We start from the raw sequence: 53724 nt of genomic DNA, 5'->3' as shown, positions 1-53724 counted from the left end.
TGAGTGGGTTCAGCTCACTACGGCTTCTGCTTAACGTCAGCAGGACTTCCAGCTGCTTTCATCATCTGTAACAGTTCTGCCACCAGTGCAACACTAAGAGGAGCTTGTTAAACGCCTCCACTGCTGCACTATGGATCTCCAAGCTTTTGTCGCTCCCGGATCCTGCACCACGTCAGCTCCTGATGCTCCCAGAGCCCGCAGCACGTCAGCTTGCGACGCCCCTGGTGCCTGCTCCATGTCATCTCAAGCCTTGGACGCCTCCGGTTCCAGTGCCATGTCTTAAGCTTCCAAGCTTCTCTCAAAGTCAAATTCCTTGTTTGTTTAGCACACTTGGCCAATAAAGCAGATTCTGACTCTGCTGACTATAAGATATTTGACGGTGAACTTTCTGAACTTGGTAGAGAAAAACCACAATTTTCAACAAGCCTTTGTATGTTTGTTCCCTCCTGATATCACATGTTGCATCATTTGCTGGCACACGCTCACGCACGCCTGGAGGCTTCGCTTTTCCACTCGTTAATTGTTGACTGGAATGGGGAAAATCATTTTGGTGGTGCGGGGAGTCTGTAAAAAAGCACGACAGTCATATCCAGTGGTACTCCAAACTTAGACTTCCATGTCTGTAGCTGTATACAAGATCTGTCTTATTACGGAAATGTGGAGGGAGGTTGTTGTGCTGCGATACTCCTCTGAAGGAAAAAAAAGGAGACCATTTCTTGTTATGCCAGTATCTCCAAGCAAAACACACAGACGCTGCATTCTTCTTCTTTGCATAGGAATTGAAATAACATCCTGTTGGTGATAGACTTCAAACAAGATACAGATTTGACACTGCAGTGAAGTACCACTCTTAATACAAGACCAAGCGGCCTTGAGAACACACTTGTTCAGAGTCGGGAAAGCAGTAGGCGTGTAACGATTGGATTTGTAATCCGATTTTTCAGTACAGTACAACGGTGTACCACATTCCCACACGGAACACACTAAGTGAGTGACGGGAAATGTAACTGCCTTGTGATATAGTCAACGGTTTCTTTTTTGGAAACATGTAAAATGAGTGTGCTGGCATTGTTTAGTAGAGATGGGGAACAGAGTAAAAGCTGGAACTATTAATGTTGCACTTCAGGCAGCAAGGAACTTTCATTTCCTAAAAATAATACAATAATTCATGCTGTTGAACACCTATGTGCATTGTTGGACGCCCACACATATATCGAATCAAATTAATCACAATAGTCAAATTAATTAATCATGATTACTCACCATTTTACATTTTACACCATTACTCACTGCATTTTGTTGCCCTGTACCAGTGACATGAGCAATAACAATAAAGTTGAATCTAATCTAATCTAATCTAATTTCCAATTATGTGTGAAATGTGTACATTTTTTACTGTATTTTATGTACAGAAACATAAATAACAGGACCCGATTATACAGTAAACGTTTGTATGTATTAACAGCTCCAAATGAACATAAAATTAAAATCAAGCTACAAGATAATACACGTCTCTGGGCAACTTTGAAGCAGGTTTTTGCAGCTCTCTCATCATCACCTACATCGTCTACGGATTCTGGTTTAGATATCCTTCATAACGCTCTTAAAGTCTCAGATGGCTCACGCGTTGAAATCCAATCTCTAATTGAACTTCCCTGACACATTAACATCAATTATCATGCATTGATTTTTTTTTTTTGGTATTCATATTAACGCCCCCACATACAGTAGACACCAGAGAGACGCTATTGTCTGATCCACCACACTTGAGCTCACATGCTTATTCTCTAATGTCTTAATTCATTTCATTGCTAATGTTGCAGTCCGTCACGGGGCTAGGCAGGTGTGGGATGATATCAAGAGATGCGAGAAAGGGGAGGCTGAGTTGCAGTGGAACAAAGATGTTCTCAGTGTTTGGGAAGATTGGAGCAGGAACATGACGCTGCACTGCTAATAAATAATGCCACTTTACGTCTGAACACATCAACCCGTTTTGTTTTCACAATGCTTTTGGAACTAGATAATAAAAAGGCCTCTGACCACTACAGGAACCTTTGTAGCAACGTTCCTATTTACCCTGGTATTTGGATACTCCTATATTTCCACAAAAAACTCCCTGGGTAAATAGATTCACAACGGGAATAGTTCCAGGTGGCTACTAGGGTCTTTTTTTCTACTCGGCTGTCATGTTTAACGCAATGCTACGAGAGTGGATGGACTCTTTTGAACATGAGCTTTGACTTTGAGGCGGCGACAACAACCAAGTCCGTGAAAGAATAACTGACAAGCTGGTGGATGTCAACATACAATACCCAAAGAAATTGGTGAAGGAACGTAAGACTCCAATCACAGTCAATGGTGTGACGTCTTTTTCTGACTTTCTTCGTCTGTCCTCCATCAAAACCATGCTGTGTTCGGTGGTTTTAACAATAATGTATAGAAATTATAAGGCATCTTTGAGAAAACTTTGAAAATGTCATGAAGTGTCCTGGGTTGAAGTCATCACAATATTGTCAGTCTAAAGTACTCCGTTCACTTTGGCTCATTGTTTGAGGACATGTGCCGGAATAGAGGAAGCAATAAATGAGTGGGTTTTTTCTTTTTTTTTGTCACATGCTGCAACATTAGTCAGTGACACATGCTAACCGGTCAACAGGCTAAAGCTAAATCAATTAGATGTGTTTGTGTTGTCGCCGTGATGTCAATGACATTTCATTTATTAAATGGACCATAATCCCTCACCTGACCCTCATGAGCTCAGCATTCACACTGAGAGCATTTTTCTAACTAAAACTAAAGTGGTTTGCAATTCCACCACACTTCAAAGTTCATTGTAAAATTCAGCTGCAGAAAAAGTTTCATAAGCTGAAAGTGACTTTCCAATCAGATCAAATTTATTGTCATTGTATGTGACAAAATAGAAGGTCCTTAAGAAACATTAACATAATACTTCCAGCAGGTGCTAGCGATGCTAAATACTTCAGATGGCAGAAGTTGTTATTTATCTGTCTAGACACAAACAGTGCTTACATCTAAGCTACATTCCATGTAATCACAAATTTACCATGGATGAAGCCACAGACAGCGTCGGGTAGCCAAGTGTTTACGTTAACTCTCTTCCACTCGATACATTGGATTAAGGCCATTGTAATGTTCCTGCGTGATGACCCGCGGAAATGGAATATTGAGCACAGAAGAGCATAGCATGGAAAACAATCTACAATTTTCATGGTAGGTTTGTCGTAACCAAGAGACAGAATGCAAACATTCTGAAATGAGAAAAGCACTCTGAGAGCACAGATGTCTGCCAAGCACCACAGTTCTACCCATATTGTGATTCACACCAAAATATTATTTATTTTTTTGGATCAGTCTTTGATATTTTGTAGAATCTGTTGGAAATGTGTCCTGTGTTTTTTCCCAAGGGCTCTGACAATTATATGTGAAGTATTTTCATATCCGAGTTTCAGTTTAATCAGCCTTTATATCCCATTTCCGACAATTCCAGCATATTTTAAGCAAATCCATTCAGAACTTTTCAAGTTATTTTTAACACAAAAAGTCAAACAGGCCAAACAATAACTTCTGCACTGCGATTGAGCTTTAGATAAAGGTTATAAAATAATTGGTATTTGATTGAGGGGAATGAGTATTTTATTCCCATGCAACACATTGTTTAGTACTTGTTGGCAAGCAGATGTCAGGGGTTTCATGGTCACCAGAGTTGTGTACATCTCAGAAGGAATCATCAGCAGAGAAACAGCCCATAGAAGAATGTTTCCACATTCAATGTTTGGTGTTGGTGCTCTACCTGAAAAACATGTCAACTTGAGGTCAATTTTGGTCACTGTGGTTTTGGTCACTTATTATCTCAATACTCATTATCTGAAACTTTGGCATCGTTTAACACGATAACATTCAAACAATATTCATAGGTCAGAAAAGTGGAAAAAACATATTAAGGTTCCATTTAAAAAGGCGGTTGATGCTGGAAAACCCTCAAATGTGGCTGAATTACAACAGTTCTGCAGGGTTCACTTCCAAATGTGCAAACCTCATTATCTGAAACTTTGGCATTGTTTAACACGAGTATACAACATTCAAACACCATTCATAGGTCAGAAAAGTGGAAAAAAACATAATAAGGTCCCCTTTAAAAAGGTAGTTGATGCTGGAAAACCCTCCAATGTGGCTGAATTACAACAATTCTGCAAAGATGAGTGAGTCCCAATTCCTCCACAGTGCTGTGAGACACTATTGGAAAGTAGCTACTGGTTGTTCTAAAAGTCACAAAATCATTGTCAACCATCATTGTCTACTTTGCATAATTAGCCCTTTCCTGTGTGAATATGACTTATTCAGAGGCCGTACATCCGGTATTGGCGAAGGCCTTCTCCTCTGATTTTGGATGGCATTAATAGTGACCGATGTAACATCGTTCAGGCTCCAATAACACTCCCCATCTTCAATTACCATTGCTCGCTTGCAAACAAGGAAGCTAACAAGCTAGTAGGTCAACAAGAATTGTGACTGCTCACTGAGTTGACTCTCATTTCAGCAGAAAATTGCATTTCATACTCTTCGACAAACAGCCATAAAAGGATCAAAACCTGAATAATCCAGGCTAAATGATGTGAATGATATGTGTGTTCACATCAGCATTTGAAAATATTCTCCAGTAATGGCAGAGGTTGCTAGATTTGCTAGTGGTTCATTCATTCATTCATTTTCTACCGCTTTTTCCGCACGAGGGTCACGGGGGTGCTGGAGCCTATCCCAGCTGTCTTTGGGCGAGAGGCGGGGCACACCCCGGACTGATCGCCAGCCAATCACAGGGCACATATAGACAAACAACCATTCACACTCACATTCATACCTATGGACAATTTGGAGTCGCTAATTAACCTAGCATGTTTTTGCTAGTGGTTGCTTAAAAAAAAAAAAACGTCACTAGAGAGGTTGGAATACTTATATACACTAAATATAGTTGCTAAGTTGGCAACACGGCCCCCTGCTCAAGAAGGCACACCAAGCTCATCTGAAGTTTGTCAAAGAACATCTGAATGACTAAAACCAGGTTTGGGAGAAAGTGATGGGGTAAGGAGAGTCTGTGCGGTATGCTAGCTTGGTGTTGCCTTCTATTTCTCCATGCCTTCCTCACCTTTGTTTATGTTCTGGACGGCAGTTGAAATCACAGAATTATTGCACCAATAGTGTTGTTTTTAATCAGCAAGCTTCTCACTTGTGATCTTGTAGCCCATTCCAGTCTTGCACCTGTCTACAATGTTGTCCCTCAGGTAGGTGGCTAGCAAACTAATGCTAAAGTGAAGTTGTGCTGTTCGCTCTTATATCCAATTTAAATTAAACATATACATACGCTGCAGAACTCCTCTTGTTGCTACCTGACAGTCTGATTGTCTTCCCAAGCACATAAGAAGAACTAATGTGGGTTTTCAAGCTTAATTCAGTCTGCCGGCAGCTGGTGTGTCCTCTTGACTTGACAGAGTTGTGCAAATTGGTGAAAAGTGTTATTTCATACACCACTTGAATCATTTGTGCGGTTGTTTTATGCTGTGAATCAATTGCATTCATGCCACAGTAGCTTCAAATTCAATTTCAGGCCATAAAATGGGAAAATACCTTAAGTCAATAAAGGTTCATTTCCCATACGTCCTATATGTGTACTTACTGCTGTCTCTGCAGAGACCCAACAACATCTTGTTTACACCATCAAAGTTCAGATTCTTAACGCAACATTGCAACATTTAAGAGGTTATTGTCCGATACGACCAGGGTGTAACACTACAGATGTTAACACTACAATAATAAACCGCCCTTTGATTAATGTAATCTCACATCTCTTTCAACAACAAAATTCATTCATTCATTCATTTTCTACCGCTTTTGCTCACAAGGGTCGTGGGGGTGCTGGAGCCTATTCCAGCTGTCTTCGGGCGAGAGGCAGAGTACACCCAGGACTGGTCGCCAGCCAATCACAGGGCACATATAGACAAACAACCATTCACACTCACATTCATACCTATGGACAATTTGGAGTCGCCAATTAACCTAGCATGTTTTTGGAATGTGGGAGGAAGCCGGTGTACCCGGAGAAAACCCACGCATGCACGGGGAGAACATGCAAACTCCACACAGAGATGACCGAGGGTGGAAGCTAGCTGTGAGGTCTGCACGCTAACCACTCGACCGCCGTGCATCCCACAACAAAATTTAAAAAATGTAAAAAATCACACAGGAAGTCAATTCTCCTTCATCGCCTGGAGAGGAAGCTGGCCCACTAACATTTGTGTCTGCCATGCCATTAAGAAGGACCATTCTTCTCCTGCAGTGTTGCAGAGTCCATATCGAGAGTTTGATCAACTTTTGTCAAGTTTGATTTTCATCACATGCCTGCAGCGTCAACTCAATAAAACCTTGTAGGGCTGTGTTGTCTATGTCTGTTGATGCGCTCATTTTCAATCATACTTCACTTTGGCTGACCTCTGCATTGATTATTAACTGCATATGACTGGCGCCATTACACAATGTTGCTAGAGGCACCATATTTTATTCTGTTTCACCTATTTAAAATCAGTCTCAGTGGTCACACAAAAGCGTGTTGAAAGTGTGCTGGACAAATGAGTCATCAATGAGTCAACAACAGAAAAAACAAGGACAAAAAAGGAGGGAGGACAAAATTATAAAAAAAAGTAAAATAATACAACAATAAATTGCAATAATTAAACCATTAAAATGAGTGATTTACAGAGTAACATTTTTTTTTATTTACACATGGTTATTGACACATGGCTCTGTTTACAATTGGTCACAGTTTCAGCAGACAAACATGACCTCAAATGACTGAAGTATTAAACGTATCCTTATTTTGATTTGAGAATCAATTTTAGAGCATGAAGAGTTGGTATCGGAAGTATTGGCATAAAGTAAGTCAGGCTGAATTAACAGGAGGTTTTTCAAAAATAGTACAGTAAGTGCAACTTACCGAGAGGTACCTACAGCTGGAGTGTCAGCCTTGTGTGAAATCCCATGGTGCCTTATTAGGTGATCGGTTATCTGGTAGATGAATGATTACAGCCCTAGTTGAAATGCATTACATTGCTACAGGCTGAAAAATAACTTCCATTCTGTGGACTTACAATGGGCCACTGCATCTACAACGACCCCCCTCAGCCACCATATCATACAAACACACAGTGACTTGTTAAAACCAAACAAACAGGGAAAATGCAAATCTATGCAGACAAGTATTTCTAAAACTGGACGGTCAGATGTCAAGTCATGGGCCACACTAGGACATATGACTTGTTTTATAACTTTTGAAAATGTACTAAACTGAATTAAGACGCAAATAAGAAGGTTAGTGACATTTGCAGTATGTGATATGCTCGATCTGATTGGTTTGTTTGGTGGCTGCATTCTGTTTCACACGGGATCTGTGATCCTCACATAGTTTTATCACTCTATAAATCCAAGAATTTGTGCTTTTGTGGCCCATGAAGGCGGCTCTGTGTCTCTGTCCGTATTTGCAGAAGAAAAATACATAATTCATGTGATTGAATGAGGCGCTCAATTGCTTGAGAGTGATTTGATGGTCATAGGACAGATTTGTTTTGAGCAATGTTGGTAATGCCACACACAAGATTAGTGTGACCAAAAACAATTTTGAAAATGATGATCATGTCCTGGTTTTCATTGATTTGCATTGGGCTATTATTATTATATAATTAGGGCACTCAACTGCACCTCTCAACAAGAGCTTTGTGGATTGCTTTTTGAAATAGTGTTGCCAAAAAGCTGCAAAAATCAAAGAAATTAAGTTAATCATTAATCATCTAACAATAGCCATAAAATTTTGCACATGGTACAAATGGCCAAAATCTTGCAACAAGAGGTTACATTTTTTGTCAAAATATTGGTTGTATTCCACAAATTAGTTAGCATTTGACCACAAAGAGGTCACATAGAGGTGACGATGCAACATCACGATAAAAGAAAGCATGTTTGGTGCAGTTTTAAGCTGAAACGTCGTCCAGAAGGTGTCAGAAGTGCATTTTATAAGTGCTTGTTCTGCATCTTTCCCATTGAAATATATGCGCCACAGGAACCAGGAAGCAAAAAGGCATCTCGCTGTTGCGCAAAGGAAGTTAGGTTTTGAAGACAAATTGTAACGCATGCACACACACAGTTAATTTGCAAATGTGAAAATTGTAAATAGTTCATGAGGTTATATTTTTGTATTGTTTATGTTGTGGCAAGTATAGAAGATGTTATCTTTGTAAAAATAACATGACATGTTTGAGTCAAGCCAAACGTGAAATCAAGCTTGTGTCAACTCAACTTTGCACTTCCCAAATTCCATGTACTTCTTGTTGTGCCCAAATATAATTTTCAGATACAAGTCATAAACCTATCAGCCTGAAGCAAGCATAGAGGAAGCAGTCAGTCAGTAGTGCTTTATAACTGTCTGCACACATCGTAGAGCTGCTCGTCACTTGTTAAAATCGTTTTTCCCAGCTAGGTGTTGCTGGAGTTTGGACACATTTACGAGATGGATATGGGAACGAATTGCTGCTTGTTTATACTCAAGTTACCAGCTTGGATCTTTTACTCAAGTGAAATTGTTCTAACTTTCTTTAACTTCCTCAAAGACACACTTGTTATTAGGCAGGTTAAAAACAGGTTGTGAGCTTTCCCTGCAGCCCCCTGCTGCCTGTGCACATATTGACATAGTTGCAGTTTTTCTCAATTGTTTACACACAATAACTGGTCGTTGAGACATGATGAGATGATGATCAAAGGATAATGCATTTTTGCCGGATACAAGTATGAAACGAGTACATTTCATCATTATCCATATTCATGTTTAAAGAAAATGCTCAACGCAGACAACAACCGCCTCGTGACTATGGCTGCCATGACGGCGGCAAGTTGAAAACGAAAACAGCTCGGGGTTTGTCACAATGCCTCCACTTTATTAGGTTTTCTTCAGCTTGCTACTATTTTGGTTTTTATCTAAAGTTACTTGGTAAAACTTCTTCCGTAACATACACGATTGTGCGGTGCATGGCATGCGTGTATGGCCATACATAAAATATTACTCTCTTCTCAATATGTTGCAGTATGCGCTTGGCAAACTTCACTTTGTTTCATAACTATACGGTGCATTTTTTCATGACAGCACAATCGTGCATCAGTCACTGACTGTTTTTTTTTTTTTTGTCTGCTTGTTTCGGGTGGTTTGGCTGGTGATATAAAATTAGTTGGAAAACTGATTGTCGTACTGAATGAGGTGCTTTTGAGCATCTAGTACAGTCAGCAAGGTGGCCATGTTTTCATGAATCACCAACGTCACACAATTCATATATATGAAATTATTATAATATATAAATGATTAAAGAATATAGTCTCAAGGATCACTAATACATATAGCTGAATAAGAAATAATACTTATAGCAACTTCTGATCGATCCAAATCAATTTCAGACTTAAAATAATGTACGGCTTTAGGCTGCACTCATATCCGGTTAAACTACACCCACTTCCGGTCAGTCCGAGTACGGATACGGATACAGATAATTTAGATGTGTGAACAAATACAGATACAGATAGTGGTGTACTCGCTCATCCCTGTAACTCATGCACCAACCCCCTGAATAAATTCAAAATTCCTGCGTTACACTTAAATTTCAGTCCTGAAACACATAAAACAACACACAATTCTTTGCATTTGGCACAGTCTTCTTAAAGTAAAGTGTTTTGTTTTCACAAGGAACACACTATCAGTCAAAATTCTAAAATGAACTTCCTTACTATGAACAAGGACTCATTATATGGGCAAACACCTGTCACAGAGTTTTGCAATCAGTTATCAGAGCTTTAGCGTAAAAAGGCAACGGGTGAGCACTTCTGTTTGCAAGCAATGGATGCCAACATTGGAATCAAAGGCAGAGCCAGAGGAGTGACGGCGGGAGGGTGAGGAAGAGAAAGACGAAGGCCGAGGACCATAGTCATGACTCTCCTATCCCCTGTGCAAATTACGTGCCTTCCCGCCAGGCCCATCTGATCACATTCCTGGACACCCTACACAACACACCCATACCACAAGATCAGATAGACGGCCCAGCTCAGGTAGGTTATAATTAGTAGGGCTAGTCTGGCTCACTGGCTACGGATGCTTTTTAGTTGTTTATATCCATTTTTTAAATCCTATTGGGGATTTTTTTTTCTGCCTAGAGATGGAAAGTGTATGACCGAAATCCACATACGCGTATACCCTTTCTCCAAGCTATGAAAGACGCATGTGTTGATACAGCAGTCGATGCTTTTCATGGCTGGATTTGCCATGCTAGGCGATATTTCCCCCGCTGCTTGGCCAGGGAAAACATTGCCTTTGATGTGAATGAGGTGCAGACCAAAACAGAAGAGAGGATGCAGCATTTTTTTTTTCCGGTAACTGTATACAGTAAATTCTTGTTATTGGTTTTGTATGTTTGAGTGTTGGTTGGGAGGTACATAGTTTTTTGTTGGAAAAATAAAAGTGTAGACCAGTCCAGGGTGTACTCCGCCTATTGCCCGAAGACAGCTGGGATAGGCTCCAGCACCCCCCACAACCCTTGTGAGGATAAGCGCTAGACAATGAATGAATGAATGAATGAAATAAAACTGTATTTAAGAGTGTATTTGTGTGTTCTGTGTAAAAAACAACAATCTTTCTATTACACATTGTAAATCCATTCATTCATTCATTCATTTTCTACCGCTTTTTCCTCACGAGGGTCATGGGGGCTGCTGGAGCCTATCCCAGCTGTCTTTGGGTGAGAGGCGGGGTACACCCTGGACTAGTCACCAGCCAATCACAGGGCACATATAGCCAAACAACCATTCACACTCACATTCATACCTATGGACAATTTGGAGTCGCCAATTAACCTAGCATGTTTTTGGAATGTGGGAGGAAACCCGGAGAAAACCCACGCATGCACGGGGAGAACATGCAAACTCCACACAGAGATGGCCAAGGGTGGAATTGAACCCTGGTCTCCTAGCTGTGAGGTCTGCGCGCTAACCACTAGACTTCCGTGCCACCACATTGTAAATCCACAACTTTATTATTAGTTATTTACAGCAGAGTATCTCCCAAAAGTAAGACCAACCCTCCCTTTTCAGCAAACATTTTTATTACAGTATATCTTATCAATTCAAACAGTTTGTACAGCAGTATAGAATGCTCTTACACTCCTCCATGATGACATAACTTGTGGAGCTGTTGACAGTCAGACACCCTGTACTGGCCTACTGGTGCTCAAATGGCTTCAAATTTGTTATCATGTTGGAAAACTTCTATGGAGAGGATAATGCTCTTCTTCAGAATGTGAGAATGTGGGGAACCACAGCTCTCCGGTGTCGGCCACACTTGTGCAGATGAGGACCACAACACTACCAGCACCATGCTTGACATGCAAGACACAATTATCTGTCTACCCGTATTTTGTCAGTTATTTAGACTATATAGAAGGACAGTAAATCTATACTGCTGTACAAGCTATACACTGACTACTCTCAAGCATATCCATGTTTACGCTCAACAGTATTATCGCTTGACAGGATATATTGTTATTTTAAAAAGGCATGCTGAAAGGGGAAGAGTGTACATACTTTAGTGAGATACTGTATATTTGAATAAGTGTGGATGAAGCTGAGGAAGTTTAAAGTCATATGAGAGCTGGTCCAAATCATCTTCAATAACAAGCGCCAGCCTTGTCATTTAGCCTAAAGACAAGGTCGGAAGGGCACTGGATATTTTCCCATCTGTTCCAGCTTACATTCATAGCTGTAATGTATTTCTAATGATCTCATAGCACAATATCAATCGTCAGAAATGTGAAGCATGTGTTGACTATAGGTCCTCTGTGATCATACGTCGGAGTAATGTGATGCTATCTGGGTTTAGTGAGCTGAATGGAAAAATATAGCAGCATTTGCGCTGGACGACATCAAGAGATTTTTTTCTTGAAAACACTGCATGACACATGGGTGTGCTGAACAAGAGGGGTTAAACGTTTTGCGGATAGCTGAACATTACCTGATCAAGTGGTAAGAAAAAGGTGGTTTTGCGCCACACACTGACACGAATGGGTTCTACAATACTGAAATCTGTGGTTTCTGTTTGTTGGTTTGTGTTCAAAATAACTTTAAAAAATTCTGAATGGACTTGCATGTAATTTTCAGGAATTGTTACAAATGGGTTATGGAAGAACTTATTACATTTTGGGAGTGATCCGGATCACCGTTAAGATCCAGGATTTTTAATAAGGATTCTTTAACATTGCGATCGGACCATTTTCAGCATTTGTGCATAGTCATTCATTTTCTACTGCTTATCATCACAAGGGTCGTGAGGGGTGCTGGAGCCTATCGCAGCTGTCTTCGGGCGAGAGGCGGGGTACACCCTGGACTGGTCGCCAGCCAATCACAGGGCACATATAGACAAACAACCATTCACACTCACATTCATACCTATTCATACCTATGTCTAATTAACCTAGCATGTTTTTGGAATGTGGGAGGAAGCCAGAGTACCCGGAGAAAACCCATGTGTGCACGCGGAGAACATGCAAACTCCACACAGAGATGGCCGAGGGTGGAATTGAAATCGGGTCTCCTCACTGTGGAGCCTGCGTGCTAACCACTCGTTCGCCGTGCAGCCCCATTTGTGCATATAACTCCACAAAAAATGGTCAGGGCACTTGGGAAAACAGGTTTCTACAAGGATCTACAAAATAAACACTGATCTTAATATGGGGGGAACTATGTTGATGTCTGCGCTCTCTTGAGTGCTTTTCTCGTTGGGGATATTATTGGCTGATTTTGGCATAAAAATTTCATCTCAGTGCTCATCGGTATCAGTTTTTGTGCCATTATTTGGGCACAAAAGTTATGGCGTCCCCCAGGCAGCAACAAGTTTGTTAGCTCAGTATGTCCAGAATTGCAATATTCACACATTTGGTCTTTGAAATGGGAATATGTGCAATCAAAAGTCCTCATACTAAGACATTGTGCAAGCTCAACGCGACTAAAGGACAACAGGCATGAAGTTTGGGAGGTGCAGCTTGAAAAAAAAACAGCTTGCGTGTCACCTTTGTGTTATGACCATCGACATTTGAATTTTTTTCTCCTTACATTTATACTTTTTTTCTCAATTTTTTTGTAATTGTATTTTCAGAGTGTTCCGCAGGCTATAAAAGATCTGTGGGCTGCAAATACCACCCCTGGGCCGCACTTTGGACACCTCTACTTTCACTGAAACGTAATTGTGTTTTTTCAATAGAGGAAATCAAGCCATTTGTTTAATGATGCTTATTCCATGAATTAGTCTTGTTACCAAGCTAGTGCCACAAAATTTCATTGCAATTATCAAACGCTGACAATGACAATCACAAGACGGCCTCATAAACCTGTAAATGATGCAATTCATTATTTTTTTTTCCCACTGGAGCCTAACTGTTATTATAGTATCATTATCACTTTGGGTGGTCGCGTTGTCTTACAAGAAACAGGAATTGCCGTCTTGTATGTACACTGACTGTTCATAAGGAACATGAGACAAAGCAGAGCATTTTCAGCAGCACTGCAGTGGTGATACTGCACATGTAGAATATACTATTTCACTTTTTGTAAGTTTAAAGAAGTTATACATTTTCAACGCCCAGAGCAAAACCTCTCAAGGGAGAAGGGGGATTTGTTTGGAATATATGCATGGTAAATATGCTTCGGATTTAACTACAACTATGTTTACTTTAAATACACTGTATTTAAATACACTCTAACCTGCTATCTGCTAAACCTGTTTGGACAAAAACACACTAAGAATGTTTTTTTTTTCCTATCCCTCTTTTTAACCCATACATACATTACATGTTCTAAATGATTAAACATCAAGGATTGTGTTTATTGGACTACCTTTATTGGGCTGAACATCTGTGCGAGTTTACCTACTAGGGATGATAATGAGTATCCGTTACAGGTAGTACATTTTTGCCGGATACAAGTATGAAATGAGTACATTCGTATTCATGTTTAAAGAAAATGCTCATTATGTATTCACTCTTCATGCTCTATGATTGACCAGTCACACACAGCCACCACCTCTACCGAGCCCGACTCTGCAAGCGGCAGCCACAAAGGTGCCTTGTTCACGTACACTGTGTAATTGGGAAGTTGAAAGTGGCTCTACTCTATATCAGTCCATATCTAAAGTTACTTGGTAAACTTGTTCTGTAAAATGTGACGTGCACAGTGCTGTGCAGACTAAAAAAGTTTTTTTCAAGTTTTTCCTTGAAATGTGTTTTTGTCTTATTCCATAAAGTCATCACGAAACAGCCATGGTACCTTCAATATTAGAATTTTGTTTTGTTTTTTTCAATTAGCAGTACACAGTGGTAACGGTAACCTGCATTGACTAACCGTAACATTAGGTATACTCGCACAGTGGCACAAGAGCGGCATCAAGCATTCTGCATGAATGGCTGACCTGCTAAAATATTACACCCCTCTCATTAGTTGCAGTATGCACCTTGCAATCTTAATCTTGTTTCTTAACGTACATGGTGCGTTTCATACGACAGCGGGCACGATTGTGCATCAGTCACTGTCTGAGGTTTTTTATATAGCAGCAAAGGCATTGGATGAGGAGGGGGTGTGAGTGCATATGCATATGTGTTTCTTTGGATGCATGAGTGCGTGGCCTGCAACGTTTCCCCCTGTCAGACGCCCAGGCTTGGAGCTCAGTTTTCAGGGTGTTTTTATTGTAAAATTAAAACAAATTATGATGTCATGAAGACATTTTAGCAGTGCAGTGACAGAGTCTGTGTCATTTTTCTTAAGAGGTACATACATTTGACCATCATCTGCATAACAATGGAAAGAAACGCCATGTTTCCTAATAATGGAACCAAGCAGGAGGAGAGGAGTAGAGGAGGAGAGGGCCAAGCACTGAGCCCTGTGGGACCCTGCATGACAGGGGAGCAGGAGAGGACACATTGTCACCAAGGCTAATACAAAAAGTTCTGTCGGCCAAGTACAACCTGAACTACTGAAATTAAGATCTCATGGTCCACTGTATTGAAGGCAGCTTTTAAATCTAAAAGCACATGAATTACAGAATCACCAGAGTGTTTAGCTAAAAATTATCATGAAAAACTCTTAAAAGTGCAGATTCGGTGATTTAAAACCGGATTGGAAAATCTCGAGAATGTTTCCGTTGTTTTTCCTTAATCTTAATTGACTGTAAACTACCTTCTCAATAATCTTTGACAAAAAGGACAGTTAAGATATGGGCCTGAAATTAGCAAAAACAGCCGGATCTAGCCCTGGTAATTAATCACCAAATGTTTAAAATTTATGGAGACCACACCAGAGCACAGACTGATATTAATAACTGCAGTAACATATGGTCCTACAGTAAATAAAACATCTTTAAAAAGCATCATTCGGGGAACCAAAGGGCTTCATATGACCAACAATCTGCTGTAAAGAAGATAGAGTCACAGGCTCAAACTGGTTAAAAACAGCAGAGCAGGTGATAGATATTGTGGGGTCATAAGTAGGGGGAGAAATTACAGCCTTAGTACAAAAGACTTTGTTGATAAAAAAGTGAAGAAGATTTTCACGAACAGCAGGGGAGGTCTACATGCATGCTTGCCGTGGTGCTGTTGAACAATGATGCCGGTTTTCGTCAAAGCTCGGACACTTACCCCAAAGATCCACAATCCATTCCCATATGGTGGTGTGACTCGCCCTGCACCGCCGCCGTGTTCCCCGTCTTTTATCCATCTCTCTCACTTTGCACGCAACTTTCTCAGTCTGCACGCAACTTCACTTTGAATGCCCTGTTTACGCCATCTGTTTGTAATTTATAATCATACCGTTTTGCCTCAATAGCATCTGCATATTCATTCATTCATTTTCTACCGCTTATCCTCACAGGGATCACGGGGGTGCTGGAGCCTATCCCAGCTGTCTTCGGAGTACACCCTGGTGGTCACCAGCCAGTCACAGGGCACATATAGACAAACAACCATTCACACTCACACCACAATTTCACCACAATTTTCACCTAGCATGTTTTTGTGGGAGGAAACCGGAGTCCCTGGAGAAAACCCACGTATGCACAGGGAGAACATGCAAACTCCACACAGAGATGGCCGAGTGTGAGGGTCTGTGCGCTAACCACTCGATCACCGTGCAGCCCCATCTGCATATTGATTAATGATTTAGTCATGTAATTAATCAATTACATGACTAAATTGAGAAATGGCAAAAATGTATGCTCCTGGAGAAAATGAATGTGAAATCCAGTCTCCTGTATAACAGATGCTGAATTTCAAGGGCAAAGTTTGGGGTGATGTGTGGCTGTTTCTCCCCACATGTGTTAGGCATGTCCATAATATGAATGACCATTTTGTTGGCCAGAGAGATCCTATTTGTGTCATATGAAAACAGTGCATCTCCCTGGTGAGGCCCCGAGGCTCACAGAGCGCCACCGACACCCACATCCACAGCTGGCGATCACATGAATAGCGGGGCGTCGTTCCTACCGGCTGAAGCCTGCAGACAAAAGGCACATGACAGGATCCACACAGGCTCACACTGGGACACACACATACCCTAACACACACACACACAAGTGTTTTAGTATACATTGTCGTATGTGTTCCAAAGCGTTGGGAACAACAACGGGATAGTGTTTCAGACCTCAGCAAAAAAGTGTCAGAGGGTTGAGATGAGGCAATAAAAACAGTCATGTATAATGTAAGGATGGATTTAGTAGGTGATAACATATAGAACAATATGTTCATATTGTGTAAGTTTGCAAGCAGCACATTGGGCAGGATTTTCTCTACATGGTTTTGCCTCCCAAAATTTAGATATTGGTCATGGCAGCGCAAAAAACCTCAGATCAGAATCTGGATTTTTTTTTAATTTGCATAGAAAATGCACTATGAAGCACTGTTATGTTATTGCAGCGTCAATGGGAGCCATGGAAAAACACCAAAATAATAAACACATAAAAACAGTCGTTGTCATTGTAGTTATGACTATCAAGTAGCAGTGGGTGCTCCTAACTGGTTCTGCTGTGTGAAGCCTGGATAATGCTCCGATTTCCACGTGATGTGAACCTCCAAAAGCAATCTAAACTCACATCGTGGTGACGTGGACTGCCAAGGTAAAGGACTTGTTCAGTGTGACTTGCAATGTGATTTGCAATAAAAGCGACTCATGGAACACATGATTATTTCTATCTCCCCAATAACACTCCCATCCATCCATTTTCTATAGCACCTGTCCACGGCTAAGATGGCGTCTATCCTCAGCTGACTGACCTCCATCATCACAGAAGTTACCATCACTGGCTCGGTTTAGATTGGTTACAATTCACTTCCATCCAGGTGTTGCCTTTGTATTTGATAGGGTCTCATCTGTATGCACAGGCAGAGAAATGGTTAAATACTAGTGACACATCAACTTCCAGTGAACTTCCATCCTAGAGGCAACAGTCTGTTAAATTCTAATATAATGGCTGGCTGAGCATTGGTATTTGGGAAAAATTATTTTGCACTTTAGTGTGCAGTGACCAGAAGAAAACAATATAAGATATCATCATGACAGGTCAGCGTCACCCCAATGGTCATGTGAAGCAAGCATAACAACTGAGATCATGTGATGATAGCATAGAGCCGTCATTCTAATGCAGATTTCTGCAAAATTTGGGTGCAATTTTTTTGTGTTTCTTCACTGAAGCAAGGGAGAATGGAAAGCAACAAATCATGCATCTTAAATGAATAAGCCTTTTAAACACTGTTACTTTCATACCAAGATAATCCGTGTAGAGCCCGAAGATGCAGACAACAATACTTTATTTTGGATATAACAACATGAAGCCAAGATTTAAAAGTCAAATTAGTTCTATGTGTAAGACCGCATACCAAGTGACTTAAGGCCAGACAGTCTGACTTTTTGCTCTTTCTGTGGTTTGACCATGTACGTTTTTTTAGCGACATTTTTTGAAACAGTGGTTTAAAAGAACAGACTAAAACGTTGATACTTTTCATACTGAAACTGCATAAAAAATGCTCAATTGTCAATTTTTGGTCTGTCTGAGTAAAGTAATGTAAATCACTTACGGCTGTAGCTATTCACATACATGTCTGTAACGCACACATACAATCAGACGCACACACAAAAGCAGTCTCAGTGAGGCTATCAACAATTTGCTGTTGTTTTTTATGACCTTTTGCATCAAAAGATCTATTTGGGCCTGTTTCCAACAAAAACAAAAAAAACACTTGCAGGCACAAAACCTATTTGACCACTAAACTGACGGCTTGGGACTGCTGGTGGGGCTATACATTTAATGATAGCTAATGTTAGTAGCTAAACTTTGCCAAATCGCTATCAATAGCTAACAACAAACATAACGAGTGCATGTGTTACGTCGGTGTATTCGGTGGTATATAAAGCTAGCGGTACGTTTGAATGTTGGCACTCTCTCAGCAGCTGGAGGAATCTGCTTTCTGCAGTTCTTTTAATGAGCTCAACTGGTTAATTAAGACACGGGTAACTATTTGAATCAGTTCATAAATACGAATAAAATGCATTTGCTTGGCATCTTTCTCCCTTTGCACAGTGTTGGTTCTGACAGATAAAACACATCTGAATTTAAAAGTACTCCATTTTACTGATGTGTAAAAATAAAAACAACACACGCACACACACACATCATAAAGACAATGAGGGACTCTGTCCATATTATACCCCCGTTCTTGTTTTCAACTCTCAGTTCAAGGAATTTGTTAACTATTATTCCCAGTACCATAAAAAGTATTTAAAAAAAAGCAAGTCAAGTGTTGTTTGGAGTACTCTCCCAGCCTGGAGGTCTCTCATATGATTCCAGAGCAAAGTCTACACAGTCATGAGCTGGCACCTTTTCATGGCTTCCAGCAAGTTCCCAGCAACAACAGCTAGTTAATATTTTCGAATCAATCACTTTGGGGCTTGGTGAGCTTTCATGAAATGGGCAAAAGCTCATTACCACAATGGTCACTCCACCTACAGGAAGTGAAAATGAAAGAAAACATGGACTTCCTTTGCGGCTTCTCGTCTTCTAACTTTTGACAAGATTTTGGACCCTGTCTGTGGGAAGAAAGTTTATGAGGTTCACGGTCATTGATGTTGGACCTCAGAGAGGCCAACTGACACTAATGTCTCTTCTGGTTCATCCCAAAGGTATCTAAAAAGATGTTTTTATTGGTAGTTCAAGCAGAGGAAAACACTGACTTGGACACTTGACGACATGCTTACAAACAGAAATGTAATTCGACTCAATGGACTCACGGCTCTCAGGTTTATCTCTGTATTTGATCAGGAAAATTACAAGCTCACAGAGTCTGGAGTTGCCAATAGCCATTTCCCACCACCATCAGCGGGTCTAACCCGAGTTTTTTAAACACAGGTAGTCTTGCAAAAAACATGTAATGACCACATTACATGTTACCGATAGTAAACTCTAACCTAAGTAACCTCTTTTCTTGAGAAGCTTCGGACTGTCCAGTTTCTACTTCCAGATCAGATATGGGATCCGACACATATGGCTGTATGTTAAAAGCAGACATTTTAAAAACATAAATCGCCATTTATTATCAACTCTATGAACTATATCAACTATCAACTATATATCAACTATATGGCACAACTCCATCAACTAAAATGTTGGGTTTGGCAGCTATCCGGAAGTCCTCCAAAAAAATACAGCAGAAATAGGTGCAGATTCTGGAAGATCGAGAAAGCTTTCTATGCTGGTTATCATGTGTAGCTGCTCTATAGGAGTCTACAACTCAATACAAAGGGCCAAAAATCATTGGCTAAATGTTATGATATTATTGCATGATAACTTACTGTGGCACGGAGGTCTCAGACCTCACAGCTAGGAGACCAGGGTTCAATTCCACCCTCGGCCATCTCTGTGTGGAGTTTGCATGTTCTCCCCGTACTCCGGTTTCCTCCCACATTCCAAAAACATGCTAGGTTAATTGGCGACTCCAAATTGTCCATAGGTATGAATGTGAGTGTGAATGGTTGTTTGTCTATATGTGCCCTGTGATTGGCTGGCAACCAGTCCAGGGTGTACCCCGCCTCTCGCCCAAAGACAGCTGGGATAGGTTCCCCGCGACCCTCGTGAGGACAAAGCGGTAGAAAAGGAATGAATGAATGAATAACTTACTGTGTGTTTCTCACCCTTATTGTCTATTAGCAAGGATAATGTTTTGATGCATGACAAAAGACACTGGACATGAAGACACATGGTGTTCATGGAACACAAGCATAGTGGTCTCCCGGAGGATCAGACCATGAAGACCTTAAAGGAGGCAAGAAAGCGTCACGTTTCACCAGGGAGTGATGTTACATATCAAACACTCTGAGGAGATTGCAAATCTAATTGTCTCTCCCTCACTCGGGCAGCCAAATATATCAAAATCAGATTCCCTCGTGCTCTCGCTCGTTTAACAACAACACGCAATTACATTTCCATTCCCCAACCGCTTCCACAAGTGTGTTCATATTGTTAGGAGGTCTTTATTCACCATTCTAAATGAAGTCTATTGTTTGTTTTGAAACACATGTTGTAAGCTTGGCCTTGTTTTTACCACATGTGTTCTACCGCTGAACAGAAAGCTCACAACAAGATCTTTGTCGGGCGAAGACACAACTCAGCTTTTTTTAACCTCAAAACTAAGTGCCGTCAGCCATTTTCATCTTATATTCGTCTTAAGTTTAATAGCAGAAACTATCCAACTGAATGCAACTATAGACTCAATTAATCCTCTATATTCAGTTCCACTCTGCATTTGCATCTGTTCACACATCTAAATGATCTTTATCCATATCCGACATAAACCAAAAGTGGCCGTGGTTTTGCCATAAATGGGTGGGGCTTTAAAGCCTGAAATTGACATGGATGTATTATTTAATTATGTTTTTAATGATCTGCGGCACGGCGATCAAGTGGTTAGCGCGCAGACCTCACAGCTAGGAGACCAGGGTTCAATTCCACCCTCGGGCATCTCTGTGTAGAGTTTGCATCTCCCCGTGCATGCGTGGGTTTTCTCCAGGTACTCCGGTTTCCTCCCACATTCCAAAAACATGCTAGGTTAATTGGCGACTCCAAATTGTCCATAGGTATGAATGTGAGTGTGAATGGTTGTTTGTCTATATGTGCCCTGTGATTGGCTGGCGACCAGTCCAGGGTGTACCCCACCTCTCGCCCCAAGACAGCTGGGATAGGCTCCAGCACCCCCGCGACCCTCGTGAGGAAAAACCAGTAGAAAATGAATGAATGAATAAATGATCTGTGGGAAGTTGGTGATTCATGCTAATATGCAATGATGGCAAACAGAGAAATAATCAAAGACATCCTTGTTCACTGGATTTATGGCAAAAAACACAGTGTTCAGTACTTTAAGCAAAGTTTCCAAGTCACTTTGTCTCACCAGCCAAATTCGAAAGAAAAAAACATCGTAGAGACACAACGAGCTGTATACAGCTGTCTTGTGAAATGGACCGCATACGAAACAAGTTTAACATTGCAACAATATTGAGAGGGGTGTAATATCGCAGCTACTGTACAGGTGTACCTACTGTGTAGGTGTACCTTGGTGTGCCTCCCATATCCGTCTGGTAGCAGACCTCAGCGAAGACCCAGGATACGATGATACGAAACGATGTCTCTCAGCCAGCCTGGGAATGCTTCAGGATCCTCTGAGAGGAGGTGGGTGAATCAGCTGGGGAGAGGAAAGCCTATGCTTGGATAACCTTGGATAAGTGGAAGAAGATGTACAGATGGATAAAAATGTCTTATGACTGAAATATGAATTGAACGTTGGCACACTGTTACTTTGCATTACCTCAAATTCAAACTACATTTAAATATAAGATATTTGAAAAATTTTGGGTCGCATCATGTCATTAATTTATTCAATCCCAGACATTTTTCAAAAGCACTTCTGGATATTTTTCACGATTTTTACTGATTTTTGAAAGAACCACCACAGACTCTACTGCAGAATAAAAGCACCAAAAGTTGAGAATCATTTTGCTCGAAAATATGCATTCGGCAAACAGTCGTTCACTTTCATTGCAAATTCGGCCACAAGGTAAATCATGTTAGGCTTCCAAATGTGCAATAGCTCATGTCATTACTCAATTGGATCCAGACTTAAGTGGCTTTGGTCATCTGTAATAGAGCTCTGTCATCTCCTCAGCAGGCATCCAAACGGTCTTAGGTCGATCTTGGACTTCTGGCATGCTTCAGGTTTCTCAACCTCAGACCACGTGTCAAGCCAAATTCCCCTGAGCTGTGTTCTGACAGGCATACATCCCCAATCACTCTTTCACACACACCAATTTGGCATCCTTCTGTAGTCGTCTGGGACATTTCTTTGGCTGACTATTTCGCTTTTATGAAATAAGTAGTTGACTTGTTTTCAGTGACACAAAGACAATCTTTTTCGGTGAGCAGTAAAACTTTATTAGCCCTTCAGGCCATGAAGACCATTGTCATAGCTGATTCAAACGTTGTCATGTCATGTTCTTCTTGTTTGTCACTTGGACACCGGAGCAAATATGACAAAAGCCATGACCGAATGTGGCTCTTTGTTTTTCCTGACTTGTTATCGTTCCACTTTAGTAGGTTTTTTTAGCCACGACTGTTTGCTCTGCACTAACTGTGAGTACCTCCAATGGCGCCTGAACAAAGTTTGTCTTTCTTGCATACAGCCACTGGGGGAATGAGCTTGTAACTGAAATTCCCTCCAAAATTAGGCATGAATGATCATTGATAATGACTACTGATGGGTGGATCCATACCAAAATAGGGAATATTTTATTATATTAGATTATTAGATTCATATTTTGTCACATTTCAATCAAAGAATAATCAATATTCATTCATTCATTCATTTTCTGCCGCTTATTCTCACGAGGGTCGCAGGGGGCGTTGGAGCCTATCCCAGCTGTCTTTGGGCGAGAGGCGGGGTACACCCTGGACTGGTCAATCCATATTTAATGAAATACAATTTTGTAAGTATCCAATTTAGTGCTTATTCGGGTCAAATGGGACCACTTTTTGTTCCCTGACTGTACCAAAAATGAATGCAACCAAGACTGAGGTGTGTACTGAAAATGAAAAACATAAAAGTGCTTAGCTTTTGTGTAAACAGATTTAAATTGCAATTATTTTCTAGTGCACTGAAAGTACACGGTCTGTAGTATATTTGCTATACTTATACTGAAACATGGTAAATGAACTTTAAGTATACCAATTTTTGCCAGGAGTTTGCAAAGGCTTGTTATTCTAAAAAATTGTCTCTGTTTATGTAATGAAAATGTGCACTCAGATGAAAGCCGAATGAGCAATGAGTGTTTGTCATGAGATGTTATACAAACAAGTCCCTGTCCGGACAATTCATACAATTGTTTTTTGGCGGTGGAAGCTGCAGATCTGTTTTCCAGCATCGGCCTTAAGGCTTCAGCAGTCCCATCAAACATTGGGACAAAACAGAACTGTAAAACCGGACAAAATTTTGCATGACTTATAAGCAAAAGCGTCTGTGCTCCATTGAACTGTGCCACAAAGTATCAGTAATGGTGTGTAAACATGTGATGTAACTGTGTTAATCATGTTAAAAATGAGCCAAACATTATCATTACCACGTGAGCTTTTATTGCTAAATGTAACATGGTGCTGTAGTGCTTTATGGTTGTCGTTAAACATGAAAATCAGCTGTCATTTTAGGGAAAATTTAAATTCCTCCAAAAGGTAATTGCCCTTTAAAATGAGGTGGGACCTAAAGCCACTTGAAGCTGCATAAAGCACCACCCCTACAACTTTTATGGTCTAAGCCTAGTTCAGGTTCAGATCATCAAGTGCTCTTGATATTTCTTCTCTTCCTCCTGTGTTTCCTCACTGTGAAGGGAACCTATGGCTGTGTATCAAGCGTCCTCTGGTGGACGAAAGCACCAACAACCGATTCACCCATTTTTGTCCCTCCATTTTCCATACATTATTTCGGCGGTTCCTCAAACTTTTTATTTGCTTTCTTTTGGAGATGACATTATCTTAAAAAAACGAAACATTTTTTTTGCTGTACACGGAAGCGCACGGCTGCCTGCTGCAGCGCGCCTACACACAATAACAGCCCACAAAGCAGCACATTTTTGTAGCTTAACCGTGTTCTCGGTCTCAGGAAGGGACCCAGACAAGTGGTTCCCAAAGTGGGGTCAATTCCCTTAGGCACGTGAATAAAAATGAAAAATAATTAGCGCCTAACGCTCAAAATTACGAGTGTGCCTGAACGCCTCACAGTGGCAGCTGGAAGGAGACAGCAGCTAGTTGTTCCTTGCTCTGTGTGCATCATATCACCAAATAAGTAATTTTGAATGATTACTTTGTGCATTAAGAGTGTTTCATCTTCATCAAGATTTCATTTATATTGGTGTTTCAATTAATCAAGCCAGGGTTGTTGGGGGCAAGAAATTCATGGGGACCCTACAACATCCGTGCACACCAGAAAACAAATATTTTTTTGCCAACCATTTCTGAGGTGCCAGAGGTTCCCCAAGGGGGAACGTCGTCAGAATGCGTTCAGAATGGGATATGCTTGGGGCACCCGGTCTCCCCTTTATTGTAATATCACAATAAATGAAGTCAAACTTTCTAATTTTAAAAGTTTTGTAACTTGGACCATAATATTATGACTTCATTTGTGAATCTTTGAATTTTTTAAAATAAGCTTTTTTCCAATACTTTATTCTTGTATAACTGCAACTGCCACTTCAGTATGTCTTTTTATATATCTTTTACCACTTCATTATTTTCAAAAACTTTTCCCCCTCATTTAAAAAATGTTTTGTCACATTTCCCCCTCATAAACTACATTTGTCATATTACAATATTGGTGTATTTTAAAAAATGCTCATATTTTTAAATAACTCATGAAAAATGATTAATTATAATCAATCAATAAAGGTAGTGAATATTGCAGTTTCTGACACTTAAAATTACAGCTGTTTTTCATATTTTATTTTTGAAAAACATTGTAGCATTATTCTTAAAAAAAATTCTTCTTGTAATATTAATTTTTCTTCTTTTTGTGGCTAACTATGTTTGACCCTAATGCCCTTTTCTGTGATTCACATTCGCAGTGCTTCATCTTTTGCTTTGAGTCATATCTCATATGCATAGAGACCATTTCATCACATTGTAAAGCATTTATTGCAATATAAATCATCTGAATGTACAATGAATAATGTAACAATAGTCATAGTAAACTTATTTGGGTGATTAACTATAATTATTATTATTATTATTATTTTAACAGATAGTGTACCGTCAGCCTGGCCAAATATCTCCTGCAACATCCGAGACATAAACTAAAGACAAGAAAGTGCAACATTTGATTGCAGATGACATCACAGTTGACATAAAATAGGCAGTGGTGCAGCTTAGCGGAGTAAACACAACACGTCACTGATGTATGACATCTTATGAACTTTTAGCTTGTTGTGATTTAGCTGGGATGATGGAACACTTTTTTTTTCCTTTAATTGCATGCTGTTCGTGGGGACGCTTTACAAAAGTCTTGGCGTCAGGGTGCTTAGGAAGCTTACTTAACATGTGCTAGTATAAAATATGTTTTCCCATGTATTCTCTCTTATAAAAAACAACAACTCTGGTGCTATTTACAATACAATCACACTCATTCAAAGTTCATGGGGGTTGAGGGGGAGACTCAGTCACACAGCTATATTCGATATTCACAAATAATACATGTTTACATGACGGTGAAGTAAAAAAATAATTCAGCCATTGGAAACATCATATGGTCACGTTATTACTATGACCATAATAATGATTTTTTTTCCACACAGATTTTGTGCTTTTTAAAGTATTGCTACTGATTGTGCCAGCATCAGGTGCTTCTCTGCAGGGGAGGGAGGGTTTACCAGTTGACATAGTGGTTAAAGCTGCTCTTTATTACTTGTAATTAAACAAATGCCCGATAAATAAAGCTCTTGAAACTTTTTAAACTGATTTGTGGCAGTATGTCAGCTCCGATAAACCTTGAGTCTTTGTCACTCACTCGCTCCAGCCCAGCAGGGGGCAGTGTTCCAAGAGGGAGTAAAGTCTGAGTGGTTTGGTATGATTGGCAGGTCCTTTTTAGTCCATCCCCACCAAAGTGTCCTAGTCCTGCCTGCCCCCCACCCATACACAAAAGTGGTGACGTCACAGGAAGCTGTCCTCCCCCAGGTCGCTACAGTCCAGACACATCTCGTCCAGCAGCGTGATGTCCTCCAGTGTTTCGCCCTCACGCTTGGCGAATGTGGAGCTGCTGGAGCCCGTCTCGATAGCGCTCTCCTCGGACGTCTGTGAGCTGCAGAAGGCGCAACATAGGCAAGATTTAGAGACATTGTTGGGGTTTTTTTGCACCACATTGAAAATTAGTACCCTAAGAAAATACCGGCGGTGATAGTCATCATGACAATGCCAGCCTCTTTCACACAGAGATCGTACAACACTGCAGCCTTGTAACAGCAGATCACATTTATCCACATGTATATTTTACACACACAAACTCCACACAGAGATGGCCGAGGGGGGAATCGAATCCGGGTCTTTTAGCTGTGTAGCTGTAACCCCATACAAAACTGATACGAGAAAAGGCGTGAAAATGCCAAAATTGATCAATTATAAATTTTACCAACGTCAGACAATATATGTACAATACGATTTAATCGCTGCATCAATTTTTTTTTCATGCATATTAGACTGAGGTGGCCAGTATATAACACACATTCAAACACGAATACAAGGCCCAGAATGCAGTAGCTAGCTTGCTCTGCCTCTCGGTTAGCTGTACTAACTGGTGCTTTTGTCATTTATTTAAAGCATTTTTTTACAGTTGCAAATCAGTGTACTGTAGGTTGAAAAACATGGAATATCTAGCTATTCTTTAAATCATGCCAAAAGATGTTAGCACACGGACGCTAGATAGTTTTAAATGTTAGCTTAGCTTGCTAGTAAAAGCTAATCTAAGCTAAATTGTGGTTTCATGATTGTGGCTGCGTTCTGGCTTTTATGAGCTAACTAACGGGATTCCATTATTATTACAACGTTTGAAAGTACCATTAAAAAGTGACTGCAAATAGCCTTATATATTGAGCTATGTAGTGGTTTAAAACAGTGTTGCTAAATATAATCAATGAATGCAAGGTAGTGTATGACAGATCCTAGAATGGCCCAGTGATTACAGTACCTGTGTCTGTTCCTCTTTCCGTATTCGTCAACGGACATGGGGTCCAAGTCGGGTAGTGGGATTATGTAGCCGCTGTCAGAGCTGAGGCGTTGCTCGTCAAAGCCGCTCTCCCTGTCCTTCAGCTTGCCCTGGTTCTTGTAGGTGATGCCGATGTAGGCGTCGTCGCTGTCCATGCACATCCGGGTCACGGCCGGATGGTCACTCTTCAGGAAGTCACGGTTGACCCTTTCGTAATGCTGAATGAAACAAGAAAGGCATTTGGTAAACCAAGTGTAGTATTTGTTTTTTTTTTTTTTAAACCAAATGTGTGTAGTTCAACTTCAAGTCCTTTTGGAATTTGCTTTACAAATTAGCCTGCAAAAACAGGTCCAGCACACCAACAGTTTGTGCGATCAAAGTTAAACGGCGCCGTCTGAACTGTAAATCACCCTTTGCTCCTTGCAGGAGGTGGGAAAAACAAGACTCCCACACCTCTTACCATTCAGCTGTTAAAGGTCTGAGAAGCAGGGTGAGGCTGTTTTGATGTACCATGTGTGGTGCGGACTTTAACGGTGTCATTAAGAGTTGGGTGGTACAGGCAAGGTGGTGTAGGGGTGGCCTAAAGTGAGGCCCACCAAGCACTCTTCTCTGACATCCATCTGGTCCTATTGCACTGTAATCACTTGTAGCTAGAGGAAGCGTAACACACCATTAAGCAGTCAGAGTGCTACTTTTAGTGAGTATTCAGTATGGGGGCCTTTTTTCACAGATAATAACCTGTGTCTTTTGGGACGTTTTGGAGCCTGGCATCGTAAACAGTGGAAAACATGTCTCAAGTTTCTGGGTGAATACTGACAACAGTTGTTTAAATGGTAGCATAAACAACATTGGTGGACCACAGTGTCCATAAACTTAACAAATTTATTAACGCTTCTCCAAAAAAGCGTACCTTTACTGCGACTAGAATTACTCTTAACGTCAAATTTGAAAAAACACCTGAATTTGGCGACTCCAAATTGTCCATAGGTATGAATGTGAGTGTGAATGGTTGTTTGTCTATATGTGTCCTGTGATTGGCTGGCGACTGGTCCAGGGTGTACCCCGCCTCTCGCCCGAAGATAGCTGGGATAGGCTCCAGCAAGCCTGCGGCCCTCATGAGGACAAGCGGTCGAAAATGAATGAATTAATATAGAGTAGAACCTCAGTTTTCATACCACCTGATTTTCAATGACATGCCTGTATATCATTCTACAAAACAAAGCTTCCATGCAGCTGGTAGTTGGGACACTATAGACAGATTCCAGCCTGCAAATCCTTTAATCATCTTTGTGTGTGGGTGGTTTATTTGTTTGTAGAATACACGCACAACAATGAACATCTCCCTTTCTGTCTCACATAGTTATCTGCATGTAAAAATATAAATTATTGTCTATAAAATGTGTTAACAACCTGTATTTACATTATTTGTTATGGTAAAAATTGCTTTGGTTTTGCGTTTTTGTTTTGTTTGGAACGGGTCAATGACAAAAAACAAAGTTCCACTTATCCAAAGTATTCAAAATATACTTTTGGAGAGAACCCGAAAGAACAAGTATCCAAACAAGATCTTGTGATATTGCCAACTACTGGCCTGGCATGGATATGATAGCATTTGTCGTGGTTTTTACAGGAGTTTCTTTCTCAGATAAAAATCCTGCAAAATCAGAGCCATTACAGAATGGCTGAACGGCAGAATGCAGCCAATTAAAATAATGACACGTGTGATGACATCAGCGCCACCATTTGGTGTGATCTGTAACAGCAACAAATGAGTGAAGTCATTGTTAAACGGTATTGCAGAATATACATTTTTGGAAAAGCTGGCTAGAGATTATTTTGACAATGTAATGATCTTCACCTTGCTTCTTTTCATTGGGTTTTTGTCATGTGAACATTCCCTTAGACTCTCTGCTTAGCAACGTGACTTCAAAACAAAGACAGAGCGAGATAAAGAGATAAAGCCTCTGGCAAAGATGGCAATGAACGCCGGGAAGAGAATGCATAGGTCAAAACAGACGGTAAAAATAAAAGGGTCTCTCTTAGAAAGCAGATGTAGCAAAAGCACTGGGGTGCCAAAAGGTTTGCAAGGTGACTAACCCTCTTGTAGCTGGAAGGCAGCAGAGATGATACAGTCTCGCTCAGGCCCACAAAGGATGGCCTCTTCTCTGGCTCGCTGTTCCAGCACTTCATCATCAACTCATAGCTGCAAACAGACCAACAATGTCAGCTTGTAATTGTAACGTGTCTGCCAGCTGAGGAGAGAGTTCAAGAAGGAACGCAATGCATTCATGTCATTTCTGACAGGACGCATGAGCGATGACGTACACATCGAGAGGGGCATGTTCTGGCTTGGACATCCTGTAGCCACTCTTGATCTTGTTGTAGAAGCTGGAGTCTACCACCATGCCGGGATAAGGGGTTCCACCTTCACAGGAAGATAAACATACAGTACATTAGTGCATAAAAGCATTTGGTCCATAGAATGATATAGGCAGTCACACTTTCAGTCAGCAGGTATCATATTTAGTCGTTCTTTCTCAGCTTAATCATTTCAATTAATCAACTTGTGCAAGCATGAAAAGTTTTTAATCCAAGATGGCCGACGTACTGTAGATGAGTCCAAAGGTGAAATCTAAACATTTTTTCAGCACTCAAATTATTCATTTTTAAAAGATTTGTATACTTTTACAGATTAATCGTCAATATCAAAACAATAATTCAAATTATTTAAATGGCCTTCAATCCAACATGGTAGCAACACATGCAGATCCCAACCATTTGTTACAATGTTGCGTGTAACAAAATTGTCATGGAATTGTCACGTGGAATTGAGTGCCCAAACAAAGCACCCTCCATGTTGGTGACTCACTGTTTGTGCATTTATTGAGTGTGACTACTTAATAACCCAACATGGGTCTAAAGACACAGGACCTCCCCTTCTCTCTCTGCTCCTCGCAGTCTGCCACCAACAGTCTTTGTAAAGGTAAAAGTGTTGTTAAATGTTAATTTACTCATTTAATTCATCATTTATAATTATTTAGCATGAAAAATTAGAATTAGTCTGTTTAAAGAATGACATTATTTCCTGTGGGAAAAAATTATTCAGATTGTATCAGATCTTTTGGAAAGAATTAATAATAAAAACCAAGGTAACATTGTAACTGTCTTTTGGTATTTTCCCATTATAGGTTGCCACAGTAAAAGAATCACATGATGATTTATCTTTGTTTACACCGGACTCTTCCCGACACAATCCTGGCCGGGAATAGAACCCACACCCTCTGTTACACTAACAGAAGACTAGGTGAACTCTCTTATTTTATTCCCTTATTGGTGGCAGAGCAGGAAAGGACTGGGTAATAAGTTTGCCGTAATTTACATTTTAATAAACTATTTTTGATTCTCACAGTAACAAGTAGTTATTGAATGGCTAGCATGTTGGCCACACAGTCAGCTGTAGCCGTAGCGGCATCACTTAAGTTCACTTCAGTATCTGCAGGGACTCACCTAAGGAGAATATCTCCCAGAGGAGGATTCCGTAAGACCAGACGTCGCTCAAAGTGGTGTACATATTGTCGAAAATACTCTCTGGTGCCATCCACTTCACTGGTAGGAATGTCTGTTAGTGCAGCGAAAACATTTCAGTCATACTTTCAGAAAGTGCTCTACAGTCTCAAAGGAGTGTAGACTTACGCTTCCTTTGGACACGTAGTTGTTGTCGTGCATGATGTCTCTTGCCAGCCCAAAGTCACAGATCTTCACTATCTTGCCCTGAGAGAGGAGAACGTTCCTGGCGGCGAGGTCACGATGCACGCACTGCAACAAAAATGGAGAAATGACCGGCCATTCCCACAGCATCTATTTCTGCATTAAAAAACAGCTCATTTTTAATGATATTACATATTACATGCTCCTTGAATAAACATGCCAGTGGGATGGATGGATGTGACCACTTATTTTATTTAAGGATAATAACTATGAAGCTTTGAGCCTGCCCTGGTAATTCTAGCTTGGCTTGTCCTGCTGCTATATTCAGCCTCCAGCCTCTCTCCTGAATTTGCTTGCTACTGCTTATCAGACGACCGCTCACGTTCCTTCAATGGCTTTGCTGTCGTCACACATGTATTAAGTCCACAAACCCACCACCACCATCACACCAGTGGGAAGAAGGGGAATACCAGAGTGTTCATGGGATCCAGACTCACATTTTTGGAAGACAAAAACTCCATGCCCTTGGCCACCTGGTAGGTGAAGCTGAGGAGGTCTGTAGTGGAGAGACCTTCGTCCATGTCTTCCGACAAGAGGTTGTCCCCTTCAAGTTCTGCATAAAAGAGCAACACAAAGAAAGTAGTCAAATATAGCGCCTGGCTGCACCAACCTGGCTTTGGCTAATGGCAGGGAGAAACTGGGCAATAATATGCAAGTGCTGCAATTATCCTTCCTCCTCCGTATAATTACAGGGATTTAACCATCCTAAATTTTGACAAGGGTGTACCCCGTCAACAACTAGCCAAGCAAACATAGGTCAACAACAGAGGAGAGAGGGCGGAACGAGACACAAAGAGATGCGCTCACCGCTCAAGCCTTTCTGGGAAGGTGGGTGGTCATAGTCGGACTGCTGAATGTCAGAATATTTGGAGGTGTTGGCCATTTCCAGCATGGGCACGTACTGAGTGTTATCCACCTGCTTCATGTCCATGTAGTCGCCTTTGCTCTCAAAGGACAGGATCACATAGCTGTGGCAAACATGAGGGAACAAAGTGTCAGTGTCATGGTCGGGTTGACCAAACTGCACTGACCATATCTACCACTGCATTCCAGAACACTTGGAAGTTTGAAATCCCCGGCCTCAGACTAGAAAAGGCTCTAAGTTCTTTCTTATATGGTTGTCGGAGCATACATTATATCCCGATTACAACTCAAGTCAGTTTTATTAGTCTAGAACCACGCTCTTTATAGGTGATTATAGCACACATAAGCAAGCACTATGGCAATGCAGGCAAGGAAAAAAACTTTTTTGTTTCTCCCTTTTTCCTAATTTTGGTCTTTCTTACAATTCTGCATCACATCTTTGTTGTGTGTCCTTGATGTCAGCATGAGCTTGTGGCCTGGGGGTTAGCACAGGACGTGGTGGAGGCTAAAGCCGGAATTAGATCACGCTGTGGTCATTGCGAGGTGCGGCCACTGTGAGTCATCCTTCAACACAGACGACCCTCAGACAGAGAGCGCTGCGCTGGATTTGACAGCCACTTGGGTCGCAATGAAGTTAGTGTGAAAGCCGAGACCACTTCAGGCCAGCGATTTGATTTGGTGAACATGCCAGACAATTGTGGAGATAGAGTTACTTACTCGGCTGGGTGTGCATGCAAGTAAACGGAACAAATCGTTGTCTGGTTTTACAAGTGTCTGACTCATGTGTGATAAATAAATTACACTTAGTAATACAACTATCCAGTACCTTCTGCTGCTCTCGTCTGCTGGGTTGATTCCAAAGATGTCCAGGTCTTTTTTCTGTTTTTCAGGGCTCAGACTCAGGAAGTTCTCTCTGTTCTTGTGAAGGTAGTTGACCAAGTCCCCATAGAAGCAGTACTCAGTGATAATATAGATGGGGCCTAAGAAATAGGCAAGTTACAGTCAGTCAGTGGGATAATTTTATCAGGGGCTTGTTTAAAAAGGCTAACAGCAAAGTTAAAATAAAGCCTATTACGACTGCACACTAACCAAGGCTGTGGAGGTCTGCCTTTATACCAAGTCAAAATCTAAGAAAGAATCTCAGGTCTTTAGGTCCCTACCTGACTTGGTACATGCGCCCAGAAGGTTAACGATGTTAAGATGAGGTCCAAGGTGAGTCATGATCTTCAGTTCTGACATCAGGGCTTGCTTCTCGCTGGATCGGGCCGTGGCTAAAAGGAGGTATAGTAAATGCTGTTGTCAAAAAAAATGGATATGTACAATTTGCTCTCACATGCATGGTACTTCAATTATTGACATACGTTTCAGCATTTTCACCGCTACTTTCATGACAGGTTGGGAACGGCTGAGTCCATAGGCAGTGCCCTCTACGACCTTTCCAAAGGCTCCAGAACCCAGGATGCGACCTGGGGGGGAAGTCACATGGTCATCTATCAAGGCTTGCCTTCAAACACAGTAGCACACTCTGGATGCCTCTGCTATTTTATCTATGATCCCTGGATCACTGGGTCCAACCAAGGGCCTTCTAGTAAAAAGCCTATAGTTACATTGCACCGCTTAGTCCCGGGGTCCTTTTTGGCTAAGGGAGCCATGAAAAGCCACATATTTTAAAATGTTTTTCAGTGAGAGCCATATAATATTTTTTAACATTGAATACAACAAAAAAAATATTGGAAGAACAGCTGGCATTGGTTCTAGCCACCCACTTTGCGGTACAAACTGTATGTATGGATTAAAATGCATATTAATGTTATTTTTAACACTGTGATTTCTTTAATGTCTGTGACAAAAATGCAAACAAATACAGTTTATTGCGTTAAGAACTGTCCGAGACCCATAGGTTCCCTACTCTCTGCCTTAGTCCTTCTTGAATGGTAATTCTTCATCTTTTAACAATTGTACGCTTCCAAATTGGTTAGTGTTTCAGCTTTTTATCAAATCCTTACCAAGCACAAGTCTGTCGCGTGGGAACTCCCATCTGGAATCATAGGGCAGTTGCATAGGATCCACATAGATGTACTCATGGCCGTCCGGACTCACAGACTCAATCACCCTCCAGCGGATCTCATAGCGTGGTTTCTGAAAGCACATCTCTGCCTGTTAGACTATACTGACTTTAAACCGAAGTGCATTGTTTCACAGGAAGTGCCGCAAACAAATGGATGTCTAGATGTTTACATGAATGAATGAATGAATGTGGTACCTGTTTCCAGATAACAACCAAGACAATGAGTGAGATGATGACAATGACCAGCAGCACCAGCACGGCGGCAGCTACAGTCAGCTCTCGATGAGGGCCTGTTAAATGAGGACAAATTCAGTCACGTGAATGATGATGGGTAAGAAACGTATGTCAGGTCTAAGAGGCACTTTGGAGGCCAAAAGGTATTCTGGGAGAATAACAAGTAGGTGGGTAATGGGGCTAATGGTACGGGTGTAAAGCTCATTTGGAAGGGAGTGTAATGATCTGCAATAATAAAGCCGCCATCTTGACAGCTGCTTTGACATGGACATTACTATCCCTGTCACACTTTGGAGTGTCAGCATTGAAAGACACTCAGCAAGAAACAACAACATCAGAAGCTCACTGTTGTTTATTCTTACCGCTGGACACCAGCTTCACTTCACGGCTGACAGCGGCCATTTCATTCCTGGCCAAGCAGCGCACTGCCAGTGTGTTTTCCAGATGGCCAAACAGGACCTGGCTCTCAAGGTTCTTCTCCTCATCCACGTGTGACTCCACCGTGATCTCAGTGGAGTTAGCAGGGAGCGGCACCCATTGTGAAGAGTCGTTGGCGCAGCTGACAAAGAGACAATTAGCACATGCTGAAACACCCACTAAAGGTGCTGCACGTTTGTTGTTTGTGGATGAATTAACTATTGAATGAATGAACTATTTGGCCTACTGTTTAATGTCTTTGCAGATGAACCACTCCACTTCAGGTGTGGGCTGGCCCCCAGCGATGCACACTACAGACTGGCCTGAGGCTGACCCGTGGTGGATGTCCATCAAGTCCACAATGACAGCAGGGACTTAAAGAGTCACAAGGTACAAGTATGTGAGATAACGCTGCTAAAAGCCTGTTACTGCAGGAAAGTGATAACATTAAAATCACACTTAAAAGCCTGCAGGCATTCCTTTCTCTCACCTTTGACCTGGAGGTTAAAGCTGACACTATGAGTTTGGTTTCCATTCTCCACCCTCATGGTGTAGTTGCCACTGTCTTCCTCCTTTGCACGGATCAGAGTGAGGACACCTAAGTACCTATACAGGAAAACAAGACCAGAACAGATCATAAGTCTTCACAATGGTTGTGGACTGTAATTACAGACCTCAGTGTGGGAATGTTACTTTGAACTGGTGCTATGCTAATTAGTGGAGCCGGGACATGGGTCTCACCTGGTCTCGCTGACCTGCCGCAGATTGGTGGAGATCTCAGCGGTGACGTCGCTCAGAGGGAGTCCGTCTTTGAGCCAAGTGACATCAGCACGAGGGAATGAGTCAATCTCAGCCTTGAACTCGCGCACTTCGTCCAGCTCAGCCGATTCCAAGATGCCAAACTCCGGTTGGAGGAATAAAAACTCGTGTTCTATTGGAAAAGAGAAGACCAGCAGTTAATGACATGAAATTATACCTTCTGTTGATGAAGAAACCGAATACTGTCATACCATAAACTGTGATGGCGAGTTGCTTTGTCTGGCTCTCGTTACTGATGACATCAGTGATGGAGCAAGCGTAGATGCCGCTGTCTTTAGCCGAGGCTTGAGGGATGGTCAGGGTGTAAAGAATCTCCTGATCACGCTTGTTCTCATGCACTGTCTTCTTCGCACGGTTAGCCTGGCAAGCAAAATGGTCACACTTCAGATGGACAACAACATTTTAGATTTACAACTGTATTTTGCACGCCACTCACCACTTTGCCAGGGTATTTCCAGTGGTCCTCCAGGATCTCTGGCCCACGAGCCAAACAGGTGACAGTGATCGTGTCTCCCACCAGCAGAGCAGTCCGCTTGGCCGATAGTTCAACGTGCAGAGCGGCACCACCTGACAAACAGCAATGAAGAAGGTCAAATGTGTAATTGACAACAGATTTGCCAAAGTCTGTGCAATACACACCAGTCCAGCCGTGGACAATATACTCCTCACTGTAGTGCACCTCTCCGTTTATGACTGCCTTGCAGACGTAAGTCCCGGCGGTGAACATCCCCAGGGCACCTCTCTTGCTGTCATAGACACTCGGGATGGGCTGCTGGGTGTCCACATTGAGCAGGGTAACATTCGCGCTGGGATCCGACACCCGACACTGAATTTCCATCTCCTCGTGGCCGGACAGGACATGATTCCCGAACGGCACCGGAGATGGCACAAATGGAACATCGGGATCAGGCACGTAGACATAGATGCTGTTCTCCTCCGCTTCCTCTGTGGCATTTTGGCTGTAAAAGCATGTATAGAAGCCGGTGTGCATAGCTGTAGCTTGGTCCACTGTGATGGTGGTGACAAACAAGCCACTGTTGTCCTCCTGTGTCTGCTCAGGCACATCGAGCGGCATCTCCCAGCCAAGGCTCGCCTCGCCCCGGCAGGTAAGGGTGAACGAAGCACCGAGGGCCACCACTATCTCCTCCGTCTGTGGCAGTAGCACCGGGCCTGAGGACGGTGGGAAGGTCAAGGTGGTGGAGGCTGAAGAAAAAACAAGGAACCGAAAGTAGCACACATTGAAGGAACTGTTTGAAGTAAAAGCTTCAAGGTCTTACCTTTTACTTTGAGCAGGAAGGAGAACTGGGCCGTGCGGGAGCCGCTCACAGCTGTGATGGTGTAATTCCCGCTGTCTCTTTCAAGAGGCTGCCGGAATATCAGAATGCTCTGGTACCTGCAAGAGACACATTAACACATGCATTTGTCCAATAGAAATTGCTGTGACAAAACATTGCTGCGTTGTAGCTATTCTGTCTATAGGCTGACATACTTCATAAAGTAATCCATTCCCTGATTATATTTTTTGATGCACAACAGAATTAAAGTGAACGCGAATCCTTCTTGACCCAATTATGTTCAAATGTTGAGATCTTTATATCTACAGTGGAGCCACGTGGTGGTTATTTTAACTTTAGCATAAAGCTTGAAAACAGATGTGCCGTTAAACAGCGCTTGGCTCTGTCCAAACATAACAACACACACCGAGTGAAGCCCTTAAGGCTCAGGTGGTTTATTTGATCGTGCACGGAAAAAAGTAAAATCAACAATGTAAGTTCAGCAGGCTGCCAAAGGCTCCAGGATCATGCCACAGCAAGCCAAGATAGTCTGGCACTGAACTCCTCAATGCTATTATGACATGTTTATTTAGAAGACTTGCTGGCAGCAATTTGCCAGCTTTTGTTACCTTAAGGGTGAGACGTACAAGCAAGCTTTACGCTAGGCTAAGGTAACTAGCACCAGATTGGACTCAGTGAGTCTTTATTACCGGTTGCCTTCCAGGTGGCTGGTTTTAGCCAGGATGTAATAACTCCCCGGTATGTCTTTGCCGTTACGCTGCCATGTCACTTTGGGGGCTGGGGAAGCGTCGATGAGGATAGTGAACTCGGTCTCCTCCAGGAGGCTGACAAACTGTGTTGGTAGGATGCCACTGTGGTCCAGCGTCACAAAAGAGCTCTCCTCTGTTGGCAATACAACATTACAGTCAAACGGGCAGTAAAGGTCTGGCACACATCTGCAGAAGCACTCCCATAAAACACTGAGTCTGATGTTGGAAGAAGAGGTAAAGCTTGAGTTGCCTCGAAGGAAACAACTTCCATAGACAATGATTCTTGATGCAAAGGTTCTTACCAAAGACGGTAATGGCCACGGTGTTCACCCTGACCTTCCCGCTGTCTTTGTGGGTTACAGAGCACTCGTAGGTGCCACTATCCTGCAGGCTTGCTTGTTGGATAACCAGAGTGTAGAGGACCCTGTCTGGAAGATTTTGTTTCTTCTGAACTGCATTCATAGCCTGTAAGAACAGAAGAGGAACATTTGTGACTGATTCCTAGCCTGGATCTTACTGTAAGTACACTGTAATTCTGAGGTCTGATGGCTAAAACACTTCACAGGAGATGAATCACAACTGAGTCCAAAAGCAGACGTTAAAACAGTCCAACTCTCTGGAAAAGAGGTCAAGGGAACCCCCTGTGTTCAAGAAGTGTGTGCTGTTCAGATTAAACCAGGTCTGTGCAGGAATATCACCAATGGGATTAAACCAGGTCTGTGCAGGAATATCACCAATGGATTTATGCTTTCTTTCCTCTACCCTTCCCTCGGGCCATTTCCCCTGCACTTCCCCATCTCTATAGTCGGAGCTATACGGCTGACGTCTTCATTGCAAAGACACAAGAAGAAACAAACTGTGGCTTCCGTTTTTTCCCGAATGTGCTTGGGGGCGCGGAGTCCACTTTTGCCAAAAGCAGTGCATGATAATTTATGACTCAGGAAACAACATGGAGGCATGACAAGCTGCTTTTTAAAAAGGGAAGCAGAACCCAGTCAGCCTGTCAAAAGGAATTGAGGAGGAGCTCACCTGTGTTTTGGGATGGAGCCACTGCTGCTGAAAGGCGGAACCAGCCGGTGCAACACAGGTGATATTCAGAGGCTGCCCTGCCCTCAACGCCTCTGTGCTGGCTCTCACGACCACCTCAAAGTCTTCCGCTTGGGTTGGTGCTGGAAGAGACGGCAAGCGGAGAGGTTAATGCAACATGCGATCACCGTGAAGTCATCAAAGCACACAGTGACTTGAGTAAAAACAGACATATTAGGTCATTTCCTCCCTTGTTATAATGAGGTAATATCATAGCTGTCATGCAGTGAGATCAGTCAGTAATACTCCCATTGAAAATGCATTGGGTGAGAATCTGCAGCTGTGCATTATTTACTACAGTATGTTCTCATGAACTCTATTGGACAGTGTCCTGCACATATTGATTATTGTTGCATCTAAAATAATACATTTCACCGTTTAAGTTTAAATAAATTTGATTCATTTACATTCAAATTTGGAGAATTTATTTTGTAACCTTTTTTATATGCAACATGACAGAGTAGAGACCAGTATAAAAATATATACTGTATATACAATACGTCATAATGTACTTTCTCACCAAAAAATATACTATACGAGTATTCGAGATTTATACATACAAATCAACAAGTAGCGCCAAAAGACTTCTTGCCCAAAGGCAGAGACAACTTTAAAGGATGCCACTATTAAGACAAAGATCGTCAGTGCACGTCAGTCTTGGCGCAAATGAGCAGCTCTGTTTTCTTGAAACAGCTGGATCATCAACCTGCTGGTTGCCACCAAGTAGTGCAGCCCACCTTATCACAATTTCTTTCACAACAGAATTAATTACTAATCAATTCCACCGTCAGTGGATTGATTGAGTCCACTTACTGCCATCCTTGACGGTGTAGACAGGGCTGGTAACCACCTTGCCACCAACGGTGGTCTCACACTGGTAGCGACCCGCAGGGAATTCGCCGAAAAAGCCCATCTTATTGTCGTAGAAGGCGGACACCTTCTCTCCCCCGGGGATGCTCCGCAGGGTGACGTGCAAGTCGGGGTTAGACACGCGGCAGGAAATGCCCACACCGACGGCGACCACCAGTTGATCAGGGGTCTCCGGAACAAATGGAGCCAAGGGATCTGGGTGGGCAAGAGTTATTTTTTTATGTTTTGTATTTGCACTTAATTATATGAGTTGCAATACATGGTAGAATACATGTAATACAGACAAAGTTTCATAATAATTAGACAAATGGTCAATGACTTTTGTACAATGAGTAATCCAGCCTGTGTCCCTGCAAAGATGGTTTGCTTGATGGCGGCCACGTATTTCACCAAATCTTTCTCAAATTTTACAAACATCTGCTTGCCCGTCTCTAAACGGTGTGTACCAAATTCCGTGGCAATTCAGCTAAATGTCTTAAAGTAACGGTATGTGTTTTGTTGAGCCCGTTGAGCTATGTGATAAATTTCAAGTCAATACAATGCATGGGGGTCAAACTTTGGAGTTTAATAACAGCCCCACTGTGTGATGTGTTTGCCAGGCAAATAATAGCACAGGCAACACAGTAGGGGTGCATGTTTTGGCACATTTGCAATCTGGTGTACAGGTGTTCAGTAGTAGAAGAGTTGTGGAAAGAAATACATATAGTCATATTATTATGCATATGTATACAGTCACATAACTATGTAGGTTGACCAGCACAATTTATTGTGATCAAATACAAAAATCTGCCACACTTTTGGTCATTTAAATGCTATGTGGGTTTAACAAACAAAACAAAACAAAACAAAATTACAACAGCTGGAGAGGGCAGACCTCCGCCAAGTTTGAACAATACTAATTTGGAACAAATTGTTCATGAATACTGTAAACACCTATTGCATATTTCTCCATTTTGATGTAAAGAACCACAGAAATTAAGGGACAAAAATACCCTCACTTGCAATGGAACCAAGCAACAAACAACATCCATTTTCTATGCCGCTTATCCTTGCGGGTATGCTGGAGCCTATCCCAGCTGTCTTTGGGCGAGTGGTGGGGTACACTCTGGACTGGTTGCAAACGACATTCAATGTTTATATTGCTTGTTCTAATTGGGGTCATAGGTGAGCTGAAGCTTAACTCAACTGACTTTGGGAGGGAGGTGGGGTACAATTCAGAGCAGGAAAAGGGAAACATACAAAAAACACTTTTATATAACAAATGTAACAACAACAATAACCAAATACCAAAGAGCAGCATTTGGAAGACAAAAAGGAGGAGAAGAAATGCAAAACACTTACCTGGCACAAAGACGTATATCTCAGCTTCCGTCGTAGCTTCCGGGTTACCTGCCGGTTCTCCCGCCAAATCCTCATAGACACAAACATAGTAGCCTGTGTTTTCCACGGTGGCGTTATAGATGAACAAAGTGGCCGTCAGGTATCCAGGGAAAACGAAGGTGTTGTGGGGCAGGGGTTCCACCCAGACGACGTTACTCTTGCCGGTGCAGCTGATGTTAAACACCGAGTTGGGCCTCAAGACGAACTCGTCGTCGTTGGAGATGATGGTGGGTGGCGACAGTCCGCAGATAACTGTTAATATTTACACTGTTAGCTTGAGGGGAAATGCACCTTAATGGAATTTAATTCGAAATAAAAGACGTACCTGTAACTGTTAATGCCAAGATTGAGCCAAAGAACATGTAGAATGTTGTAGAACCATCCATGTTGATGGATGTTCTAGCCTAGCAAGACAGAAAATGAGCTTCAAATGTCAAGTAAAGTGCAGTGATGTGCCTTTCATCAACGATCGGGCTCTTTCAAGTGAACGAACTGACGTTTTGTCAGTTTTTCTGTTGGTCACGCGATTGGTTGTAATGTATGGTTTCGTATGAACAGAAGGGGGGGGGGGTTAGACACATCACAGGTAGGGATGGGGTGATCGAGAATGAGAACATACATCATTGAGGAAAATCAGCTGCAGGGAAATTACATTTTGTGTTTTTTAAGAACAATCTTCGCTAAAGTCTTGCAAAAATGGTTCCTGGATGCTGCTTTAAATATTTCGTTTTGCACGTTTTGCTTGATATTTGGTTTTGTAAAGTTTTGTCGATGTTGTGTTGTTTCACTGTAAAATGGCTAGCAATTTACAATTTAGAAATAAGACACACAATCAGAATCGATCTTTTTTGTTTTTTGCTTGTTGTTGGCCATATAAACAGAACCAGATAAATAATCCGCATTTGATATAATTGTAATTTTACATTTGACGCATATTTCGATAATAAATCATAACCAAAAGGAGCCATTTGGAAGGAAGACTTCCTAGAACCGAAGTTTCCATCACTGATAAAGTTCTTCCTAAATAGTATCTTTGCCTGGAATGTGTAGGTTATCTTAGTGGTTTCGTTGTCAGATAAATGTCTTGTCGTATGAAAGGCTGGTGTAAATTATAAGGACTGCCACTAGGGGGAGACATCGTCCATTCCTTTTATGCCATCACTTTCATTCAACTCTTTTTTTTCTTTCCCCTTTTCTCCCCTCAAAAGTTGATTTTTCGTGTGGTTTTACATGCGCAACTACCACGACGAATTATGTCTAATTGAGATGTATCTTTTTAATGATTTTAAATAGTCTTTTGGTTAGTTTAATCAACTGTACATTTTTTAAAGCTTGATTCTGCAGAATGTCTGCACTTTGGCTTTGCTTTAATTGTATGTTCTCTAAGACAGTAATAATTTTATTTAAAAAAAGATAGTTTCTCTTTCTAGTCTTCAAATAATGTTTTTAGGTTTCACGCAAAATTAATCATTCCCTGCTTCTTCTTGCATATTTCTTTCTTTCCTTGCATATTCCATTCATCCGTTTCATGACATTTGTGTAACTTCTTCTTTCGGTCGTTGTAATGATCCTCCTCTTGCATGTGTAAAAGTGCGCAAACCTCTGCATATATTCCTTTTATCTCCATCTTGTAGCTCAACAAGTGAAAATGCCCCCCCAAAAAGAAAAAAAACGTATGAATGCACTTTTTCCAAGCAGTTTTTTTCTTTGCCGAAGCAGTCCACTGCAGCGCCACACAGTCCTCCTTAATCAGCCCATTCCCCACCACCACTTTGTTCTTCTTTTTTAATTAATTCCACGCATTCCATAGAAAAGACGTGAAAAGAAGCTGAAGTGAAATTCCAATGTGTCTCCCGTAAAAAAGATGAGTTCCAGGCTTTGAGGTGATACCTCCAGCTGCTTCTCTCCATGCAGCCGTGTCAGCCTCACCTCCGGGGGGTTGCCATATGGCGCGCAACGGGGGTAGTTTGGAATAAAATGTAAACTTTGAAAAACCTCTCCAAATATTTAAAAGCTATACTGTGCATATGTATTCAATATAATGTGTAACATTTCTTAGGAAAGAATTGCATCCAATTAAGGCCGCAAAATATTTCCCCTGTATTCCGGCATGTTTAATTTACCTGAAGTAATCCCTGGTGACAGTCCGTTAGGGTAAGTATATCCACAGTGAAAAAGGTTTCTCCAAAAAGGCGCTGGTAGTCCACAGTGGGTGTGTGTGTGCCTGTGTGAGATCCTCCGTCCACGACTATGTCTGACTAACTGACTGCGTTCGGACGACCTGTGAGTTGGTCCAACTTACAGTCCTGCCTCCTCCCTCCCCTCCAAAAAGTCATCATCTGGCTCCAAGTAAATAACTCTCAGGAAATGACCCCCCTCCCCTTTCTTTCTCTCTGTCTCTCTCTCCAGCTCCCCTTTCACCTTTCAAAGTAAGAGTCTTGCAGAAGAATGTTACACCTTTTAACTGAAGGGACTCGGCTGTGTTATTATTTTGATGTTTTAGTTATATCTCAGAAATAAAATAGTTTGCCAGTCGTTGTAATGAAACACAATAACTATAATAAGTTGCTATTATAGTTTATTTTAATGTTTTCTATTGCATGCATTTAAGGGTGCCTTTCCAGTTCACCTTACAAAGCAAAAAGATAAAACAAGAAAATGTATGCTAAAATGACATCAACAAAGATGACTGTAAAGATTCAAAGTAAATAGAATTTCATAGTGTTTTTAAATCAAATCAATATTTACAGTGGTGCAAGAACAGTACACACAAGTAATCCTACATTTTGAAGCATTTCAGCACAAAAATATATATAATCTTTGCAAAAAGTTATTTTAAGTTATATATATATATACGTGTGTGTGTGTGCGTGTGCGTGTGCGTGTGCGTGTGTGTGTGTGTGTATAATTAATATTTTAAAGTAATAACAAAACACATATTTATTTGTTCTTTTTAAATATGATTTCAATATGTACATATAAATCCATACATAGAATTACATTTTGGACAAACTGACGATTGAAGGTGATGGTGAAGGACACTTTATGCTCAGTATGAATGTACTGCAGGCTGCAGTGGCGCGCTGAGCACCTAGAGGGCGCTCCAATACCGTCTGATCCACATAACCCACTAGTGAATGCCTGCTGCACCCCCACCCCAAGTGCAACTACTGGCACACATACATTAGCTGTTTGTGCTGTGCTGTTATCATTTCACCCTCCCACCCCCCTTTCTTTTTTTCTATTGCCTAAGGCTCTCCTTGTGGCCATGAAGAAGAAGGAAAAGAAAACGTCCTGCTCATTGACTCATCTGTGGGCACTGAGTTGGTTGATCCATCCAGGCGGCCTTAGGCTCACTAGCTCACTATAACCAACACCCCCTTCCCTCTCCCACCTCCCTCCTCCTCCTTCATCCACACGTCAATGACTTCCACATGTTGCCCGAAAAAAAGAACACTGTCCTTGTTCTACAAACAAAAGGATCTCAACTTTTGGGAAAGGCTGCAAACTGGCCAAGGAGGTTGACACATTTGCGGGACTTTACTGCACGAAAAGCCTTTTTGGACTATGTGGTCCATAACCACTTTGGAGAGTTTGGCTTGTTGTTATTAAGGTCAAAAGTGCATATTCATGCATAATCAACTCAAAGTGGATTGGATTTTCTTGTGTTTTTCATTTACTGCTGTGGTTTACACTGACCTGCCACTTTATTAGGTACACCTGCACCATCCAGTGAGAACAATTCTACTTTTAGGAAACTAATAATGCTCATTTTGTTAAATATCTATTCATTTTAACAATGTTTATCATAGCTTTTGTACTTTGCAGCTTCTCTGTCCCAATAAATGGTCAGTGAATACACCACTGCAAGTACAACCACAATAATCAAACATACTGTACTTCCTTACCTGCTATGTCCGTACAAACCAGGGGCACCATGGGGGGGGGGGGGGGGGGTGGAGGGGGTTGGGTTTTAGACTTAGGACAATTCCATGAGTCTGAAAGGTCATAGTCCAAACATGATTAAAACAATCTCTTGTATTTGGTAGTAATTGTTAAATATCAACACTGCACCTTAATTTAATCTTCAGCTTTATTTATTTATATATTTTCAACAGAGTCAATTTTGTAAGGTGCTCTGTGCAGGAAGTGAATGCTCGTCCTCTGCTGTCCAGCAGAGAGCGCTGGTGGAAGGGTCGGGTGTTATGATGTAACCAAAGTACTGCTGCCTGAAGTTATTTCAACATGTAACTGCCCAGCGTTGCTGATATGTGGCTACAACGTCACATGAATGGACAACTGAAGTTTAATGGAATTATTACCATCCATACGTTTATCTTGCAGCTAATGGCCACAGTAGAGAAACAACACGATTGGCTCGGGAATCATTACGGCATGGTCAGGAAGTCCAGCAACTTCCGGTCTGAGAGCCATGCTGGGAGCTGTCCAGCGTGCTGCTGAAACAAAAATAAGACCGTCTACAACAATAGGTTATGTTCAACGACACTTAAATAAGTTTGCTAGCAGGTGCACACTTCGCCAAACCAAAGTGTAGCATAGGATGATGGCACATTTGTTAACATTCCACATTTAAGAACCCCACTGAGATGAGTCAAAGCAACCCCACTTCTGAACGGCTCTTGTTTTCAGCATGTTTATTCCAATCATTATGTCAGATAACAAAACATTGGGTATTGCACAATAATAGACTGCACCAGCTTGTGCTTAGTTAGCAGCTTTAGTGAAACCTCGCCATGTCTAATTACACCGATTTCCCAGTGGAGTTCTGAACGGACGAGTTAATCGCCACTGTTCTAACGAGTCGTTTGTTATCATTGAGACGTCGTCACAAATGCATTGGCGATAAAATAAAAGTGCACACCCCCCTCCTCACTCGCCGTTCCTCGTCAAACGGCAGCTGCAGGCTGCTCAAAGGCACTCGTATTAATTGTCTTTTGTCATGCGTAATTGCCACTTTTTCAATGGTCACCACACGCACACGCGCGCACACTCACACACACAGGTCTCACTAGGTGTATGAAGCACCTTCAAAAGCACATTTCGCATCATTTACATCTCATTTAACGTTAATTTCATCTCGTTTTGAGGGATGCCAAATATGTAGACGTTAAAATTAGAGAATGGATACAGCACCTGCTATTTCACTTTAATAAGGACCCAATAATATATGATCATCAGCAGGGTGTGAAAGGGGGCCATTTATTCCCTCGTTGAATGGGTCTGCGTGGGACCCAAAACTTCACCTGCTTCCCCTCTCAATTAGGAATGTATCCCAAACTGACAGAAACGAGTTAAATTAGGCGTCAGCTAATTTTTAAGCAACTACCCCTCGCCCCCCCCCCCCCTCATAATCCCCTCCTCAGAGGTCTTTGCATTCGTCCCCCAAGTTGAAAGGTTCAAATGGGCCCTAATGAAACAGTGACTAAACTCGCTTGTGTGGGTCTGCGTGGAACCCTGTCGATGCCCCTCAAAGCGGTCTGAGCGCCGCTGCCGTCGGGGGGTCTTCCCCTAAATGCGTGTCCCCAAGCGGGACAATCTAACCTGTCAAAGCCTTTGGCCGCTTCTATATATCCTGTCTTCTCTGCCGTGCGCCCAAATGGCAGCATACAATCAGCCGACGTGGGACCCAAAACGCAATTAAACTCGCTTTGGACGACCAAAAAGAAAGAAAAAAAAAATCGTTATTTTTTTTTTCAAAAGAAGCCATTATCACCAGCGTTCTTAGAAGTGAGGGCTCCACTCGTAATCATGTAAATGTATTTCCTGATAAAGTATACTCTACAGCCACCAGCTATGTCAAATAAAAATTTCTAAATATCTATTGTATTTTAAGATGATGTAAAAATAATATCCATAGCATTCAATTGTATGAGGTAGGAAATGGGTTTCAAATAGAAAAACTCATGGAAATTAACGTTCTATTTCAGTGTATACGGTATAAGTAAATGGTCATGTTAATAAAAATATGATTCAAATTGGTGCAAGTTTCCAATGTAATTCATCAGGTGCATTGTTGATTTAAAACCCTTCAAGTTTGATTCATATTTAGTGAACGACTCCAAAGATTTGTGCCATTTTATGTTCTTTTCTTCAGTTTGTTCAACTGTATTTGTGTTTATTATATAAGTAACTCATAAATACATCAAAATTAATAAGTACAATTATAAAATTGATTTAAGTTACACCTTAAAGTTAGATTGACACTTAGCTAATGCCTCCAAAGCCTTGTTTCTTCTGCCATGTCACTGTTTTTTTTTCAGTTTGTTTTCAACTATATATTCCTATGTTCTATAACCTACACTCACTGGCTACAGTATTAGAAACACCTGCACCATGTAATGATATGCAAATATATGTTTGAATCAAAATTCGTCTACTCTAATTAGGCTTCTTTTTAATTCACACTCATTGAAATCATTGAACGGTATGTTTATATCATTGTGGTTGTTGCCTATATACTTTGCACTGGTGCACATTTAATTGCACTAACTCTTTATAATATTTTGCTCCCCCCATGCTCGGACAAAATATTAGAAACAAGTCTCAGTACAGTTGCAAACAGCAACCTAATAATCGACATATTATGACATTGAGACCATAGACCTTTTGTATACATTGGATAATGTGCAGGTGGGCCTAATGAAGCGTTGAATAAGTATCTTTTCTATGTAATTTTGAACATATCTGCACAGGTCAATAATTTAGTTGAAGCACCTATGACAAAGATGTACATTAAAAAGTAAATCCAACATGTTTATTATTGCAATAAATACACATATACACAATAGATTGAAAAGATATTTGCGTACAGGGTCCACACAGGTTGTCCTATATGCTATTATTTGATATATTGCTTCTATAAGGGCTTTGTCACGCGCACAGTGATGGGTCATAGGTCACACTTTATAGGAACCTCCTAGAGGGAATGCAGAACAGGTCACATGTGATCAATGCATTCACAGTGACAAAAGTTTCTCTTTTCATGCAGGAGGTCCAGGTCCAAACTCAAGTGCCAGTGGCCGAGTCACATGATCGCCCCGTCCTTCTCCTCAGAAGCTGAGGCAGGTGAGAGGGATTCCTCGTCCTCGGACCGCGGGTAGTCCGCCGGGCCACCGTGCGCGCCGGTGCACTTGCAGCCGCCGTGCGTGCTCCTCTGCGCGGCCTTGCCCTCCTTCTTGTGCTTGACGCGCCGGTTCTGGAACCAGATTTTCACCTGCTTCTCAGACAGGCTCAAGTAGGTGGCGATCTCGATCCTACGCAGGCGCGACAGGTACATGTTGTTGGAGAACTCTCGCTCGAGTTCCAGGAGCTGCGTGCTGGTGAACGCCGTGCGCATGCGTTTGCCGTTCTGGATGTGTGTGCTCTCTGAGGCGCCTGAAGATAAAGTTGGACCTTTAGGCTCCTGAAGCGTCCATAACATTCTACATGGATGTCCGTGGTGCTTCTTACCCATAGAGATGCAGTGGTACCTTCGAGGGTCCGTGACGCTGAAGGTGGCCGTGCAAACAGGTGCATGTCCTGGGTGCGCCAGAGAGGGAGTCTGCTGGTGGTGTTGGGACAGCCTGTGGCAGTACTGAGCCGCCTCAGCGCCGGCAAAATGCCCCTTAATCGCCGACACGCCGCTCCGGGACGAGTGGATGTGCGTAGTGACGCACAGCGGGCACACGCAGAAAGCGCCACTCTTCCTGGAGGGGCACGCCGGAGCCGCAGCCACCGACAAGACGCCCGGGGTGTGCACGTTGATGGGTAGGAGGAAGTCGTGTGCCACCGGGTGCCCGGCTGCCCCGGGTCTGACCGCAGCAGCAGCATCCTTGACGATGAGGGAGTCCACGTAGAAGGACCTCGACATGTCTGATCTGTATCAATGTGATCCCCTCGGGAGCTGGCAAAGGTGCTTATGTTTGATGGCGCAACAAAAGGGACCCCAAGGAAGGGTGGGTGGGGTGGACCCTTCAGCGTCACCCACGTGCTGCATGGTTTATACTGTCAGCATGCCAGACCACGTGACTGACAGCCCTTCCCCTCCCATTACAATTTTCTCTTGACCACATTTATGAGTAGCCTGTCTAATATAGAAATGTGCCTGCTTTTTATACATATTTGACTTCAAATGCTGTACTTATGCATAGCTAAACACACAAGTGACAGAAAATGCATCTTTGTGGTTAAAGTCGATAGAAAAAAATGTAGGTTACATCAACATTTTGAACTATAATTAATATAGTAGATATGACTTTCAATAAAGTTGTTTGATTTCAATTCAGACACCAATTTAAGGCTCGGGAAGTTTATGCTGCCCATTTACTGATTAGAGAAAGTAGTCATTTACAACATGTTTTCAAATGTTATGAAGCACACTGAATTTGAGGTTTTATTAGCTGTAAAGTTTCATAAAAATGAGGAAGAAGCAAATAAATACAGGGCACCCCTGCTGTTGATTTTTTTGAATAAATTCACTACATAGATATTCATATTTAATGAGATGCACTTGTCCAATTTGTCCCAATTGCAGGTCTTAACAGACAACACAAAAGCAGCAAGACACTTGTCAACATGAACAGTCAGCCAAGAAGTAAGTAAAGTACTAATTTGGCATCTAACAACAATATTTATCTCTATCCAAAGTGTGGCCCTGGGGCCAGTTTTGGACAGAGATAGATTTAGTCAGCCTATAATGACCTATAATGGATTGGTTTTAGCATTTCTAATTTACAAAATGTATCGGAGCATTCATGTTTTCAGTATGTGAACCACTACAGTTTTCATGCACTATTGTTATGTAACACAAAAAGTGGTTATTTGTGGGTCATTGAATGCAACTGTGTGGTAACACTTGACACAGAACCATGTCAAGTTAACACTCAACAATGTTAACAATCTGCATTTGTCTCATTTGCAGGTGCTAATGGACAACACCACCATGTGGATGGGAATGGTCGACATAAAGCTTTAACTAAGAAGTAAGTGAAACACTAATATTTATCTGTGATAATGCTTAGGGTGTGTGGTCTGTGGTTGTTTGTCTGTATGTGCCCTGTGATTGGCTGGCGGCCAGTCCAGGGTGTACCCCACCTCATGCCCGAAGACAGCTGGGATAGGCTCCAGCACGTCCGCCACCCTTGTGAGGATAAGCGGTAGAAAATGGATGGATGGATGAATAATGCTCAGGGTTTTTCTTTTTCATGTTAGAGATGTATTTACGGAACGATTACACCGGAGAGACAACATACGTGAAACAGCTCACAGTGTTCACTTGCATATTTACACTATTTTCTTTTTTGTAAGTAAGTCAATATATAAATAATCATAATTGAAATACTATTACTATTTTAGCGTTAATGAAAAGCTTCTAAAATACGTATACTTTTTTAATAGAACAATGTTTGCAGAGAGACAGCACTTCAGACATACTTTCTCTTATGTGTCATTTCTGAATCAATCAATCAATCAATCAATCTGTCTATCTATTTATATAGCGCCAAATCATAACAACAGCTCATGGCACTTTACACCTGGAGATCACATTCATAAATGAAAAACTGAAACCCCATTTGGTGATTGAGGCAAGGATGAAACCTTGAACAGAACCCCAGGTTTTGTGGGGCAGCCGTCAGTCTTGATCTGTTTGGTTAAGATATAACAATCAAGCCAGAAGTTTTAGTCTTAGTCCAAGGAACCTAGAGGAATGTCTCTGATACATATCAGCATATCAAGGCTCAGTTCTAACTATTAGCAAAGACGTAAGTTTTGAGTTGACTTTGCAAATTTCCCCACTGCGGGACGAGTAAAGGCATATCTTATCTTAAATAGGGAGAGGGTGTCTTCCCCCTGGATTGAGTTGGGGAGATGGTTCCACAACGGAGGAGCCTGGTAGCTAAATGCTCTGCCTCCCATTCTACTTCTAAAAATTCTAAGGGGGCAAGGAATTGTAAATTCTGGGAGCGCAGTATAGGAGCACTTGAAGACAGCCATTCGTCAGCCATTAACACTGGTCAGCATACTTGGTCCATGTACCATTCACATTTGCTCTGATCAAGTGGACTCTCCCAAGTGGTCTCAGCCGTCTTGTTTGGTGTCAGGTGATGGCATTCACACTTGACCAAACTAGCAGAACAAATGCACCAGAGTTCCTTTTTATGGAACCAAACATGACATTGTGTGTCTCCACGAGAGGCTTGAATTATTAGGAAGACGGCTTTCATTATGATGTAAACCATAATAGTAATCAAGTCTTTGCACTGGTGTACCAATTGAAATATCCCATAAGTTATGTAAGTCATATTCCTCCCCCTCAAGCAGTTGGAACTAGACCAGCCTCTTCCAAATTCTTTAGTGTGATATATTATTACAAATGCGATTTAAGGAATTGCGGTAATTGCCTTTATAATCACACTTTTGGATCCGCTCACTTCCAGCAATCGGAGTCGGTTTGTGGATTGGTGGCGAGTCTGGAGCGCTCCCCTCTGCAAGCGCGGTTATTCGATGGCGATTAGGATTCAATTAGAAAGTGTTTATAAAGGTCAGGCCGCCATGGGGGTAAACAGGCAGTTATTCCAGAAATGCGTTAATCCCTCATCTTGTGACGATAATTAGCGGGTTTGATCCCCCTGCGGGGTGCTTGGCCGGAGAGGGTCACTGCTGGTTTTAGCTTCTGCTTTCATCTGCCAAGTAGCCCCTCATCGGACGCGAAAATGAATGCTCAATGCGTTTGGAGTTGTGATACAAAGAGTGGAATAATCTACATTGTATGAAATGGGTTTAGAAGAGGAGGATGTTATATATGACGTTGTATACCTTCACAAAGTTTTTAATGACAAACTGTCACATCACACACTGAACGTAATTGCTGTAATAAAGTCAGCCTGGTGTGTAACATGTACATATATACACACACACACACACAGTATGGCAAAGCAAACATTTCTGTGTGTGTGTGTGTGAGTGTGAGCATACGCCAACCATGCGGAATGATGCGTGGCGTGCGCCCCCTTCATCGCACCGTGCAAGCTCTAATATTATTTTTCCATAATTCTGCACGATAAAATTTCATTGTCTCTGAAGTAATCCCCCAAACGAGGGCCTTTATGAGGCTGTAATGAGGCCTAATTGCCAGGACTAGTGGAGCCACGTGGAAGGGTTTAGCGGGCATTAAGCCGCCGGGTACTGAGCAAGCACAGGCTGTTACCTCGCCATTACTTTCATAATTCAAGGAGAAAATTAGTCCATTTAAGGGCAAAAAAAATATCCTGTGATTCCCTTTTATTCTGCTCGGCGGGACAAGGCTCCATTTTTTTTCGTTTTTTGCTCATCTGCATCGTCTAAGAACAGAGCCCGGCATGAATCATTCAATCATTTCATGCAAAAACTCCAATAGGAAACTGGTGTAACAAATATATTTTATTAATTACTTTGTACTTTGTACTTTTTTTTTAGCATAATTAACACATACGCATCATGGCAAGCTATGCCTCTTTGTTATGAGGACAGACAGAGGCACAGACAGAGGCACCCACAGGGGTGAACACATCAAAAGTAGCGCAATTCCAACACCATATATATATATATATATATATATATTATATATTATATATCACAAACACGTCACTAGTCTCATGTCTCGTCTTTGGAACGCCACTTAGTCATTGTCACTAGACAACTGTGTGATGCATTCATGTATGTGTTCATTAGGGATGTTCCGATACCAATACCGATCACATAGATGAAAAAGACTCGAATAAATGGTAAGTTAAACGCTAATAAAATAATGAAATTTAAGTCGTAACATGAATAAAGTCAAATTTTTTTCTTAAAAAAAGTTGTAACCGTCCATCTTAAGGCATGTAGGTCCTGAAAAGGCATACCAATAGCAAACAAAATTGAAAGTTATTTTCTCACCAGTTGCATATTAAAATATTGATCAAAAAATCAATTATTGTCTGAATGAGGACAAACTGGAGAAATAACACACAAATACTCTGAAGTTCACATTGTGTGTCAAGGCAGACGTTAGCTCATTTGCATTTAATTTTCCACAAATTCAATTTTAGTTGCATTAGGTGTTCACTATGCCGGTCACATTTGCAGCACGTACACGTTTTGTCAGAGTTGGGTCAAAGTTCATGTTTTGGAAGCAGCAGAAGGTTTGGTGCATGCAATGGGGTGTTAAAACGTAAGTTGCACTGTTTTGGATTATTTGTTTCATCTTCTTATCACAAAAGGGCTGAAAGTGACATCAGATTGTGTTTTACCCAGAACAGACATGAAGAAAATATTTGATACTGTTTCTCCTGTTTAATGTTATTTGATATAGTTACAAATCCCTGTAGCTGTACACCATGCCCCTCGAAGAGACGGTCCCCTCTTTGGACTGTCCGATATGCATCTTCAGGATCCTAATGTCACAACTTTATAATCTCCAGGCCTAATTCTTGTAGCATTTTGACATTCTTGTTATTTGATAGCTTTCTTCCCATAGTAGATTCTGATTTTGTATCATTTTGTCTTCAGTGTGGCCCAATACTCCTTCACCATCTCGGGACTATCAACTATCAACCTCCTTTTTTATGCTTTGGAGGGCAGCGGCTCTGCGCCACTATTCAGCCCCTTTCACGATGGGCAATTAATCACTGGCCCATTCAGTCCAATGAAAATTCACTTTAAACAAGGGGGGCTTCAAGAAAAAGATGATTCAGGACTAAAGTTGTAGTAAGTTGTGTAACTAATAGCATGTTTGTGTGTAGCAAGCT

The 53724-nt window shown here is 41.6% G+C and overlaps 2 protein-coding genes across 2 annotated transcripts; both read right to left on the bottom strand.

The window, feature by feature from the left end:
- Nucleotides 1-25316: 25316 nt before the first annotated feature.
- pdgfra (platelet-derived growth factor receptor, alpha polypeptide) lies at nt 25317-43291 on the bottom strand. The gene is made up of 28 exons (XM_058072747.1): nt 43081-43291; nt 41283-41361; nt 40919-41209; nt 39521-39772; nt 38651-38790; nt 37924-38086; nt 37562-37754; nt 36855-36970; nt 36217-36780; nt 36014-36144; nt 35769-35937; nt 35500-35689; nt 35249-35364; nt 35006-35132; nt 34704-34900; nt 34303-34397; nt 34046-34178; nt 33401-33505; nt 33200-33310; nt 32866-33019; nt 31983-32143; nt 31613-31728; nt 31101-31223; nt 30915-31026; nt 29733-29832; nt 29505-29610; nt 27390-27625; nt 25317-26507 (listed from the first exon to the last, which is right to left on the bottom strand). Exons 2-28 carry the CDS (start codon nt 41341-41343, stop codon nt 26360-26362), a joined length of 4410 nt encoding a protein of 1469 aa, XP_057928730.1. The 5' UTR covers nt 41344-41361; nt 43081-43291; the 3' UTR covers nt 25317-26359.
- A 4516-nt stretch (nt 43292-47807) lies between these two features.
- On the bottom strand, nt 47808-48883 carry gsx2 (GS homeobox 2). Its single transcript, XM_058072751.1, has 2 exons — nt 48428-48883; nt 47808-48352 (listed from the first exon to the last, which is right to left on the bottom strand). Exons 1-2 carry the CDS (start codon nt 48825-48827, stop codon nt 48003-48005), a joined length of 750 nt encoding a protein of 249 aa, XP_057928734.1. The 5' UTR covers nt 48828-48883; the 3' UTR covers nt 47808-48002.
- Nucleotides 48884-53724: the final 4841 nt, after the last annotated feature.

This window comes from Doryrhamphus excisus, chromosome 5 (assembly GCF_030265055.1).
Source record: "Doryrhamphus excisus isolate RoL2022-K1 chromosome 5, RoL_Dexc_1.0, whole genome shotgun sequence".
In the NCBI taxonomy this organism is placed as follows: Eukaryota; Metazoa; Chordata; class Actinopteri; order Syngnathiformes; family Syngnathidae; genus Doryrhamphus; species Doryrhamphus excisus.
Note: the sequence above shows the minus strand (reverse complement) of the source record. Positions and strands in the feature narration are given on the sequence as shown.

Bases quoted from the DNA above. Each gene is read 5' to 3' on its own strand.
- pdgfra (XM_058072747.1), bottom strand. From the start codon at position 41,343: ATGGATGGTTCTACAACATTCTACATGTTCTTTGGCTCAATCTTGGCA. The intron at 38,791-39,520 runs GTAAGTGGACTC...CGTCTCTTCCAG, and splicing joins CTACACCGTCAAGGATGGCA to CACCAACCCAAGCGGAAGAC. The intron at 33,506-34,045 runs GTAAGGATTTGA...CTTCCCCCCCAG, and splicing joins ACGCGACAGACTTGTGCTTG to GTCGCATCCTGGGTTCTGGA.
- gsx2 (XM_058072751.1), bottom strand. From the start codon at position 48,827: ATGTCGAGGTCCTTCTACGTGGACTCCCTCATCGTCAAGGATGCTGCT. The intron at 48,353-48,427 runs GTAAGAAGCACC...CTTTATCTTCAG, and splicing joins GTACCACTGCATCTCTATGG to GCGCCTCAGAGAGCACACAC.